Source organism: Candoia aspera, chromosome 3 (genome assembly GCF_035149785.1).
Source record: "Candoia aspera isolate rCanAsp1 chromosome 3, rCanAsp1.hap2, whole genome shotgun sequence".
Taxonomy (NCBI): domain Eukaryota; kingdom Metazoa; phylum Chordata; class Lepidosauria; order Squamata; family Boidae; genus Candoia; species Candoia aspera.
Genome location: NC_086155.1, coordinates 23,558,690 through 23,630,778, shown reverse-complemented (window position 1 = coordinate 23,630,778; position 72,089 = coordinate 23,558,690). Strand labels below are relative to the sequence as shown.

At 43.8% G+C, this 72,089-nt stretch overlaps 1 protein-coding gene across 1 annotated transcript; it reads left to right on the top strand.

Annotated features, from left to right (window-relative positions):
- The first annotated feature begins 23,582 nt into the window (after positions 1-23,582).
- On the top strand, positions 23,583-49,223 carry SDC4 (syndecan 4). The gene is made up of 5 exons (XM_063297161.1): positions 23,583-23,714; positions 44,384-44,525; positions 45,508-45,557; positions 46,780-46,966; positions 48,340-49,223. Exons 1-5 carry the CDS (start codon positions 23,640-23,642, stop codon positions 48,489-48,491), a joined length of 606 nt encoding a protein of 201 aa, XP_063153231.1. The 5' UTR covers positions 23,583-23,639; the 3' UTR covers positions 48,492-49,223.
- The last annotated feature ends 22,866 nt before the right edge of the window (positions 49,224-72,089 follow it).

The following is a 72,089-nucleotide window of genomic DNA, read 5'->3' as shown; positions in this document are numbered from 1 at the left end:
ACACAGACTAAACAAGCAGGTAGCTTATCTGAACACAGGTGTATTCACATACCTCTCTACCTTGCCTTCAAGATGGCCTGATTACTATTCATGGATGGGCCCTCACATCAAAGCCTCTATCTTGGATCCAGCTGGCTGCTGAGGTAGGCTGAAACTAGATCAAGGTTACCTGGCAGGAAAATGCTGTTTTCCATCAGAAAATGGAAGAAAACCTCCTATATGAACATTCTGGGTCACACGGAGGAGTTATCTTTAAAGGGTCAGCAGTGTGCTGGGCTCCAGCTGGCCAGCTGCAGAACAGTGCCTTCGTATCTGGGCCTCCATGGCGATTTCTGTTTTGGCTGTTGGAGAGAACAGAACCTCTTCCAGCAACCAAATCACATTTTTTTTTGGTGGTGGTGGTGGTGGTGGTGGTGGTGGTGGTGGTGGTGGGGGGGGGGGGTCAGGGAAGTGTTAGTGTCACAGAAGACAAAATTCCCATTTCTGCAGAAAAACAAAGCAAATGGTGCCTGCCTGAGGTTGCAGCTGCACATCAGCAGCTCCTGCAGGGAGAGGCTGCTCTGGCTGTGCCTCTCCCAGTTCAGCTGCACCTGATGGGGTTTGTATTTACCTTGGGCTCTGCAGCTGCTGCCCATAGTCCGCTCTCCCTCCCATCTTTCCTGGGCCAGCTGTCAATGAGCTACAGTGTCTGACCCTACAGAATGACAAGTGAGGCTCCACAGTTGGGACATTTCCTGCACTGTCTGCCTCCCCTTCTTTCTGGTATCTGTAGCAGCAGGGGCCAGTAATCTCTACCTTTGGGAGATGTTCTCAGCCTGGCTACAACCTGTCTGGAGCAACTCTTGCATACCGGCACTACCCCTGTCAGGAGCAGCAGCAGCAGCAATCACTGGCCTCATTGGAGGGCAGTGACTCTGCCAGCCTCATTCTGGAGGCCCAGCCAGAAAACTGCCATGGGGGCAATGATTTTTAGATCTACATTTCTCTTCGTGTAGAGGCGGATTACTGCAGTGAACCCAATGGCTGTGCAAACCTTTTGAAGTGGCATGTTTATCAAAGCCTTAACTGAAGTAACCCTTTGAGGCCACTCTGTAGTAAGCCAGCCATTGGCATTCAGTAGTTCCTGCATGTGTCAAGGCAGCTCTTCCATGGGCATTTCTGGTAAAGAGACAAAAGCAAAGTAACCCTCCTGCACTGGAGACAGCAAGTTAAGAGTACTTTGTTTTTTCTAATCAAGGCACTGCCTCAAAGTCAATTGCTCCAGTAATCAGCATTGAGGAGGCTATGCAAAGGTTAGTGATCATAGCTTTAACAGCCTCCTCCAACCTGGGGTCAGACTTCTCTCTACAGCAGGATAATAAATCACAACTCTCCAGAACCAAATGAAGTAATATGCAAAAGATTTACAGTTCATAGCAATCGAGGTGTATACACATACACACACACACATTCCTATGCTCCAAACTTTAAATCTTGGCCTTTCTCAGTCCACAGATAATTTGCCTCTCTTTTTGGTCATGAGAAACAGACATAATTGAGATATATTGACATAGGGATTCTGCCTGGTCTGAGAATTGTAGCACCCTGCCTCACCTGCTTTAGTCCTTATACCCAGAAGTCTTCTCGATGTGGGTACTTCCAGAATTTCCCATCTGGCAGGATATCACTGAGATTTCTGAGAGTTAAAACTCGCACATATGGAGGTTGCGCAGTTTGGGAGGCTGGTATACAAGGTTCAGCATCCAGCTTCTAGTATATCCCACTGAAGAACTTCATAAGCAAGTGATCAGCAGGACACCAGCCTGATATCTGGGACAGAAACTGTCAATCAAAATTGGAAGCCCTGGACAATTACTGCTTTCCATGGGAGAGATTACATAGTTATGCAGTTCACTTCAATATGTTCAGCCACTGTGTTAGTTGTTTGATTTGTCTTAGTATGTTGCATGAATCTAACTATTATAGCTTGTAAACCATGGTTTATATTAGCATGGTTTGAGCCCAACTGTGATTTATTCAGTAAACCATAGTTAAAATTAAGGTGGTGTTTGAAAGAAAGGATTGCTGCCCATGTAACTGAAGACTAAGCTCATGTAGTAACCATAGATTCTGGGATTAAACCCTGGTCAGTCTTGTTCAATGAACTCAAATTCTATTGAGAAACAAAAATGAAATAAGGAAGTAGAGGACATCCATAATGAAGGCTGACTGATACATGAACTATTAGGCAAGGTGGGGAAAATAAGTAGTCATCCTGAAAATATTTTGCAAGTAATTCTGGAATCTTACTTTGTGTGCTTGGGAAGGAACAAAGACTAAATCTCTTTTCTTGGTTGGAGACACTTTCCATTATACACTGTCTCTCTCTGTTTCTATCCTTCTCTTCAAGGTATCAAGAGGCACATCTACATGTTCCCCCAACTTCAACCTGAAAATGCCTCACTAACCTTCTTTAGAGACATGGCTGCACGATACAGTCTTCTTCTCATCCACAGTCTATACCCAAGTCCAGCTAACTTCAGGGTGTTCTGATCTGATGTGGAAATAGTGTTGTCCATCTTCTCCTAATACAAGCTTTGCAATTTGCCTAGTTCCTGTTGGTTGCTGCAGGCACTCTCCTCTCCAGTCACTCCCAGAATTCTGGGAGTTGAAGTCCACACATCTGAAAGTTGCCAAGGTTGAGAAACACTGCTAGAACAATAATTGCTGTAAAAAGCGCTTGACCAGGACCTTTCTAACAACCTACTGAATTCGTTACTAAAGCAGAGAAGAGACCAACAACGTAGGTGGAGCATATTATGTCAGCAAACTTTTGTACTGTCTCAGAGACTAGATGAAAGCACATTAAACCAGCTATATTCATGGTCTATGATGGGCAAATCCTGCCTTGAAATATTTGTAATTATCTTGATGTCATGTTGCTTTGCTGTCACTAGGTGGCAAATTCTCTTATTAAATACTCTTGGTTTGGTTGGAACAACAATTATTTTTAAGTATTGAGTAACTAATGTTATGCAAATTTTTCTCAGAATGCTCCTTGATTATGGGGACATCTTATTTTTTTAGTCCAGGATGTTTTATTTCTTCTTTTCTAATATTGTAGCAGCTTCCTCCAGCTTCTAGTAACACGCCTATAATTTGGATTGTTATAAATGATGAAATAATTTGTTCCCATGCTATTGATGAAGGGAGGAGCAAATATGACTCTTCCAACTCCTGTAGAGATTATTTCATGTGCTTTTTCTGGTTGACTGAATCAGCTCCTCTGGATGATCCATTTTAGAGCCTAAGACTTCCAAGGCAGTGTGCCATGTGCTATGTTATCATTTACATTTACAAAGAAAAGCTGTCTCATGGGATTGGTGGTACAAAGAGTTAACAACTAGGCAATTGCTGAAGGTTTGGCACAACTTAATTGGCCCCACCTCCTTCTTGTCTCCACTGCAGAATCTTCTGGCCGCATTTCCAATTGGCTTGAAACCTAGATCAGCCAAACAAATACAGGGGAATTACGGGAGTAATGCTAGTTACAATGTGATTTCTTTAGGTATGACTTAGCAGAGGGATGGACAACCTGTGGCATTCCAGTTATTGTTAATTTTAACTCCCAGCATGCCTCACAATTCAGTCATTGGTGGAATAAGTACAAATAACACATACAGGAGCTATGTATTAACCAGTGTGAAATAGTGAAGACTATGCATAAATAAACCAAATCCTGAAACAAGGGAATATAGGGTGGAATTCTGGAAGCTGATGTGAAACTTAGAAGGGAAAAATGATTTATTAGGACAAAAATAAAGTGTCAGTAAGCATAGCCCAAGTAAATTAAATACAGATTAACAAGTAAAAAAGCAACAATCCATGCCACCACAAGCTTAAGGCAATAATGTAAAAATGCTCACAATTACACAAAGTGGATGGTTATGTATCTCTGTGCTGGAGATTAAAAAAAAAAAAACCACCACCAAGACTTGCTAAGTTAGGCCTAGTTTCTTTTTAAAATATAACTTGCGTATTGCTGTACAAGTGACATTTAAAGCATGGGGTTCACTCAGCTGTGGTAAAAACAGCCCATTAATTATACAGAAGGAAGAAAAGCCCAGTTGCAACATATATGCAGTTACTGGAAACTGTAGAGTAAAAAGAATGTTAAAGACCTTAATCCTGAAATAAATATGTTTTGGAAAACTTGGACACCAAGCTCCAGGGATCAAAAACAATATGGGGTAGTGTCAAAAAAGTCAAGATGGCAGCCACAACTGCAAAATCAACCCCCCCCCTTTTAACATGCCTCACAAATGTGACATAAAAGGGTGGGGCTTCAGCTGCATAGTTTTGGCCACCATCTTGACCTTTTGACACCCTTCCCCATGATGCCCCTGGAAACAAATGATACATATGGTCAGTGCAATGGAGTCAAATCATTAGGAAGGCAGACATTGTAATCTTGATGTCCAACAAGCTTCTTTGTAAAGTAGAACTTTGTCTGCACAAGTTTCTAGGTGCTCTAGAAGCCCCAAAGGAAAAATCCAAGGTGGTATGCTGATACCATAACAAGTGTTTCACCAGGAAGACTTCAGTATTCGTATGTTCAATACTCCACAAACGTTTTCCAATTCTGTTTTTTAAATTTTCTGCTGGTTTTATCTACATAAAGTAAATAGCATAGATATGTAATAATATAACTACTGAAGAATTACATATAGTGACAAAGAGTTTAAGTTTTCTGCTCTACAGGGATAATAGATTCTCTAAGCTTTAAGGCACAATAAACACACTATCCGCCTTGTGGAAGGTGGCTTCCTAAAACGAAAATGGGCCTTTATAGAGGGAGGGAAGTATCATTTTTCACAGGCCAATTGGAAATATTGTTAGTGTGATTAAAAGGAAGCATGGGTTTGGGTTAGTTTCCAGGGATATCCTGAACAAAAATCAGTGTTTGAAAATTACCTTAATAAACCTGGTAGCTATATGATTTTATGGTAAACTGCATATTACTTTATTGCATGTATCAGATCTAGATTTCATGTTTAATAATATTTCTGACTATTGACTCTGACATTATTTTTGTATAACAGTCAAGGGGTATCTAAATATAAATCCTGCTGCAACTTGTTTGATTTTATCACAAAATCACACTCAAAAGAGATTTCTATACTCATACGTCTAGAGAAATATATGCACGTATCATTGAAGCTTGGCATTGTGTGAGAAAAGACCTCTTCTCACAAAATTCACTGTCTTCTACCATTACAATATATGATCAGACTTAGCATGTGGAGATAAAGCTAGGAGAAAATAAGTAATATATGACTGTGAAATAGTTTCACCTCTTGAAAAGTGTGCTATAAATGTGGTCCTTTTGTTCATGCACTTCTAAGCCTTGAATGCCATGTCTATTCAAAACCCTGTTGAGCCCCACCTACTTCTCTCATTATCTTCTTTGAAACAGAAATTATATGCAGATCTACTACACACAGCAGGTAGTTCCAAAGTGACTGGAATTCCCTGTGCAGGTGGGGTTCATTAATATGACCAAAGGACCTGTGTCTAGGTTACCTCTGTATTGGTTGTGCCCTACTTTTTCAAATTAAATAAATTCTCTCTTCATTTCCATCCTGTCTAGTTTGAGGTAATAAGCATGAAGCTCTCTCAAAGGTTTACAAACATTAGTGCTATAATGTTGGTAACTATATATAAGTTTGTGGAATTTTGGGCTGGATTTTCACAAACTACTTTTGAAATTCCTCTTGGTCACAAAAGCCCATTGTCACTTGACATGGGGAGCAACTCTTTGAACATATCAAACACTTTCAAATTGCCTGGTCTGATCTAGCAAATAGTCTGATGCTCTCTAGGTATTTGGGGCAATTCTCACAATCATTTCCCAATGTCTATAGTGACTGGGGATGATGGAACTTAAAATCTCAAATAAGTACTGGGTACCAGGTTGTCGATGCCTCTGATAAATCATTAACTAAAACCCATACAGTAGCTGGTTTCACCATTCTTCCTTCCTTCTTTAGATGATTCTAATGCATTAGACAAAAAGCTTAGAAATGTGAATAATCATATATAACAATGAACCAGAATTCCTAATTTATATAGCTAAATGCAAAAAAGTAAACCAGGAAGGGGTAACTTATTGTGATGTCTGAACTTGGAATCCTGTTTCTTTGCAACCAAATGAGACAGGAATGTAAAGCAGCCAAAATCATGATGTTGTGATAAATATCATGATAGGCTATCCATTCCTGGTTAGTTTTATCCAGTTGTATAAAGGGAAGAACAAATCAAGACTTCTCATTCACTACAACCCTGACAAATTTGATTGGGTGTTTCTGCAGTTTAGGCTTGGAGAACGTCATGAAGAGAGTTTGTCTGACAGTGTTCTACAGGTTTTCATCATCAGTCAGTTCTTCCATCAATGTGACAACAGTCTCTTGACTTGTTAGAGGAATATGGCAGACCTTCAGTCTGTGGAGAGCTCTTGAGAATGGGATGGTTTGCAAAAGAAGCAACCACTTTCTTCTTAGTTTTCATTTTCTCTTGCAATTGAGTTACAGAAAAGAATATTAATCAAGTCATAGGCATCCTAAAATAATAGAGTCAACAATGTAATCCCTTGTGGCTTTTGATATAATCCCAAAGACCATCTGCAGAAGATCTGATCAGAGGCATACTTAAGACCTACTTGTCTTGGGAGAAGAGAAGAGGGTGTCAAAAGAGAAAAAAAAGGGGTATCAGATAATGTTTTTGGCTGGGTCACACTCAGTGCTTGCTTCAGCTCAGTTTACCTGCAATGCCCTATCAGTTACTCCAGAAGCACTGTGCCTCCAAGCAGAAAAAAGCTGTCTCCCTCTTCATTCTGGGCCAATTCCCTTCACTAAAATGGCCTTTAATACAGTCCTTACAAGTCCACAAGGGGATTGCCATCTGGCAGCATGAAAGCTAGAGCAGGTTCCTCCAACAACTTCAGCTGTGCAAAATTGAAACAAGATGTGATTTTTCCAATGGCTAGGTTTCACTTAGGCAAATCAAGGCCTGTGTATTTCACATAAGTGGTACTGACAGGATGAGCTCTAAGACAACCTCTTCTGACTACTAGAATCCCTGTCCTGCATAACTGAATGGGGGTGGTAAAACTGCAGGGATGGTGGCTTCAATGCGGGTGGAGCATAACGTATACATGCCAAATCTGTACATGGGATGGAACTCATTTATTTCAGCATACATTTTAAATGACAATTTGGTCCTTTTCTTTTTCCAACCTGGTACTTTCCAGATTGGATTGAATTACAACTTCCATCTCTCCTAACTAGCATAGCATCAGTTTGGGTTTGAGATAGCTGGAAGAATATCCATTCCTATATAGTCTTCCCTGAGCAAGTCTTAAACATGACCAACCCAAGTGGATGGAATTAATTATCATGAGATCTGCCAGATTCAATAATGTGTCTCATTAGATGCTATTATAGCATTTTCAAAAAGCAGACTTTTCTCTTCAATGTACACTATGAGGGAGATTAATATAGTCAATATTATTCTTCTGGCTTACTGGTGTTGAGTTAGTCTGTATATCCCTTGAAATGTCCACATGCCTTAAATTTCCTAATTGTTTTATATTGTTTGTGTCAGCTTTCCCCATTCTGTTACCTTCAGAGACGGAAGTGATGAGGAATATAGTCCAAAGGCACTTGCGCACCAGATGTTTATGCTTGCTCTGAATTAGCTTTGCACTGCTGTTAAACCATTCTGTCATCTCTCTGTAGCAGATAAACTGGTTCACTTCTGGCTCAGCTCAGAGGCATTGCTGTGAAGCTGGTTTCCATATGGAAATGCTGTTGAACTGCAGCTTAAAGGCAGGTCATTTCCTGCAAGACACAGGTGGCCATGACCTATAAACTGTTTGTGACAGCAAGTTGGCCAAATTTCATTGTGGTGATTTTTCATGGTTGCTTCTTTCTCCTTTTTAACTGAAGGTGGGGTTGGGAGTGGGAGGTCTCTCTCTCCTCCATCCCCATCCTTCAGTGCACCAGAAAATGCCCCAATGTTGCTTTCCAGGGTGCTGATTTCAGCCAGTTTTTCACATTCTGGGACGATTTCATAGCTGGGAAGGGAGCAGGAAGCTTCTGAGGGGGAAACAACTCCCATTTCTATCTCTGTCCCCCAATGAAGCTGTCCCCCAATGAAGCCATTTTATCCATTTTTTCAATGGTTTGGAACATTTAAGCGGGGAGGGAATGAGAATTATTTACCTCCCAGAGACCTGACGTTCCTATTCCCACCAAGAATGAGGAAGAAATGGCCAGAAAAATTTCAGCCCCACCTCTTCCAGTGATGCCACTGGATGGCTTCCTACAGTCCTCTGGAAGGCGAGAAGGCTGAATTGTGGTCCCCAGTTCCTCAAACATCACCCACCTTGCTTTAAAGGGAAGGCTGGTTTGACAGTTTCACATACAGCTCTGGCTGTACTGGTGGGGAACAGGTATGAAATTAACAAGATTTTCAGTTTCCTCTATTTGTGAAATGGTTGCTGCCACAGAAAAACAGCTGCAACAACTCACGGTGAGCAACGATTTTGGGTCCTGCTTCCTGCAAGGTCCACCAGCAATGAAGCAGATGGTGGGTCATTTTCAAACAGCTTTTGAGGGATTGAGAAGTGGAATCAGTGGCAGTGCCTGACATGTGCGGAAAACACTGGTTTTCTTTGGAAACATCTGGAGGGCATCAGGTTGGGGAAGCCTTTCTTACATGTGTTGTATTTTTTATTACTTCTTTATTATTCAGAAGATGTACCACTGGATAGGGAGCATGTTAAATTAATTGGTGTGCATGTGCTAATTGTGAGTTATTTAAATTTCTATTTCAAACCTTTATATTCTATGATTTTATTTGTAATAATTTATTTAGGAAAATAACTCTGATGCCAAGGTTTATGAAGAGGAATAACTCCAAGGCAATGTGGGATAGGAAACTGAGTAATATTCTGTGTGTATGGAAGGGAAAAGGAAGGTCCAGCAATAATACTTATTCAGAAAAATCCCAACTTTCAGGAAGGCAGATAAAATATTCCTGGTTTGCTGTGCATAAGGAGAGGTTTGATACCGTTTTCTGCAAGATTAATTTGTTGTGTTGGGAATTCTCCCAAGTGGTTTATGTCACATTTCACAGCTTCCCTTTTCCTTTTGTCAATTTGAATGTGACACAACTGTGACATGTGTGGGCACCTTTTCTAAATATGACTACAAGTTCCTTAGGTATGGAGAAGGAGGAAAACCCCACCTGTGTGGCTGCTGGCTTTTCCAGGCAACAAGGCCTGGCACAGGCCTTTTCAGATAATTAGATTCTGATGTAATCAACCATTCTGTTTGGGAAAGTCCCATCTCAGCTGTTCAGCCTGCTCTGCAAAGAACCACAAAACCACAGAATTTCCCCTTATAGCACATTTTTTTAAGCAATTAGTTTCCATTTTCTAGTTCTCTCCCAAGCACTTCATCAGAGAGCTGAAATTCTGAGAATTGGTGTCTGAGCTGCACCTACTTCAAGGCAAGTGGATGTTCACGTGATGACACGCTATCTTATACAAGAAATGGGCAATGCAGGACTCTGAAGCCACACAATGTCATTAAAATCCATTTGTGCAATTTCTGGACCCCCCCTCTGATTGCACTACCAGATTTCAGTCACATAATTGCCAAACACTGGTGGTGCAGTTACTCATTTTTAGGCTGACAACAAACACTACTTTATGTTAAAACAGAAAAGTTTGAATACATTTTCACAAGCAAGAAACTCTCTCCCCATACTCTCCACCTCGCATAAATCTCTTCTGTGCAATGCACTCTCATTTCCTTTGCATCATCACCCCACATATTCCTTCTGTGCTCCATCATCCCCTGTGGCTTGCCTATTCTTCTTCCCCAGAATGAAGTTTGGCTGATGGCCAGAGACAGGTTATTCATTCCTGATATTTAAGCAATGGATCTTGCCTTCCCTTTTTGCAATAGGAGTGGGAGGAGCTCAATCATAAGATGCTATAATTCCAATTTATAGTTTTGTAGTGGTACAAAAATACCCCCTCCTAAGGCTGGTGAGGTCAAAAACTGGTTCTGAGACCATTCTCTTATCCTGGTATCTCCTCCTCTGCTCCAAATCTACATGTTCATCCCTCAAAGTTGAGGAACTGATTACACGATGCCAACAGTTCTATGGAATAAAGATATTGCGTACTACTAGTATGGTAGCAGAACTGCAGAAAATCATTGCTCATTGTCATGTGTTTGGGTTTTTGTTGGACAAGGCAGTGGATGTTACATATTTCCATCTTCTGAACAGAAGGCCAGATCCTTTGCGTAATTCCTGTGGGTTTGTTTTTTTTAAAAAACAAGTTAAAGAAAATGCAGAGCAGGGTTTTTTAAATTCTTTCCAATCTGTTTACCAGCAGTGGCCATAAGAGGCCTTTTTTCCGGTGCAATGAAGTAGCTTATTGTGTCTGTGTTTTTGTTTTCCCCTTGTGCTACATCTCTCTGTGTTTGGGTATTATGTGTGCACTGGGAAGCATAGGGCAGGCTGCATGTGCTCTGCTCTGGATCACATGACCAGGAAGAGAAGGAAGGGGGCTGAGGATGGGGCATTTGGCAGCATTTCAGGCAGCTACCCATTTGCCTCTCCCAAAGGGAATCATTCGGGGATTTTTTTCTGGAATGTTTTCCCCACAACCCCAAGCCAGCTCCAACCCATATTTCTTTTGCCAGCTTCTCTCACTGTACCACATTTACTGCATTCTTTTCAGTTTTGGGGGAGTTACCTCACTGTTGCTTAGCTGGATAGCGTTCTGAGCCCCTTTGCATACTTTCTTTCTAACATATCGTTGTTTTGGAAAGAATAAAAGATAACACTTGGATGTTAAATCCAAAGTACTAAGATTTAATCTCTGTGCATTATTTTCAGAAACAGAGTCTGCAAGTTCTTTTTTCCCCCCTAACACCAGTTGTTTGCAAGCAATAGCAGGAGACTGCTATGGCCTTCCTCTTGTTATTAGTGAGATAACCGGCTGAATTCTGGGGGAACCAAACATTGCATTACATTGGCTTTTGACTTAATCCAGCACAGCTCTACAATAGAACAGACAGGTGAAGGTTGTTGTCTTTCAGATCTTTTAGCAGTTTTGTTTGGTGGAGGCAAAATTTTCAGTGGTGACTTGGAATGTGAAACTGCATTTGAATTGGGGAAAAAAAATATTAAAAAGCATGTGCAGACTGGTGACTTCTCTTTTGAAGAAGCAGAAGCACAGGATCTGGTCCAGAACTTACCCCCAATATGATCTGAAGGCTCACACTTTATTCCTTGGACTGCCATTTGCCCATATAGGTGCAGTTGACAACTCCGTTAACAATCCCTTCATGTTCTGTAGGTGTTGGTAATTGAGAGGGAAGCTTTCAGCATAAACTGAAATGGCTCGGGTCCCCATTCACAAGAAAAAATATATAGTGTCCTTTCTTCAAAATAACAGCAAGTTGGGAAGATTAAGCATACTTTAAAAATTATACTGTATTGTAAAAAGTTCGGCTTTGAATTTACATAATTTCTAGACTCCTGTTTGTTTTGAAAAAAGGAAGGTGAACTGAAGTGATTTTCTTTTGTTTTGCCTTTCAAACATTAATTATAGGTAGTTTGAGCAGAAGAATTCATATTATATATTACTCTAATGGAATCCCAGGTATGACTGTACTTTTAAAATCCAATTTAATGGCAGATAGCCTTGAAAAAAGAAGTTTTCACACTCTTTCTCCTGACACCTCTGCTATTTACAGCAACAATGCCAAACAAGCCTTGACTATGCTTATGAAAGTCATATTCTCTAGGCATAGTCAAGGTTTCTTCACAGACAGTCAGAATTATTAATGTTATACAGGTGACTTTGAAGGACAAGTTGTTTTGTCTGATTGAAAAGTGATATTCATATTCTTAGTTTGAAAACCATATGCCACAACCATATGGCAAGAATCAGTGTAACCTGAAAGGTCTCAACCTGTAAATGGAGATGCAAACCTTCAGTGTTTGTTCAGGAAAAATTACTGAATTCATGCAAATCTCTTAAGGCTGGAAAACACATCAGCAGTTAAGATGATTTCCCACTTCATGTATTACTCATTGGCCTCAAGTCAGTGATCTTTTTATTTTTTTATCACTTTGGTTAGACTTGAGAAACCAAGATCTTTGCATTTTTCAACCTGAAATTTCAATGTAAATATTGAAATTCAAAATCCCCTTGTATGGCTGATAATAAGTACTAAGAATTTTTTTTATGAATTTTATTAAGTTTGAAACAAAGATTAAAAACTACAAAAAAGCAAAAAAAAAAAAACTACAAAAAGACAAAGTGTGAAACACAAGAAAAAAGAATTTTGAAGATTACATAGAGAAGTGACTTCTGACTTTCAACAACAAAAATATACAGCAATTTCCATAATCAATCCCTTACTCTATATCAAACCAAGATCACATTATTTCTATAAATCATTCCATTAGCACATATACTAATCACTAAATGCAATTGCTCCTTCCCCTTATAAATAAAAGAGAGATATTTAAATCTCTAAATCAACTTCCTTCCCCTCAAAAAATGTTTAATTATTTCCTTCCTACCACTATTCTATATATTTTTATCCACTATAATAAAAATCAAATTATAAAAACATTTAAATTGTCTACTTTTATAATTAATAATACTACAACAATCTTAACCCGATTAAACCTAAAAACCAAGCAATTATTATTATACCTTATAGATACTGTACCTTATAAATCTTACAAATCAGACAATCCTTAAAAAGAATCCAATAAATCTTAATCCAAATCATTAAAGAGAAATGAAATCATAATAGCCTCATTGTCAATCCAATTAAACTTACTTAAATTTTTACCCCGCTTTGAAATATACCAAGACATTTACATATCTCCCTATTACACACAAGGCATTTTTTAAAAAAAAATCAAACAGCCCAACTGCCCCCCTTAAAAACTCAGACTTCTCAGCAAAAAACCTCCCACAGAACAGATCCTTTTCTTTCCCATAACATTCCCTCAGAAAAACAATTCCCTTTTTAATTTGCAGCTCAGACTGTTGCTTTAACCACTTCAGCCCCAAAATGTAATCTTTGCCTGGCATTGCTTTCATCTTGCTGTCAGTAGAAACATCTCCATCCTTGCCAAAATCTTTGTCGTCTTCCATAACATCTTCAGCCAGATGACTATGATGTTTTTAACAAGGAGTTGCTGGCAATTAAAGCAGCATTTCAAGAGTGGAGGCACTGGCTAGAAGGTGCAACCTTTCCTGTGAAAGTTTGCACCGATCACAAGAATTTACAGCTTCTACAAAACACCAGATCCCTCACCCCATGCCAAATCAGATGGAGCCAGTTTTTCTCCTGTTTCAATTTTGTTATTTCTTATGTTCCTGGGGCACAGAACTGTTTGGCAGATGCCCTGTCTCGATCCATTCAGGCAACCCCCGCTACTCACCAGGAGGTACAGGCTACTATATTACAACCTCACAACTTTCAGCAGTCTATGAGGGGGAACCAGACAGAGATTTTAGCAGCAGGCAGACAAGCAGAGGACCTATTTACAAGAGTCAGAGCTCAGCAGCAACAGGACCCGTATGCCAGGGCCAGGATGGATGACCTCCAGAGGGGCCCGCAAGACACTGCCTCCCCATTTAATGTGGAGGCAGGAATCCTCTGGTATAGCGGACGATTATACATTCCCCCCTCATTGAGGGAAGAAGTACTGAGACTTTGCCATGACCATCAAACTGCAGGCCACGGAGGTGTTTTCAAAACTCTCCATAGAGCTCTGAGAGACTACTGGTGGCCTAAGATGACTGCAGACATAAAGGGTTACGTTGCTTCTTGTCATACCTGTAGACGAGCCAAGCCTCTCCCAGGGAAGCCCACAGGACTCTTGCAACCCCTACCCACCCCCAGTAGGCCTTGGGATACAATCTCCATGGATTTCATCACTGATTTACCCCCACCTCCAGTAATTGTGGAGGGGGAGGAGGAATACGAAGTCGAGGAAATTCTGGACTCTAGGAGGAGGGGAAGGGGCATCCAATATTTAATACACTGGAAAGGGTACCTTGAGAAAGAGCGCATGTGGGAAAATGCCAGAGATGTGCATGCACCAGTGCTGGTTCAACTATTCCATCAGCTTTTCCCTCACAAACCCAAGCCTCGCACTCTACCAGAGATTCCTCACTTGACTGAACAAGCAGAGGAATCCCAAGCAGAGGAGTTCGTAAGTTGGCAATCTCCACCCCTGCCAGAGGCTCTGAGGCCAGAGAGAGAGGAGGAGGGGGAGCCGCAGCCCTCCACCTCCGGCTTGCATTTCCCAAGGGGGAGGGGGGAAGAATCTTCTAATTATCTAGCTATTTTCCAGCAGCAGCCACCTGGGCCAGAAGTGTTATCAGACCTGGAGAGCAGCACTGATTCGTCCTTGGAGGAGTTTTCCTTTGAAGAATTTCCATCGTTGCCCAGTTCCCATGGGAGCTTGGAGGGGGAGATGGACTCTCATGAGACCCTGGAGGGAGGAAGGAACTCTGGAAGGGAGGGGGCTGAAATGGAATGTGAATCTGGAGGGGAGGGTGATGTCATGAGTACTGATGGTGAGCAGGAGGGGGGCCCTATCCAGGGGGGAAAACGCATGCGTAGTACTGAGGAGTTAAGCAGCCATTCAAAGAGACACAGATCAGACCCGCCTTAACTTTGGGGTTTATCTGTCTGGGTTTTTCCCACGCTTCTTCAGTTTGTTAGGATTTTCTGTCTAATGTAGCAGTAATAAACACTAGAGACCTATTCCTTGTCTCAGCGTGGTTCCTGGCTGTTAGGACAATTCTCTTTCTGCAGATTTGCTTATATGCTTCTATAAAAGTATAACCCATTTTTCATCATATGCGGTCTCAATGCGGCTATATGCGGCCATGCACAGTAGGGAAAAAAGTCTCAAAGCCTTACTTTGCGGCGTCTACATGAACTACACTAAGGGAAACTGTGTTCTTGTCCTTGTGGTGTTTGTTGTGTTAACAAGTCTCCATGTCATTCTGATAATAGATCACATGTTCTCACTAGGATGTGCTGTATGTTTCAATAACTGCAGTTTCCGTTTCTGTGGGGGGTTTCCAGAACGTAACCCCCCTGGATAATAAGGATTGAGCGTAAGATTATAGTTAACGTTAATTAAATATAAATTATATCAAATTTAGGTTTTATCCTAGTCCTACTGTCAGTTGTTTGAAGTCAGCCAAATCAAGGAACAGACACCACAGGGATTCAAGGAATACTACTCTATTGTTGTAGGGTATTATAACATAATCTCGAAAGTCTACGTTTTTCTCTGCTATCTTATACTAAATAAAATTAAGGTTGAGGTGCTGGTGGTGGTGACCTTGTTTCTGATGTTTCCGTCATTCTCTGGACTCTGTAACCACTTCTCTAGGTCTCTCCTTAATGGATCTTCCATACCTTCCCAAGGTCATCTCTAAATTCCTTTACATTGACTCACTGTGTACTGGAATGTGGCAGCTGAGATACCCTTCTTGGCCCAGAAAACAATGCAATTTTAACCAGAAATGCTGGGTATTAGACCAAAAATATTATGCCACCAAAGCACTATAAATTATCCAATATTGATACATGTGCAGCAGGGGAAATATAAGCATCAATTGAAATAATACAAACATTTCAAGGTTTCCACCAATATAGAAACTATGCAAAGATCATATAATGTTCAGTTGATAGTAACTTTGCATTTAGAATAGCTTTTAAACACTAGCCTGCCATATTAGGACACTTAATATTGCTATCTCTTGATATTTTACTGACATTTTTGTTCATATCTGCTTTTGTTTTCTTTCAGTGATGTATTGTTGATGTTTATTTGATTATTATTTTGGAATGGGATTTAAATAACCAATATAATGAAATGAAAATAAGCTCTATCTATTTAGAGATAAGTGGAATTTTTTCTGTAAACTATTCTTGTAAAAGAGTTCAACAAATGTAATTACTTTCTAGCATGCCCCCCATTAGTTTTAATTTTGCTAAGTGCATGTTGAATTGGGAACAAATGCCCACTGAATCTGTTATAAATAATCACTATAAAAAAGGAGTATGGATTTCCATTAAAGATACTACAGAAAGACACTTTTTAATATATAATTTTTATTAATTTTTTTCACAGAGATAAAAGATAAACATGAAATAATATAAAGTAAGACTAAAGAAAAGAAAAAGAAAAAGGGATAATGTGGTGAGAAAGTAAAAAAAATGTGAAAAGAAATACAAATAGTAAATAAAATATAAAGAAGCGACTTCTGATCTTTACAGCAGTTACAAACTTATCCCCTTTCCTCCCTCATTAAAATTGCATCATAATTCACTTCTTCCCATATTCAACCCTTTTTAATCAGTAAATCCATAAATTACCAATTCATTTTTCCATTTTCAGCAAAAAGTCCATAAGAGGTGTCAAGTTTTTAATAAAAGTACAAGTAATCCTCATTTAATGACCATTCATTCAGTGACTGTTTGAAGTTACAACAGTGCTGAACGAATGGTAGTTATGACTGGTCCTTGAAGGCTGTTGCAGTGCCCCCACAATCACATGATCAAAATTCAGGCACTTGGCAGCCCACCTGCATTTACAACTGCAGTGTGTGCTCATGAAGGCCTTGCCAAGAGCAGCAGCTGCCTTGGCTGGGTGTGTCTCGTCAGCAGCGGGAGGAAGAAGATGGTGAAGGTCAGCTGGTGGCAGTGAGGGGTGGCAGGGGTAGGCGGTGGCAGAGTGCAGGGCAGCCAAGGGCAGAAATGGGATATAGGTAGGTGGGACAGCTGAAGCAGAGGTGAGCGCGGCAGGGCAGGAGAAGCATGAGGCCCTCGCCTAATGATGGTGCAGTCCTCGCCTAATGACTGCAACCGGGACTACTGGAACAGCCGTTGCTTAGCGGTGCGGTCAAACGATGTTTCACCTAACAAGTGCTTTGCTTAGCAATGGAAATTCCGGTCCCAGTTAGGGTCATTAAGTGAGGACTACCTATATTTGTTGTCTTAATCCTAATCAAACAGGTCAATTTTGCCATTTCTGCAAATTCCATCATCTTTACAATCCATTCCTTCGTTGTGGGTATTTTAGTATTTTTCTATCTTTCTGCATACAATAGTCTTGCTGCAGTTACCCTATACAAAATCAATCTTCCATAAGTCTTTTCTAATTGGTTATCCATAAGTCCTAGTAAAAACAGTTCTGATTTCATCTGATGTTAGTCTTTAGAATTCGTTTTAAGTTCTCCATGTTCCTGTACTAACAAAATATGAATGGATATTTTCCACAATAACAACACTTTTCATTTTGTGGTATAGTTTTGTAGTTAACAGACAATGCTTCCTTCCTTTGAAAATTTGTTTAAATCTATATTTTTGGTAGCTTGCCTCTGGAGCATTTATTTTCAGCAATATGAAGTAATCCCTATGAGTAAAGAAATTTGTAAATTAAGAGAAAGATTTTATATTTACAGGCTACTGAAAGTTGCCGTAAGTCCTCTTGCAAGGAACAATTATTTGAGAATAAATTGATGGACATAACAGAGTCTTAGGATACAGGATTACAATTCAATAGTGTTTACTCGTACTTGTTGCAAGGACACCAGCTGCCAACAGAGCCCTGCTACAAAAACATCATGCAAATTAGAAAGTACAAAGATCACCAGAATGACATGTTTCAGTTTAGAGAGGGGAAGAGAGAAAGAAAAAAAAATGAAATAGCCATAAAACATGGATTCTTAACCTTTTTGTGCCATGGACCCACTGAGAGTCTGGTAAAACCTATGAATCCCTTCTCAGAAAAATATATTTAAATGCATAAAATAAAGTTCATAGATACAGACTGTATTACAAAGGAAACAAGTTATGCTCAATACAGTCATAAAATATTTTAAGAATAACAAATATATAGATATACTGTATATCTGCTTTCTTAATACATTAAATCAAAAACAAGAAAAGTTAAATTTCAGTTAGATGTTAGTGACAATACAGGTAGTCCTTGAACGAGGGGTACTTATGACAGGTCCTTGCAGTTGTGGCTGTTGTAGTGTCCCCGCGGTCACATGATGTATCTTGGGTGCTCAGCACCTAGCTCTCAATTATGACATCACAGTGTCCTGGAATCTTTACTGCCAGCTTCCAACAAGCAAAGTTAATGGGGAAGCTGGCAGGAAGTTGCAGATAGCAATCGTGTGACTGCGGGATGCTGCAACCGCATGGGATTCACCTAATGATGGCAACTGGGACTGCTGAAACTGCCATCATAAGTTGGCATGGTCATGTGATGTCGTGCCTTACGAACACGTCGCTTAGCAATGCAGTTCCTGGTCCCAATTACTGTCATAAGTGAGGACTACCTGTAATGTAATTTCTTTTTCCATCCAAGTTCATGGACTCCCTAAACTCTATCCTAGGACCTAGGTTAAGAACCCCTGTCATAAAGCAAGTAGTTAGGAGATGGCCAAAGGTCTTTCCCCACTGCTGAATTGAAGATGCTCTCTATTCATTCTTGATACAGCAAAAAACTAGACCAGCACAAACTCTGCTGTCCCCATTGCTGTCTTCCCACTACCTTGATTTCAAGTCCCTGCCATCACCTGGCTTCCCTCCAAGGTAATGGATGACCAAGCCCAACAGATTTTGTACACCTTGAGCCTGTCCTTGAACAGTGTCAAAATAAGAGAGGAAAACTATTTTTAAGACTGATACAGCTCCGAATCTTCAATCATGGGCTTGGGATGAGTGCCAGGCAGCATCATGTTGGTGCACGCTTGTGTGGTGGTCAGGTTAAGAAACTAATGTTACATCCATATACCCACTTCTAAGCAGCCATGTTTTGGCTGCATTCATAGGTTTCTGCAGGACAGGAATGGGATGTGAAAGGGATGAAATGTGAGTCACAACACAAATACCACAGTTTGTGTTGGGGTGTCATTGCGTGTATGTTGTCACCTTCCTGTCATCGTTGCTTGTGGCACACACCAGTGGGGCCATGAGCTTTTGCCCAGGTTTTAGTTATTTAGAAGTAGGGCTATCATACGTGGATTGCAAAAATCCAAGGCAATCACAAAACACGTATATAAAATAACTCTCTGCTGTTATTTAATGACCACCAGGATTTTTGCAGCCCAGATACGGTTTGGCTTTCTCTTTGAAATCCTGTAGCTTCACGAATTCCCTAGCACTCCTATACAGTTCCGGCACAGGCTATTCAAATGACAAGACACCCACATAAGTGGCTTGTCCCTCCATGTGAAGGAAATAAAGATGACTCATTTCTGCCCACCATCTATATGCTTTCTTTGGCATCAAAGTGATCAACTACTCCTTGATCAGGCTTTAAGACACATTTCCGCAGGGTTCAGCTTATAGAAATCTTAGATGCAAGAATCAGAGTGGTATGGAACCTTCAGCAATTTCTCAGAATCAGAACAGAACAGCAACAAAGGCTGTACCACCAGCAAGTAAAATCTTTGTGCCAGGTCATGTACGTTAGATGTAAGCAACATGTGTCTTTGTAAGTATCCTTCCCCATACAAATAAGTCAGATGATGAAATCTGTTATAATAAATAATATTTCATTTCTGTTCTGAGAAAATTAGCATTTTTTTACCAAACAATGTTAGTATTTTACTAATTTGCTATCCATCTTTGACCCTCACTTTATCAAAAGCAATTGTATGTATTCTACAATTAAAACAAATAACAGAAAATAATTTAATGGAATTAATCTATACCATGGGTTCTGAAACATGAAAAACATAAAGAGACCAGTGACTTCTGGATTTTTTATCTAAACCTTTAATAACAGCTCCAGTTTGGATCACATAATCAGCAGGCAGTGGCCAAGAATGGAATAACTGGTAGCATTCCCAGATAGTGCCCAAGTGCCTGTCCCACAGGGGTGCATTGGGTGATTTTTTTCTGGAAATGTTTTTCTCCACAACCTTCTGCCAGATTCAGACCATTTTTGAACTTAAAGTTTCTTCTTCTGGTTTCTCCCATCACACCAAATTTGGTTCAGTACTGTTCCGGTTTCAGAGAGTTATCCTGCCAATAGATAAAGTCCCAAGCATCTTTACATAATGTCTTCCAACAATTTGTTGGGTTACAAACAGTAAAAAAAAGATGGCTCATAGAAATAAAGAGGAAAAATAAGAAAGACGACTATGGCACGTTCGCAATGTTTTGTTCAATAAGCACTTACTGTGTATCTGTAGAGGCATATGGCCCTTAAGAACTCTGGATGAAGCCAGATAGCTGGGAAAAGTAAGGCTCCTTTTCCAAGGGAGGGGCAAAGGGGAGGAATTGGAAGACACTGCATTTGGCAGAAATGTGGATCAATGTCTCTCCGGCTACTGTAAATCCATGATCAGTGGCAGTGCACAGATTTCAACGTAATTCAGGACTAGCCACTTGGCAATCTAAGCTTGCTTTTGATCAAAAGATGATTTCCAACCTCTGAGAGAAATCTGGCCTTCAAGAGCTGCTAGCAATGGAAGTATCTGTGATGAAACAGCAGGGGAGGCACTTTTCTTCTGTGCCAAAGACCAACCCTAGTTTGCTCTTCTTCACATATCTACAATACGATCCAGCACTTCTGCCAATTGATTTCACATCCAGAAACAGAGCTGGGCCCTCATGCAGAGCTTTTGCTGCTCTCCCCCACTCCACTGTAAAAGTTGCTCTTGGCACATTTCTTTCACGAGGGACCCTAGCACACATGCATGTGAGAGAGAGAAAAAGGCACTCCAAACCTAAACATTTTTCCAAGCTCCCTCAAGACGTTTTGCTCTTCTCTTCCTCCTCTTCTGCTCTTCTCTTCCTCTCTCTCTCCAAGAGAGTTGCTTGGAGTGCAGCTTTTGGGTCAGGATAAAGCAAGACCACTTGCTAGAAAGGCCATGTCTCTGTGGGCAGTGAAAGAGATGCTGGCAGAAGTGGCTGGTTTTCCTGCTGGCAGACGATGCTGTGTGGAAGGGAAAGAACAGTAGGGAGGCCACTAACTGCTGCCCAAAACTGCACCGCAATACATTATGAGAGGGTAGCAACACTGCCTAAGCTAGTTGCTAAGACAGGAAAGAGAGGCTGCGGGGACAAGATAATTCATATTGTTATGCTTTAATGCTAACTCAAGAATGAGAGAAAAACACATTACTGGACCATGAGGAAGACCTAGAAAAGAATATTAACTACAGGCCTGTGCAGGCTTGATGAACTACAGGTCCTGTAGAACAGGGTTCCTCAACCTTGGTAACTCTAAGCTGTGCGGACTTCAACTCCCAGAATTCCCCAGCCAGCTGGCTGGGGAATTCTGGGAGTTGAAGTCCGCACAGCTTAGAGTTGCCAAGGTTGAGGAACCCTACTGTAGAAGCATTCATTATGCCCTAATGAAAATCAAGGCATGGCCAGTGTGCCTTGTCAAGGCACTTTGCTTTGACCACAAGGACTTACATAGATGTGCTGCACATACACAACAGCCATTAGCCAATAAAGCAATGTACCACTCCACTGTTTAGAAGCTTTGCAGTTTTATTTTGTACGGTAATTTTGCTCAAGCCTTCAAGGAAGCAAAGCATCCCTTTGAAGAGCTGCATGGCCTTAATTAACTATATTTAATTTTTAACTACTTTCAAAGCAAATGAAACAAAATTCAGTTTAGTTTTTGTCCCTGCCCTACCCAATTGGAATGTGGGCATCAGCATGCTACTCAAAGGCAAACTGCATTGCATTTCCTTCATCACTTATTCTCATTGAATGTGATTGGTGATATGTCATGGGTATACTCCTGGGTGCTTTCTATGAAGTCAGTGCTAGTACCTGAATTCCCTGCCCCAATGTTTTGTGAATATTACTGTCTTCTAATTTTGAAGTTTCCTAGAGGCTGCTAGACATAAGTCCTGCTATGTATTCTTAAGCAGTGCAACACATTACTGGACTACCAGTTCAGAGGTAAGATTTTTCCTTATATGCTTTAGTCTGCATATGGAAGCACACAACTTTCACAACTTGCCCATTCACAGAGAAGGGTATTAGTACTGTAAAACCTCATAGAGCAGAGATAGTTAAACAAATAACCAGGAATGTTAGTTTTAGTTCTCTGCGGCTAGAGAAACAGCATTGGGATTTGCAGCCCCAATCAGCTTTGTAAAACGATTTGTTGCAAATAATGTGGAAGATGAAGGGGCAGGTAACCTTTCGCCCTCCAGATCACAGTGATTTATAACTCCCAGCAGTGAGGAATGCCTGAAGCTGTAGTTCAGAATGACCCAACAAACCACTGATTCCTCATCTCTGAGCTGCTGGGCTGGCTGGCCTTCAGACTATAGGAATATTTTCCACTTCTGCCACTGTTTGTTCATGTTGGCCCCATGGAAATCCCTTCTGTTTTCTCTACCAAGCCTGCTTTGAGTCTTTGGAAGCAATCCAGTCGAAAGCATCTTCCAAGCCTAATTACAGTAACCTTCCACAGCCTGGCATTTTTTAGATGAGTTAGAGTTGCTGTTTCCAGCCAGTGTGCCAAAAAATAGACTAGCTGGGTATTCAGGGAGCAGCATCCCCTAGAGCAGGGTTTCCCAAACTGTGAGGTGTACCTCCCTTGGGGAGGTGCAGGCAGAGTCCAGGGGAGGTGTGAAGAACCTTTTAGTTACATTGCTACAATAAATCCACCTTTCCCAACGTTTCATTGTATTGTTTTCATTGTTCAATTGGGTGTATGGATTTTTAGGGGAGGTGTGTACATTAAGGTTTCACTAAAGCAGTGTTTCTCAACCTTGGCAACTTTAAGATGTCTGGACTTCAATTCCCACGGCTCCCATGGCTGGCTAGGGAATTCTGGGAGTTGAAGTCCACACATCTTAAAGTTGCCAAGATCGAGAAGCACAGCCCTAATGGGAGGTGTGATGGCAAACAATTTAGGAACCCCTGATCTAGAAGGAGACCAGGCCATGGCAGGTGCCCTTTACTTCTCAGGTGCTCTGAAAGAAGTCCACACCTAGTTAGTTCCCCTGTTCTGTCTCCTGCTAATTTGCCCAGACAACTTGAAAACAGCCACTCCCTGTGTACAGTATAAGGCTTCAGCTGAGTTGCCCCTTATTTTCTGAACTGGTTTTACATAGACCGGACTATGTCCAACAGCGGGGCAAGTAGAGGTCAACAGAGAAGCAGCTCCGTCGCTCCATGGTGTGGAAGCACCACATTGCCGCCTCTCCCGCTGGTGGCCAGCTCCGTGTCAGACTAAAACAGGGGGACGACCCAGACCGACTGTTGTGAAGGGCTCGGGAGCAAAACGCGGCGTACGTGCCGAAAAGGGGGTGAGAGGGGCGGCGCGAGCGATCGGAAAGGAGTCGCGAAAGCAGGGAAACTTCCCGCCGTCCGCCCTTTCAGAGAGGCCCCGCTTCGGCTCCTCCTCGAACAAGGCGGGCCGCTGACGGGCTGCCTATAAGAAAGCGGAGCGCCGACGCGGGGCTTACATCGGACGGATTGTGGCTGCTTTAGCTCCGTGTTGTTCGCCGCCTGCTCCTCCAGAACGCCATGCAACCCTGTCGCCCCGCCGTCCTGTGTGCCGCTCTCCTGCTGCTGTTCGCGGCCAGCGTTGCCGCCGAGTCGGTGAGTGGCGTTGTCAGGGGCCTGCGAGGAGGAAGAGGGCGGGAGCAGTGGGTTGACGGGGGGCTGGGGTGGATTGCCCGGCCTTGATTTGTAAGCCGTTCTCGCTGGCGGAATGGGGAGTGAGGACGAAGTTGCCCTGCTGTTGGGAACGGGGCATTAGAATGAAGGCTTGGTTTTCTTCGCCTTTGGTGGCATTGCGGGTCAAGTACTGGGAAAAAGGAGGTCACCCCAGTGCCACGCCGGGAGAGAGGGACCCCTGCTTAGTCCCCTGTTCTGAAGAGAGTCACCCCTTTCTTTCCCGAGTAACCCTCTGTCCAAACGCCGGAACAGAGAGAGACACGGGCTGAAGTGGGTCGTCCTTTCTTCGCAGGAAGTTAGGATGGAAGGAGAGACGCCGCCGCTTTTCTGTCTCTTTGGTCCCGCGTGGTAGTTCATCTTTCCTCGATCCTGTGCTCGTTTGAGCGCAGCGTTTGCTTAACCCGCGGCTCTCTTCTCAGTCCAGGTTCGCCCCCACTGGCAACCGCCGCCTCTGCCCTTTACGACCAGCGGGCTGGTTTTCATCATCTCATTGACTGCCTGGTGGATTCCTGGCCTCTTTCCCCCGCCCCAAATGTTCCCAAAGTCGGTCTCCCAAGTACCAGCGCAGTTTGGCAAACAGCATGCCGTGTTGTTGCCTTATTTAGCACTTCCTCCAGCTCATAGCTGTGGAATGAGTAACCGCTGACCCAAAGCCTGGCTCTGTTGCAATTCCCTATCGTCACACAGAACCCATTAAGTGAAATTCCCAGTGCTCTGGCACATTACAGATCTGGGGTTTTCCTGTAAATCTGAATGTGATTGCTTTGCTCCTGGTGCATTCACCCTCTTCTGCTTTTTGAGAAAAGAACGCCTTTATTTTGCTTCCCCTCTCCCCCAGTGCACCTTCAGTTATTTGTCCAGGTAGTTGTCCTCTTGCAAACACACTTTCTCCTCAGCCTTTGACCTTGCCAAACACTGGTCTGCCTGTTGCTGATCTCAGAAGTATTCAGTAAAGCATTGTGCCTCCTCCTCAGAGGTGATGGTGGGAGATTAGTTGCAACTTGCTTTATAATGGTATTCTGGAAGAAGGTCAGAAAGCTTGTTGAACAGCATAGAGGAATAATTCAGGCTAAAATACCTCTCAACACCTGTACCTAGGAAATGCTGCTCATGTTTTTAGCAACCTGAATGGGACACTTCTCTGTATTTCTAGAGGGGAGTGGTGGTGTTTATAAACCAGGGCTTGATTTTTAATCCTTCCCATTTGGCTTATTTCAGATCTACCTGTATTCCTCCTTTGCAAGTTTAGGCTGCACCCCCTTCCCCCTTTAATAGTTTTCATCCTGCTTCTTGCCTGGCATCTGAGCTTTTGCCTATAATTGTAGTGTTCTGTGATCACTCAAACTGCTTTTATTTTGCTGGATTTGAATACGGATTGTAGTAATCCATAGACATGGGAAGCCTGTAACTATTTTAACCCTCTTGTACTTACTTACTATTCTTTGGCTGAGTGTTCCTAAAAATTTTGCATTTAGTAAGTGGAACCCAAACTTTCATGTCTTAGTAATGGATCTGGATAGCTTATTTTGTTTCTAAGCAGTAGTAATTAACAGACTTTTCATCAGTGGCAAAAGTCAGTCAGCTAAAAAATGCAAGAAGTCTTGGCCTTAAGATGTGTGAGTGAGTCTGAGGGAGTTTCAGGATAACAAAGCATTTCTGAAATTGATCGCTCTCCTTTTAAACATGCCTGCAGTTTATCAGTCAAAGGTCCTGTTGATGGTTTCTTTGGTCTTTATTAAAATATCTGGTTATCATCTAGTTTTTTTTAGCAGGTGTCCTAAAGTCTAACTCAATTTTATGGAATACTGAAATACATGGGAGGATCTCACTTGTTTTAAGTGGATCCATGCAGAAAGATATATGAATCTGAGGGCTGATTTTAATAGGGTCTGAATTATTGAATTGGTCAGAAGGTTCAGAGAATCTGCGTACTTAGTATTCTATAAAAGAGGGGTGGAAAAGGCTGTTGCCCTCCAGGGGATGCTGAACTACCACTCTCAGGACCATAACCAGTGCTGTGGGATGCTGGGAGTGGTAGTTCAGTAACATCTGGAATGCTGTAGGTTACATACCTTTCCTATTAAAGAATGTCTTATATGGTTGGACATATACTGAACTAAAATTACTGTAGCCCAGGCTGTGAAACTCCTAGCCATAGGAAATTTATTTATTCATTTCTTCCCTGACCTTCTGTTTTTGCTGAAAACTCTCAGTATTCCAGGTGCTTCAGGGACTATTCATTTGGTGCATTTTAATGGAGCTCTGATTGATTGATCTGTATGATATATGTTTACAGTACAGGTCTCTGGTTTAATACTGTCTTTCATTCTTTATTTTGCATAAATTCCTCTTAACTCTTTTTGGAAGGCACCCCAAGGACTGTAATGAAAGGGTGGTGCATGAATCACATTTTACAGTGCAGTGACAGTCGGCATTCACAAAGCCTTGCTGTAGGGAATCCGACTGAGCTTCTATGTCGTAAGAGCCAAGGAACTGAATGCAGCATGCCAGTTTTTTCCATCTTGGTGTTCATGCAGTGTTAATCTAATTTCAAAAAATATAAATCTGGCTGAGCTTATTGTTTTGAAAAGTAGTGCGGCATTATTAATGAACAAACCGGTTTGTCCTGTCCTGCTGCCATGGATCCCTCAGGCTTGTTCTTTCTACTCTTTCCCAGTTTTGTTTTCTGCTCTCACAATCAAATCAGCATTGTTACCCTAAATATGTAATTTTATTTCCAGTCTATAACATATGATTTGGACAGGCTGAGACACAGTACAGATGTACCCTCATTTGGCCAATGTGATATAACTCCCTGTTCAAAGACTGAGCTGCTGTTTAAAGACTGGCCATGTTAGGAGCATCTCATAGCTTGACAAAGTCAAGACTCTAGCTTCATTTTACTAGCATCTCCAGGGTGTATTTAGCAGTGAATGGCCAAATACTGTATGTGGTTCTTGAGAGGTTTCTGTAGTTTCTAATCCTTGAGAATGTAGGGATGTGTGACAGAAGACAGAACATGCCATAGAACTAAAAACATGGTTAGCCTGTACCATCCAAAGCCATCAACTCATAGCCCCAGAAAATGAGAGTATCTTCAATCTTCTACCCACTGCTAGAAACAAATTTGAAATGAAAAATGTTAAGACAAATGGATGTCTGTTAAGATATGCTATATAAACTAAACTGGCTTCAGCCTTTGACTTCATCAGATTTCCCTTATAACTATGATGGCAAACAAATTGTGTAGACATGTTTCCACTTTTTGAAGTGAGAGAAGGAACTGCATTAACAAATAGTGGATATCAGACTTGAGCAAAATAACAGGCTGATTAAGGTTGAACAGTAACACTATATAAGAACCTGGCTTGTTAAACAGTATATCTATGAAGCTATAATGTTCCAGTTCTGGGGCAAATATTGCCTACAGTGTTCTAAGGCACGGTATGAATAAGTCACAGTTGGCTAAGTTCATGTTATGCAAATGCAGTGGCTGGATTCACACAATATATTAAACTCAAACAACTGCAGTGTGATTTTACACTCAGTGACTTGGTTGTAAATGTTTGAAGGAACAACCCCATCAGATCTTTTCAGGCATCCTTTCCCTACTGCTAGTTTATAGGGGTCGGGGTGAAATGAGTAGGCCTAACAAGCTTACTGAGTTCTAGAAAACTGGTAATCATCTAGCACCCAGCTAGTAATTTTATATATGTTGACTTGAGCTACCAGTTTGGGCCTGCCAAAACTGGATGACTGCTAGAATTTACTGAATCTCTTGGCTGCCATATAGTAACTGTTTAGATTTTTGTAACCCTAATTTAACTGTTTGTGCTCCTAGGTATAAAATTCAAATGAGACTAAGGTTGTATTTTGGTGGCTTTTCTAGTGGTTAGTATTAGCCTAGGGTTGAATCCATGTGAAAAAGCTGTACAAAATTAGGGCCATTATAAAATATATTTCAGAATGTTGATACTGCATTGTTTTGAGTCAGTTTCATTGCCACCCCTAAATTGAGCTAGCTTTTTTCATATTCACCAGCAAAAGAATTAGGACATGGTTGTGAGACTTCAATATCAGTAAGTTACTTTCTGTCCACCTGTTCGCTGCCATCACTTAAAACTTGTGCCATTTTGCCACTTGTCAAACACCCACAGCTCTTCTAAGCAAAATGCTCAGAATTCTTGAGTCTAAATGCATGGCTGTGATACTGTGAAACTTTATAGCGGGTGCAATGGCACCATAGAATACTGTATAAGTAGTTCTGGCTGATCTCTGTATAGGAAAATTCTTGTTCTGATTGATGTGCCTTTTTCTCTTGTCCCAGTATGTCATGCTGGAAAGTCTAAACATGTGGAAAGGGTATGACGTACCACTGTGGCATATTGGTATTGTCTGCAAGTTGTTACTTGAGACGGAGGAAGACGGCTGAGTGGAAACATAACTCCTGGTGGGTAGAGACAACCTCCTAGCATCAGACTTATGTCACACAGGAAATGAAGGAAGGAGTACTTCAAAATTATTGGAAACAGTCTCTAATGAAGAATACGTCCTGTGTCTATCTGACCTAACCTTTCTGGGTCTTACAGAGGAGGGCAAGCGTAGTTAGGAAATGCTTGTTCTGCCAACTACAGCAATGGAATGAGGAGAGAGGACCTTGTATGGTGATTTAGCATCAAGTCAGTATGCATACAGAATGTACCCATGCATCCCGAAAACTCAGCATTTCTCTACCTCTTTGTAGCTGTTGCATTATTGTGCTGCAGGAGGTAAATTTTCTCTAGAGATGTCTGACTTCCTGGCATTTGTTACTGACCACTTGGCAAGTTGCTTAGATTTGGAAGTAATACAAGCCCTCAGATGGATTCTAGCAATGATCTGCAATAAAATGTAGATCTGAGGGGACTCATGGAGTTAGCACTTCCTAATAGAGCAGAGATACATTCTGCAAAATACTTCCAACCAAGATGTGTCCATAGTTACTATATAAGATCATATTTGAAAGCATCAATGCTCAGCATGAGAACTTAATATTAGGTTTTGCAGTCCTGTTGATATAAAGAAAACATGTGGTAAGCTTGTCGAATATTGTTTTCCTCAGGCAGAAACACAGAGGAGGTTGCACTGACAGTTTTCAGCAGAACCTATCTATGGAGGTGTGAGAAGATAGCGGAGTCTGATCATTTTCAAGCAACTCATTATTTTAGTTTAATAATTGTCTTTTTAAAACTTTAATGCTACTTGCCTTTTGTACATAAACTGAAACTTAGGAGGAAGGAGCCTGGATATGTTCAATTCTGAAGAGAATGAGAAATGTTTCTCTGAAAGAAAAACCACAAAGTATCTTTCATATGCAGACATGCATTGCAGTCCTATACATATCTACTCGGAAGTAATCTCTGAGTATAATTAATATGACTGTCTGATATGAGGTTATACAAATGCAGGTGTGATGTATTGATTTCACATAATTCTCCACGTTCTGATATCACTGCAATGTATTGAGCTTATATTTGGCAGAAGCTAGTTTTAAGCTTTTGTAATACATTATACCAACTGTTTTAAAATGTGTTCCTATGTAGTGGCAGGTGGAATAAAACAAATAAATTCATACAGTGCTTTCAGCCATACTTTGTATCATCGTTTGGTTGAGTAAACAATGATTATGTTCACACATAGCAAACCATATTATGGCTCATGTGAAATTACCCAGTATGGAGACTGGGTGGCTAGAGCAGAAGTATATATGTTGGCATGACTGGATACCAGTGAAAAGAGAGATCATGTTGTTCTTTCACATAACTACAGAAAGACCATGTGTATTGAGCGGACTGCTTCTTAGTGAAGCTGTAAATGCTAACTCTCAACATTTTTCTGGGAATAGTTAGCAATGGCAGCAGGTCTTATACTTGACTTAAGCTTCTAAGAACGTTGTTTAGAAAGCTTGATTCGGTAGGCCTAGTGAGTGTGAGAAAGAATTTTCTTTTCAGAGGCAAATACCAGTGATTCATTTGTGTTGCAATCCTAGCCTATAATCATAAAAACTAAATATGTAAAATATGTTAATTTTTTGGCTTTTCTTCATTATCTATATCAGATTCTCATCTCCTTTTTATTAAATTTGTTCCAAGCCTCATGCTGCTCTATCTGCCTAATTAAAGGCATCTTGGATGTCATTCAACATTTGTTTGGCATTCTTGGTCTCATCCTTGTATTCTAGAAATAGGTTTATATAGAAAACCTCTTATCTACCCCTCATACCTCATTTCCACTTCCTATTGGCAAAAGTTCACTAATGTTAATACTCCTGTTAGTAGTACAGTATATGTCACTTGATGGAGTTACATAAGCAGAAGGATAAGTCCCTGCTCCAAGGAATTCACAATCTTTATCAATCTTCCTCACCTGGTTCTTTCTAAATGGGAAATCATGATAATTAAGTAAGCATAGTTTATGGAAACTCCTTGTCTTTTGGGAAGGAAACACACATTTATTGTAATGACTGCTTAAAACTCCTTGACTGAAGTGGTCATTTGCTGTTGTTTAATCAACATTCTACAGCTGGGCAAATGCTAATACTGATGAATTTGCTTAACAGGTTTTGCTCTCAACCTTGTGTTAGGTAAAAACATTAATTTGGGGGGGAGGGGGATGCACACTGATTATCTGGTACAATGAACTCTGGACTCAGAAAATGGGGAACTGAGGTTCACTATATCAGGTTTCCTGACCCTTCGTGAGAACCTACGAATTAATGGTTAGCTTTTCCAATCCAGCTTTGTAGTGCAATTCTGCACAGATTTTTTACTTACCAAGCTCTCTCTTCTGAATATAGTGGAAAATTCAAAGGGTTGTAGGCTGAAATTTACAAAAGTGTACTGTTTGATTCTTGAGATGGATTTTAATTAAACTAAAAGGAAGAATCTCAGCATCATTACAGAAAAAGCAATTGAATCTAATCTGAGGATTTGGAATAGCTGTTTTTTGTGGGGCAGGAAAAAGTCTTTCTGTTAAGAATATTGGAATCCTTTGGGTATGATAAAACTTTCAGGATTTTCAGAGAAGTATGCAGGTTGTCCTACTTGGTCATCTTGCCTGATCTAGAAAGTTAAGCCAGGTCGGGCCAGGTTAATATTTGGATGTAAGCACTGCAAGATTAATGCTATAGACCAGTCTAGGAAGGCAAAAAGCATCCTGGAAGAAGGAAATAAAAAAACTTATTATATCCTGCCAAGAAAACTGTACTGGATGTATCTGTGTAAACACCAGAGGCTGAACTTGACTCCAAAGTGACTTGACTTTCTTTTTTTAATGGAAGGAGTTATTAGTTACTTTTGTGGCCATGTTGTCTTAAAAGTGTCCTTTGAGAACTTGATTCCTGGTGACTACATGGAACATATTCTCTAATTTTCTAGCCACTGCCTCCTTCTGGGATGTTTTTTTCAATTTCTCACTCTAACCTAGGGTCTTGGGATTTCTTGGGGGTTGCCATCCAAATGTTAAATGAGTCCAATCTCACTTAACTTTTCAAGATCCCCCAAATTGGATACATGCTGTTTTTGAGGCCATCTTGGTGTAAATCAACATTTCTCAACCTCCAGAGTGTGGACTTCAGTGCCCAGAATTCCCTAGCCAGTGCTGGCTGGGGAATTCTGGGAGTTGAAGTCCACACCTCTGGAAGTTGCTAAGGTTGAGAAACACTGATTTAAAGTGTTCATGTGAACAAAGCAAGAAAAAAAATGTCTGTATTGGCCTGGACATAACTTCTTCTGCTACTATTGATACATCTATTTGCCTAATTAAATATCTATTTTATAGAATTGGATGGGCAATCTGTCCAGATGTTACTGAACTGCAGTTCCCAGCAACTCTGGTCAAATTGAGTGATGGTGAGGAATTCTGGGGACTATAGTTGAAGAGCCACACAATTTCTGAACCTAACCCTGACCTTTCAAAGTCATGAACTAGATTGGAATTACTAAATATAATGTCTTCATGTATTTAACTTTGCCTATTTCCTAGTGTCTTGACAGTGGCAGAATACAGAAAAGGTTAACTGAGGACTAAAACCTAGAGCCAGATGCCTGCTACCACAGCCTGCAGAATCATCCAGTTTAGACTGATATAAGTCTCCCATGGGGAATGGGGGACTTAAATTAGTCTAAACTGGGTGATACTGCAAAGCAGAATTAACCATAAAGGTCACAGGCTGTATCTTAATTAGTTGCAAATTAAGAAGGCTATGCTAATCTTTAGGCATCCTGATTAGATTAAAACAGCTTAGACATCATGCAAGAATTTAGCTGTACAAACAAGCCTACATTATCTTCATAGTATATCTGAACACAGGCTAACTGTCTGAAATATCTCAGATTTAACAAATAGGGGAGTGCCAGACACTTAAACAATTAAATCAAGCTTTCTTGACACTGAAAAGTTAATCTGATCTGGCAAACCAGATGAGAAGGGTAGTTAAAAAAAATAGAGTAAACATGGAGGTAGACTGCATCTTTGTGCTGAAAAGATTTATGTTAATCTCAAAGTAGCTATCAATCAAAAGCTACTTGGTAGGTAGTATATAGTCAGAATGGCAGATCCAAGGCTACATGTTTCTGAATACCAGTTGTTGACATTTTGTGCTCATGACCTAATGACATTTGGTTGGCCACTCTGGACAATGCGTTACACAGCTGCATAACATTTTGTTCTGTTCCAGCAGGGTAGCTCTTAACATCTGTAATTTTCTGCAATTTAGAATTGGTTCACCTTTTTGATACCTTAGATATCAAGATATATACTTGACTGGGTCCAAGTATGTTCTCTGATATGAGGAATTGATGTCAACTCTTTCTCTCTCTCTTTCAGTATGACCTTGGACTGCATGTACTAAGTGGATGGTCTCATGAGCACTGCTTTATTTACCTAAACAGCTGTCTTTCGATAATTTAAGTAGAGAGTTCCACCTTTTTTTTCCTGTTAAATCACACATTCTGTTAACACACATGTTTTGTTAACTCACACATTCAGAGTAAGTCTAAGCGCGCTCTGGAAAAGGCTTTAATGCCAGGAAAGATGGAAAGAAGAAGAGGATGGCCAGCAGCAAGGTGGATGGGACCCAGTTAACAGTGGCAATGGGTGCAATGCTGGAAGACCTGAAATACCAGGTTAGAGATCCTGATTAGGATCAGGATCAGATCAACATGGAGGAAATCTATGTGGATGCTAGGAGTCAAAAATGACTTGAAGGCACATAATCAATCCAAGTGCTCTAACTCTGTGAGCCCATAGGATGAGTTCCCTTTCAAAAGAGATCTTATTTTAAAATGTAGTTTTTATTCTTACCAGTTGGGGGGGGGCGGTCTTGTACAACAAGACCTTTTGTTTGATATCTAAAGGAGTTGAAACAGTGCATGACCTTAACTTCACCAGGGTCTGCTGACAGGAGGATTCTTTAAACTTCCGTAGAACTGTTGAGTCATAAGACTGAATGAAGTGATACTTCTCCTTTCCTGCTCAGCTGTTCTTGTTGTAAGACTTAACCTTTTACCACTTTACCCAAGCCCTTAGCAAAGGCTTTTTTGAAGGAACTTCAGGAGTCAGAGCAGATGTAAAGATTACAAATTTTCCAAATGGTCAGCAAGTCTCAAGCAGCATTTTTGTAAACTGAGGACTTGAAAATCTGATGAGCTGCAGAGCACAAGGTTTACTTTGGCTGAGGCACCTTCTGGACCACATAGGCTGCCAAGTGGTTATGTGGTAACTGCATGAGAGGAGAGGCAATGGGAGTGTCAGGTTTGTCCTTGAGGGCTGCCGTTAGTTCTCTCAATAAGGTTCCGTCCAAACAACACAGTCTGTTAAGTCATGTTAGGTAAATCTGGTGAGCTTAATGCTGTTGTAAAGCTGCCCTAAAGCTTGTCAGTGTAGTCCAATGCATCTTGAAGACCTCTAGGGCCAGGAAATATTAGTAGCTAAACTTGTACCCTGCTAGTTTTGGAAGTAGTTAGATGGAGTGTTGCTATAGTCCCTCGTATACCTTTTAAAACTGTTGGAATGAAGATGTGGTAGCAGGCATCTGACTAAGTTTTAGTCCTCAGTTAACCTTTTCTGTATTCTGACATTGGCTAGGGACACACATCATGCTAAGCCATGTTACAAACTAAAGGATTTGGCTGAACTCAAACTAATACATTGCTTGAGAAACATTTGTGCTTTGTGCAAGGAACAGGGTAATGCTTTAGACTAAGTCATTTTAATAGTTTTTGCCATTTGTGTATGTTGGTAAACTTTTTGCACTTGAAATCTGGGTTAATTGTCATAGAATTATCAGTAGCTTAACCAAAAGGAAATTAGACATGATCTTGCTTTGCAGTCTTGAAGCAAGTTTTGTATTAGGAATGATGAACATTGTAGCTAAACATTTGTATAATTCCTGGCAAATGCATTAGAATCCCAAGTTATATGCGCACTGCAGTATTGTCCTTGCACATTTGGCCTGACATAGTGCACATAAATTGCTGAATCTGAAGTCCATTTAACAGTATGAAATATACTTGGTCTTGCATCAATATACTAATAAGCTCATACATTGCCCTAAGTCATAATGTGATTTGTGCATCTAACCAGTTGTGGTTTATTCAAATCATAAATAGGCATACTGTGGCTTAGCTCAGAGTATGAACTGCTTGTTTCACTAACAATTCATAGGATGGATTATATACTGTAGAGAACATCTAATCAAAACAGTGTTTAACTCATGAGTTAGATGGCTCCATGAGAAATCTTCCTAAAACTTGCATTGAATTCATGACCAAATCACACTGTGATACTTGTTTAGTGAACAGCATATAATGATGGTAACTTTTTAGGACCACTTACTACAATCGACCAGTAAAGTAAGTCACACTAACTACATTTTGATGGAATTGTTTTAACTAAAATCATTGGCTTATCCAGAAATGGTTAGGTGGTAGATCATCTGGGGGGGCTTAATACCGCTGGTGATATATGCTATAGTACTAGAATAGTGTTACCCTGCAAGTTGAAATGGAAAACGTCTTAATTATAAGGACCAAAAAAATGAATATTTTTTTCACCACTGTTATATAATACTGTGTGGGACTTGTGATTCTTTTTGTTGGTTTCTACTGCTATTAGCTATTGTGCTGCTCATAGAACTTTTGAAAATAAAACATGAACACTGTGAGCCATGCTAACTACGAATAATGGGAATGGCATTTGGAGAGTGTCAGTTTAGTGAAGATTGTCTTAAATTTGTAGTCATTTTGGTTTATTTCACAATTTCTAGCCTATTTAAAATATATGTATATGGTGATACTGTTTGCCTGGCATTCCTACCTGTTGCTACGATGATGTTCAAAATCTAAAAGAAAGCGGACAACATAATACATTATTATTATTTGGAAATTGCAGTAAACAAAGAATATTTACAGGAAAAACCTTCCAGTATGGCTCAGTTTTACATGAATAAGTGGGCTGCTTCTCTTTGCAGTAGAGCCTCTGATTCAGGAAGTGGAAGGAATTAGTTTTGCATTTCTTCCATGCCACCTTTCACACTATTCAATTTTCTGCTCAAGGGAAATGCAGGAAGAAGAGGCATTGGTAGTAATCTCTCCTCCGCCCTTACCCCAGCAGAAATGTTTGCTCATAAGATCTCTGCATCCAGATCTGTATGTGCCTGGAACGTGTGAAAATTAGGAAGGAACTGACAGAAGTGTGTCTTTATCGGGGCTTTCCTGCCATTTTAATCCAAACTTGCACCATCTTGTTCCATTCACTGACAGATTGGATTGAAAATGGCAGAAAAGCCCTGATAAAGACAACGGATACTTAGCAAGATGGAAGAAATGGGAAGATACTTGTGTTAAGGGCTGCTGCGGTCTGTGTTTGGTTTTTCTGCTTCCTCCACTAGTTCTGCTCTGCTCAGGCCTGGGAAATTGAACAAATATGGCCGGGCTGTATTATTGCCCACCTAAATAAACAGTTGAATTACATACAATTCACAAAAGAGTGCACACGTGAGATTATGGTGTAGTTTGTGTGACAGTGTCTGGGAGCGGGCAGGGTGTTGTTTCAGATTGAATAGGATCCATTCCTCCTCCGCCTCCTATCTGAGTCAGAAGGGAATCAAGAACTAGCATGTTTGAAAAATCAAGACAGGCAAGAATCACAGTGCCATTAAAGTCAATGTTTTACTGACTTGAGAATTGCCTTTAAACCCACCTGTCATATCTATGTGCCACACCCCACCAGAGCTTTTTGCATCTTCATTTGGCTACTCTTAGGCAAGATTATGGACAAAGCAGTTCTCCAGGAAAGAAGCAAATTAATTCACCTCCATTTGTCCCCTCAGCCACTTGCAAAAATGGCAGCTTTCCTAAAAATGTATTTTCGCTTGAAACTGGTCAGATAAAAGATGTATAAATTTGTCATACACATTTTTCTTTTGCGGATAGTTTTATAAATGTATCATGAGTACATGATACATTAAATGCCAGGAATGTACTCATGATAAAACAGTTTTATTTTTACTATAATAAATTTTTTTGCAGGCTGCAAATGGTTAATGATAAATGGACACCTCATTTCCCAAGTTTCTTGGCTCAGAATTTTAGTCTTGATGATATCCACTCGATTGCTGTGACCAACTTACTTTCCTTGCTATGTACACATTAGTAGGGAGTAGGATAGGCTCTGAAGTTTAATTGTCTTACTGGAAACAGCAGAAAATGTGTCATTTATAGTAGGAAATTCTGAACATTGGATTTTGTGGCTTTGGACAAGACTTGGATAAATAGATTTGAAGGTTTTGATTGTAGACTTTCTTTTGCTAAAGCCACAAATAAGATTCCCGTAGAATCTGACTGACAGTCTTCAAGATGCCATGCAAATGGGCGTTCTGAATTAGCACCAAGTCAGCCTGAAAAACAACAAACTGGTTATTAAACTGAAATTCTTAAGTAGGGCCCAAACATCTCAAGTCATGAACAAGAAGTTATTGTTAGGTTTGCTGGCCTTCCTGAGAGCCATGTCTATAAATGAAAGCTTACGCTCTGCACTAATGCTATTTTTAATAACTTAACTGGGCATATTGTACAGTTAATTATTAGGATTGTAAATATTTGTCTTTTTGCAGTTGTACTTGTGACTAGCAGCTCCAAGGCATGCTTGTGTGCCTGCACACATTTGTGGCTGGTAGCTGAGAAGTAAATCTTTCAGCGATTTGTAGGTTAGAAAATCTGCTTCTCCACCCCTCTGCTCCTCCCAATGTTGTTTACTAATCCCACTTGGCACTCAATATGGGTAAAAGCTGCTTAATGCTCAGAAAATACACTGCAGCTAGATTAAATGTAGAAATGACAGACTCTTGTAGCTAAAGGATTCAGCTGGAGAGTGGATTAAGAGCCAGGCTCAAGGAGACTGTTAGAGCTGCAAGAACTCCTTTTCAGTCAAAAACCTTTCTGGTACATGTATTGTGCTGAAATAATGGAAGAATACCAAAATCTAAAGCCAGTATCTATATACCGTGCTAGCCTTATGTTCTGAAGTTAAGTTGGGCTTTAAAGGAAAAATCAGGTCATAGCTAGCAAATCAAGTAGACAATCCCTGCCCTTCTTCATAAGAATGTGAAAGCTGTGGAAAAATTGGAACGTATAGCAACTATACGTTATCTAGCTTTTATTCAATATCTAGCTTTTATTCAATATATATCTAGTGAACCATACTTCTGGTAGACAAAAACTATCCTTTTTTTTTTTTTTTTTTGTAAAATGGAAGTTCCTTATGTCCAACTCAACTGATAACTGACAGAGTCTAGCGAATCCCATTTAAAATTGCCAACTTATCCTACAAAAACAAAATTGGCAAATCTGGAGGGCTTTCTTCAGGCAAAGCATATGATCTGAAACTTGGGGCTCTTAAGAAGAATAGCAATGTTTGCATATCCACCCCTTTCCCCTTTGAGTTGAATATTAAGAGGACTATATGAAGTTCTCTGTGGTAGGAAACGTGTTGTTGTTTATTCGTTTAGTCGCTTCCGACTCTTCGTGACTTCATGGACCAGCCCATGCCAGAGCTTCCTGTCGGTCGTCAACACCCCCAGCTCCCCCAGGGACAAGTCCGTCACCTCTAGAATATCATCCACCCACCTTGCCCTTGGTCGGCCCCTCTTCCTTTTGCCCTCCACTCTCCCTAGCATCAGCACCTTCTCCAGGGTGTCCTGTCTTCTCATTATGTGGCCAAAGTATTTCAGTTTTGCCTTTAATATCATTCCCTCAAGTGAGCAGTCTGGCTTTATTTCCTGGAGGATGGACTGGTTGGATCTTGCAGTCCAAGGCACTCTCAGAATTTTCCTCCAACACCACAGTTCAAAAGCATCGATCTTCTCTCAGCCTTCCTTATGGTCCAGCTCTCGCAGCCATATGTTACTACGGGGAACACCATTGCTTTAACTATGTGGGCCTTTGTTGTCAGTGTGATGTCTCTGCTCTTAACTATTTTATTGAGATTGGTCATTGCTCTTCTCCCAAGGATTAAGCGTCTTCTAATTTCCTGACTGCAGTCAGCATCTGCAGTAATCTTTGCACCTAGGAATACAAAGTCTTTCACTGTTTCTACATTTTCTCCCTCTATTTGCCAGTTTTCAATCAAGCTGGTTGCCATAATCTTGGTTTTTTTGAGGTTTAGCTGCAAGCCAGCTTTTGCACTTTCTTCTTTCAACTTCATCATAAGGCTCCTCAGTTCCTCTTCACTTTCAGCCATCAAAGTGGTATCATCTGCATATCTGAGATTGTTAATGTTTCTTCCAGAGATTTTAACTCCAGCCTTGGATTCTTCAAGCCCAGCATGTCGCATGATGTATTCTGCATACAAGTTGAATAGGTAGGGTGAGAGTATACAGCCCTGCCGTACTCTTTCCCAATCTTAAACCAGTCCGTTGTTCCGTGGTCTGTTCTTACTGTTGCTACTTGGTTGTTATACAGATTCTTCAGGAGGCATACAAGATGACTTGGTATCCACATACCACTAAGAACTTGCCACAATTTGTTATGGTCCACACAGTCAAAGGCTTTAGAATAGTCAATAAAACAGAAATAGATGTTTTTCTGAAACTCCCTGGCTTTTTCCATTATCCAGCGGATATTGGCAATTTGGTCTCTAGTTCCTCTGCCTTTTCTAAACCCAGCCTGTACATCTGGCAATTCTCGCTCCATGAACTGCTGAAGTCTACCTTGCAGGATCTTGAGCATTACCTTACTGGCATGTGAAATGAGTGCCACTGTTCGATAGTTCGAACATTCTTTAGTGTTTCCCTTTTTTGGTATGGGGATATAAGTTGATTTTTTCCAATCTGATGGCCATTCTTGTGTTTTCCAAATTTGCTGGCATATAGCATGCATTACCTTGACAGCATCATCTTGCAAGATTTTCAACAGTTCAGCTGGGATGCCGTCATCTCCTGCTGCCTTGTTATTAGCAATGCTTCTTAAGGCCCACTCAACCTCACTCTTCAGGATGTCTGGCTCTAGCTCACTGACCACACCATCAAAGCTATCCCCGATATTGTTATCCTTCCTATACAGGTCTTCTGTATATTCTTGCCACCTTTTCTTGATCTCTTCTTCTTCTGTTAGGTCCTTGCCATCTTTGTTTTTGATCATACCCATTTTGGCCTGGAATTTACCTCCAGTGTTTCTAATTTTCTGGAAGAGGTCTCTTGTCCTTCCTATTCTATTGTCTTCTTCCACTTCCACGCATTGCTTGTTTAAAAATAATTCCTTATCTCTTCTGGCTAACCTCTGGAATTTTGCATTTAATTGGGCATATCTCCCCCTATCACTGTTGCCTTTTGCTTTCCTTCTTTCTTGGGCTACTTCTAGTGTCTCAGCAGACAGCCATTTTGCCTTCTTGGTTTTCTCTTTCTTTGGGATGTATTTTGTTGCCACCTCCTGAACAATGCTGCGAACTTCTGTCCAGAGTTCTTCCGGGACCCTATCTACTAAGTCCAGTCCCTTAAATCTATTCTTCACCTCCACTGCATATTCCTTAGGAATATTAGTGAGCTCATATCTAGCTGATCTGTGGGTCTTCCCTAATCTCTTTAGTCTGATCCTAGGTAGCAAAGTTTAAAGAGGAGAAAACACAGCTTTGTACAATGTTAATCTTAAGCTGAAGGGGGAAAAGCAAGACACTAATGATATATGATATATTTTATTTTCTATCCCAGCTTTATTATTTTTATAAAGTGGCAAACATACCTAATACTCCTTCCTCTTCCTCTTTTCCCCACAACAACAACCCTGTGAGGTGAGTTGGGCTGAGAGACAGCGACTGGCCCAAGGTCACCCAGCCGGCTTTCATGCCTAAGGTGGGAATAGAACTCACAGCCTCCTGGTTTCTAGCCTGTTGCCTTAACCATTTTTTTAAACATATTAAGGTGGACTAGGTAAAGGTAAAGGTTTCCCTTGACATTAAATCCAGTTGTGTCCAACTCTAGGGGGTGGTGCTCATCTCCATTTCAAAGCTGAAGAGCCGGCGTTTGTCCGTAGACACTTCCGTGGTCATGTGGCCGGCATGACTAAACGGAACGCCGTTACCTGCCCGCCGGAATGGTACCTATTAATCTACTCGCATTTGCATGTTTTCGAACTGCTAGGTTGGCAGGAGCTGGGACTAGCAACGGGAACTCACCCCGTCATGTGGATTCAAACCGCTGACCTTCCAATTGGCAAGCTCAGCAGCTCAGCGGTTTAACCCGCAGCACCACCGCGTCCCCTGAGATGGACTAGATGAGCCCAATTTAAATATTAGATGTATATCTCACCTTTCATTTGGGAGCTCAAGGTGGCATATATCATATTCTCTTCTATTTTCCCCTCAACAAAAAAACCTGTGGGGTAGATTGGGCTGAGAGAATGAATGACTGGCCCAAAGTCACCCAATGAACTTCTGGATCTCCTTCCTCCAAGTCAGATACCTTGACCACTCTACCATAGTGATTTTCAAATTCCTGAGTGCACAGAATTGCCTCATTAAAACCCTGTATATCGAGTGCATTTTGGAGAAAGAGCATGGCCTATTCATAGGAAGTTTCTTAAAACTTAGTATTACTCATAAAGTACATTGCCAAATGCTCTTTGTGCCTCAGCACTGTGGTTCTGAGTGAATCAGATGCCCTGCTTCAACTGAAAGAACTTGGTCCGTGATCACATGCTTAATTTGGTTACTCAGTTGACCCTTTCTCTGGGTGTCTTGGCACAATAAAAAGGTCTTTTTTGAGTTGAGTTCAGCTCCTGGTGATTTCACGGACATACCACAGCTTTCTGCAGGGTGTGTGTATCAAAATCTGCAAGATGGCAGAGATGGCATTGTAATCATCTTGCAGATTTTGACACTGCACACATGGACAGAGGGACACTTGTGGACATGTCCATGTACTAAAGCACTGAACCACATACTAATCAAACAGGCCAGATTCACACAATATGGTACCATAATCCACACAATAAAGATTGTCATGAGTAAGGATGGCGAGCAGGGGGCTCCCTTCCAGACTGTTAAGCACATGCGTAGCACTGAGGAATTGGTGAGCCATTCCAAGAGGCACAAAGTGGGACCGCCTTAACCTGCGGGGTTTATATGGCTGGGTTTTTCCCACGCTTGTTCAGTTTGTTCGGATTACTGTTATGTATGAGCAATAAAACAGAGACCAGATCCCTGTCTCAGAGTGTTTCCTGGGAGTCAGGACAAAGATAAGGCTAAAACCAAACAGCCTAATACGTGGTATGAATATAGCCAATAAGGTTTTCACTGATCTGATTAAGTATGTTGCACAATCCTGGTCAGTATGAAGTAGTGCAGGATATGTATAATGTGGGGTAGGAGGAAGGACTCAAAGCTTGATCTCTTTGAGATCAAGAATATACAGTGTAGCAAAGAAATATGGCTGCCTTAATAAAGGAGATCATGCTTTCCTTGGGAGCTGTGATTGGGGTCTTCATCCAGATGATGAAGATGCCTGACTTCAGTCAAGATTGAATGACTAGACTCAAGTTCTTTCCAGCTGTTTGGGGTTCCTGTGTTTGGTGATCTGTAATTAAATATCCTAGACAGCCTTTCAACATTATATTAAATGAACTGATTGATGTCTCTATCAGTATCTTAATGTATCCTTTACAAACTTGGATTTTCATATTTACAGAGAAGATGAGTTTTTCAGTAAAGAGGTATTGAAAGTTTGACTATTTTTTTCCTTTAATGTAATTTTTTTCCTTTTTGAAAGTGGATTTTTACCACTTACTACACCCACAATAAAATCTTAAAAGGCTGAAAGTTATGTCCATTTCTTTGAAGTCACTCCAGGTGTTGATGAAAGATCTCATTAGCTGCAAGATCACGCACCCAATTAAGTCTTTTTATTCAATGTATCAAATATAAGAGGGAAAAGGAGAATTACTAAAGCATGTTTTATTCCAATATTTATATATTTATATATATATATATATGTATATATAGAAACAGGCATGAGTATTCTACATGTAGTCTATAGAGATAGAGAGCTTGGTGTTGATGGTCTTAAAAATTTGAGAAACACATTCTGAAGGAAGTCTTTGAAGTGCCCCATTTTACCACTACAATCCATCTACATTCAATTAAACTTCTATAATAGCTAATTAGAACCCAGGTGATTATATATGTCTCTCCCTTGACCTTGCTTATCCTTTGATAAAACACACACCACCTACTGTTTTCAACTCTTTTCTGTTTAGTCTTTTCAAATCCCTTATCAGCAACAGAATGACTGTTGCAGGAAAGTTGCATTGATGATTCAATAAAGTGAGTGTAGTCTGAGTTGGCATATAGGTATGTCCCTTATTTCTGTCCTGCAAAGAGGACAAAAGCGAGTCACAGTATGTGAGATCATGAGTGACATACACAAAGCATTCCCCATACCCCTGGCATCAGAAGCCAAAACTTGCTAGCAAACCATATCCTATTTGCAGAGTTCTGATCATGCGAGATTTATACAAAGCCTCTAGATCCTGCAGCTTGGCATATTGCCATACCTCATTTGTTTGGAATTTCTGAAGCCATTTGTCAGCTTCTGTAAGTGGTACTGAGCTTGTATTGGGCACTATGATCTAATTCTCAAAGCTGTAATTTGACACACAAACATTGCAGAAGGACATTCTAATGGATGGTGCAGCTTTTTGGGATGTGGGTAGGAATCCAAAAGGACCATTCTAGTCCCCAGCTGTTTACCTCCCATTCTACACAGTGCAAGTTCTCACTGCTGCTGCTGCTAAATCAGTGGATTAAGTTATAGCTGCCTACAAACTATAAGGCGGATGAAGTTCTTGCTTCCAAAAGAAAGGCCACACGTTATCAAAGTAGCAGAACTATGCATTGATTCTAGAATAGTGTTGCCTGCAATTTTAAACTGCGATGTCCTGGTCACTGTGCTATCCAGGGTTCAATGATCTACAGCAGGAAGCTGGTTTATCTCCTAACACTGTAATACAGGTCCTGTCTGGTTCCTTGAAGGCACAAGGCAAATGGGCTCTGATAAAATCATGTAGTTTGACACCTGAACCTTGGCAAAGTCACTTTGGCTTTTATGTATTGTAGAGCAGCTTATCTGTTGTTGCCACGCTAGTACTGTATCTATAGCTGTTATTAGGCCCCAGCATTGAAGCCTGTTTTATTTTTAAAGGGCAGTTACTGAGTTTGCTTTATAAATCGTAATGTTCTTGACGGAACACTTAATTCAACAGAGTTAGTATTTATTACAAAATAACCCCTTTGATCCTCTGTCAGCAGAATTCTCAGACTGAGGTGCAAACAAATCTATCAGTTTTTACTTGAATATAATAGTCCCATTTAAAAGCTGCTACTATTATATTAAAGGTAAAGGCCTCAGAGAAGGAAATAATTTTACTTTAAATATAGCTGACTTGAGACATTACCATCCACAGTCTGGAGAAAGAATTTCACTTGACCCACTAGGAGTATAGAACTAAAATGAAAATTAGTTGCATGATGTTGGGGAAAAAAGTGAGTTGGTGACAGTAAAAGACGTCAATCCATTTTGTCCAGTATAGCAAATCTTATTTTCATTTTTAGTATTAACTATGGAGGAAGGATAGCGCAAGTACGAGAAGGGCAACAAATAAAACCACTACATCCTCTCATACTGGTCTAGGTTTTGAAAAATCTAGGTCCTGTTTCTACGTGATGACCTGACAATCCCAGCTTAAAACCTTGTCAACAAAGGAGTTTGTATGGCATGAATATTGCACAATATATATTCCCAATTAGTTATATTACTAATCTTACCCCAGTACTATTTTCTGCAAGGGTACCAATGTTTCTTTTTTCCTATAAAACTTCAATACTCATTAATTTTCCTGTTCTTTAGGCATGTATGCAGCTATCAGCTACTCATGGAATTTGGTCATGTTCTGAGTCAACAAATCAGTCTATTAAAGTCACCATTTTGAACCTCTCCTTGTGTTGCAAACTGTGTGTTTGGCCACTGGTTCTCAAATGTTCATTTCTGACTCTCCTTCTTTTAGGTGAGAGAAACTGAGATTATGGACCCACAAATGAACATAGAGGAATTTGCATCTGGTGATTTGCCAGATGATGAGGATGCAAGGTCGGACTTAACGATTGATGATGGTGATTATGAGGTCTCAGGTTCAGGAGGTGAAGAAGGTAGGTGTTACTCAGAAGGAACTCATGGTGAATTTTTTTTTTTTTTGCTAGCTATGTATCAATGGGAATGGTGCTTCAGCATTTAGTAGACCATAATTAATAAATCTGAGGTTACTGTTCCGTTTGGTCGTAACTGTGCTGTTGTTTACTTTGCTGAATATGGTTTGTCTAAAAGATTTGAGAGGACAGTATTGAATTTCTTGGCTTTGACCTGGGAATGTATCTACGCTAAATGGTCCCTAAACTGGGTGGAGTTGATGGACATTGGAGGACTTACTGCTTCATATTTTCTGAACATCTAAATGTAACCCACCTGGTTCACGTATTTAACTTGTAATACTTCTAAATGCCCTTGCTTTCCACATCCCCAACAATGGGAGAGTCCTGCATTGTCTGAATTTTCTAAATCACCGTTCAAGGAAACTTGCTATCTTCTAGTTTGGTTGAATCCCCTTTTTAACACTCTTTTTTGGGGGCATGGTTTTTGACATTCCATTGTAATATCACTGTTTTCTGAAAAGGCTTTTTTCTCCTCCTCTCTTTTTACCTTCTGTTTGTAACTAGTCCACAACCTGGTCTTGGTTGTTCCCAAATTCTCAACACAAACTCCTTGCAACAATTCATTGCCCTTTCATACACTGTGTTCTCAAGAAAAACAAGCTCTGAAACTAGCACACTACAAGTTGAGGCAAATCTGGTGGATGACATGAGCCAAGGACTCATACCATCCTCAAGAAATGAGTGTTTAAAAAAACAGCAGATCCTCTGAAAGGCCAGCCCAACTATACTCTGAATGACTTGTAATTCAGGTCTTTGTGACTGTTGCAAGATTTAGTGAAACAGAAGTAGTGATAGAGGAGTGTGCATGATTTGATGCAAACCAACCCAAAGTACTTGAGATCAAGGTAATGATTGTTTGAAATGCTGCATTTCGCAGTTTTAATTTTAGTAAGGATTAAATATTATGTTTCTTTCCCTATAGGCTATACAGATATGGAGGATACAGTGGCTTCTGCCATCGATAGTTCTGTGGTAGGTATTTCCATCTGAAATTTAACCTCTGAAGCAGCTGTTCATTTGGTTTCCTACCTATCACAATGAATGATGCATTGAAAATGAGAAGTGCTGTGATAGATCTGTGTATCCGTAGCTGCATCATGTCCAGATCATGGGAGGTAATCAGTTTTACTCTGCACTGGTTAGCCTATATTTGGAGCACTGTATCCAGTTCTGGGCCCTACCCTTGAAAAGGAACATGGAGAAGCTGGAGCATGTTCAGAGGAGAGCTGTCTTGAGTGATAAGGTGTTGGAAACCAAACTCTGAGTAAAGTTAAAGGAGATGGCATGTTTCACTTACAAAAGAAAAATCAGAGCAGTTTATAAATATATAAATGTCTGTCCCATGCAAGAGGGGGCAGCTTGGTTCTCTGCTAAAGCAAAGGGCAGGACAAGGGCCAATGTATTGAAATTAAAGAATGGAAATCTAGATGGATTATTTGGAAAAATGTCCTGACAGTAAATGTAGTTAAGCAGTAGAACAGTAGTGAACTCCTTCTCTGGGACTGCAGTCGGATAGCTGTGGTTTAATGCAGTGTTTTTGTGATGGATTTCGGACCAGAGGAAGGAAGGAGCGCATTCCAAGGAGATAAGCGTTCTCACAGCCTTGAGAGCCTTGACTGGCAGACAGAGAGAGTTAGAGTAGCCCCGCCTTAGAGTTCCTGGGGTATTTACTTTTAGGTTAGTTAGGATAGGTTTAGTCTGGCAAGATTCTGTTTTTATGGTAAGAACAATAAAGAACTAGAGCTGAAATATTGGCTTGGTGTTCTTTTCTCGACCCCTTTGACATCAATCTTGGAATTCTGTGGTTCATGTCTGTGTATACTGCAGACTTCTGAATCTCTCCTACTCTTAAAGTAAAAAAAAAAAATGTGGAGGGCAAATGGTGTGTACTGTGCAGGAAAATGGTGCAGTAGAAACCTTTGGTAGTAATACTGATGTCCACAGATATTGCACAACACTTGTTGCATGCCTACTAATTCCAGTGTGGAGCTGTTGTTTACTCTCTGAATTTTGGGTCAGCTTCAGTATACTGCCTCCAGATGTGTGCTCACCCCTAAATATGAACACTTGGAATAAGGGGAGAAGACTTAAGTCTGGCTTTTAAAAATGCTCAACAGCACTGTTTCCTTTTCATAATGTACTATTGCCCTCAACTGTACATTAAAGGTAGAATTTATGTTCTTCTCTTTACCAGAGTTCCATGGACAATTATATTCCTGACTCCAAAAAAGATACCAGGGATGAAAGTGAATCAGCTGTGATAGACAATGAGATTATTGTTCCCAAAAAAACACTTCCTGAAGGAGAAGACCTGTCCAACAAGATCTCAATGGCCAGCACAGCCAATGGGAGCATCTTTGAGAGAACAGAAGTGCTTGCAGGTAACCACCCTTTTGATGGATGGATAAACTTGTCTCCCCATGATAAAGGAAGAGGTCATGCTTTCTGAAGTAAAGCTTTTTATCAAGAATGTCACATACAGGTTCAAGTTATATTATTGCAGTGCTAGCTTTAATCTTTTAAAAAACTAGAATCTTTTGGTCAGTGGTTTAAAATTACTTTTTCCCAGCTTGGAAGTCTTCAGCAATGCTGAACTTCAGCTTCCTTAATTCCCAGTCTCCATAGCTATTCTTTTAATAAAGAGGATATGCATGAGTAGTTAGCACATTTAAGAACAGTTCTAAGGAATTTGGTGTGCCATACTCATTGCTGCTTAATCCAGGAGGGACATGTTTAATTATTTGGATGTAATCAAAACTAAAGTCTTCTGATAAAGTTTTTTCCTCCACTATTGATGATCTATGATCTTCACAGGGTACAGAAATGTGAGTTTATTGATGGAATTGCAGTGCAATTGGAAGCTTGTATCAGCAGGCTTTGCTGCTCTGTTACCTCCAGGAAAGCTACTGTATCTGCATAGTGGCTTATTTTGATCGGTTTGGGATACATGAACGGTACTCTGGAAGTAGGATACAAGTTATGCATACAAGACATAGGCAGTTTATGTCTACACATAAGTGAACAAGCAGCCCTCTTGACTGCTGGATGGAAGTTTTGGAATACCGAGGGTGTGGCCATATCCTCCATTTCCTCCTCTTGCCAGGATAATTCTGGAAGACATGACTTGCAATATAATGACCCTACAGTCAGTAATCCACTGTCTTTCCCCACTCCCCAATATTTAATATATTTTGCTGAATGGCTGTGGAAGTGATTGCATCTAGTTCTCAAGGCTAGATGAAAAAGGATTTTTCATTTCCTGTCTGACTAGAAGTATTTCTCAACCGTGGCCACTTGAAGATGTGTGGACTTCAACTTCCAGAATTCCCTAGCCAGCCATGCTGGCTGGGGAATTCTGGGAGTTGAAGTCCACACATCTTCAAGCGGCCACAGTTGAGAAACACTGGACTAGAAGCTTTCCAGGCATCCGTTGTTCAGCCAGAAGTGTTACAGTGATTTTGCTGCCTTTATTCGTTTTCTTTTAGTGTACACTCCAGTTTTATATCAGGAGATGATACTTATTCAGAGTCTGAGTCAAAACTAAAGCAGGATAGAAAGTGGTTTGCAGTAGTAATTTCCAAATCAGCCATTTGGAGTGTACACTAAAAGAAAACGAATAAAGGCAGTTAGACAGAAATTGCACGGCAGGAGATAAGCTGGATGTCCGAGCTGAGCTTTTCAAGTTTCCAGAGCATTTATTCCACCTTCACCTTTCTTCCTTTTTCTCTCTTCCCTCCATTCCCTCCCACTTCAGCTCTTATTGCAGGTGGAGCAGTTGGGCTCTTGTTCGCTGTCTTCCTGATCCTCCTCCTCATCTACCGCATGAAGAAGAAGGATGAGGGTAGTTATGACCTTGGCAAGAAGCCCATTTACAAGAAAGCGCCTACAAACGAATTCTACGCCTAAGGCTTGCCAGTGCTTTACATACCAACTTGGGAGGCAGAAATAGACTTTGTTTAAAAAAAAAAGCATTTGGACCATGGACAAAAGGCTCTGAAACAAATACTCTCTTGGATCTAATGTCAAACTGTTTTTTTGTTTTAAAAAACCCTCCTTTCTGACCCTTCCCACTAACTAATGAGGATATAAAATAAATAGAAAAAACAGAGTCCCAGGATGGGGAAGGGAAACCTCCCACGGAGTACCCTGTGCTTTAACATGCAAAGGAAATTTTTCCGAATTTTATGTTTGGGTGAAGGGGTTTGTATATGAAACTCTTGCATTTGGTTGCAATACTTCAGCTTACCTTGTTTTATAGAAGGTGTTGAGAAGGCTGTCCCATAGCCAGCTTAGGGATCACAAAAGGTGTGACCAGCCACTGTCGTCTTTTTTATATATATATAAAGAACTTATTTATGAAATTTCCTACACTACGTACATCGTAAATTAGCCTGGGCCATGAGCAAGTTTTTTTAGTAGCTCTGCCTGTTGTTTGGGTCTTGGTGAGAGAAGTGGCTAGGTGTAAAGAAAGATTTCCTCCTCTGGAGAGAAGGAACTCGGTTGCCCACAAAAGCAAATTATTAGAGGAGAATATCATGTCTTCCATTTTGTGATAGGATATTTTCAGTGAAGAGGATTTCACTAAAAATGTCAATAGCCTGCCTATACAAATTCATAAAAAATACAGCTTAATAAAAACTTTTTATAGCCATTCATAAAGATTTCACTTGTAATTCCTCCCTTCCTGTTGCTGGACATCTGTCTACCAAGGTAGCATTTCTGATCAATGATTGCACAACCTGGGAATGTTTCAGCTTTCTACATTCATATCATGGGGGATACTAAACAAGTGAGAAAATATTTATGTATTTTTTCCAAAATAAAAGCGAAGATGTGTTTGTTTTTAATAGAACTATTTATAGTTTCCAAGATGGCTGCTCTGTTTTGGGTAACTTCTTTTTATATGTAAAACACTAATATAATGAAACTCCTAATGATTGTGAAAACTATTTAAGCTTTATTCTGTGTATTATATATCCTAGATGCAGCAATCTCTGCTTAGAATTAATGTTTATGTGCAGAACTGGTTTTCTTTGAAATAAGTGTAATGGGGGGAAGGGTTTTTTAGCTTTGTAATATATTATCGTTACTAGAGAGCTATATTTTTTCAGCAAAGTGCACAGTTTTTATAAAAATAACAGAAGGAGTTTATGCAGTCTTTCTGCATGGGTGATGGGGTTACTTTCTCTGATTTGTGGAGTTTTGTTTTTAATACCATCCTATTCTGATTGGAGTAACAACTTCACAGAGCCATGAGTGGCAACTGACTATTTCAGTTTAATGAACTGAGATTTTGTTTTTGCCCTTGGTTTCGCTGCATGGTCAGTTGGTGACTGGGTATGATGCCTTGCTTTGGGGGGTGGGGGGTGGGGCTGATTTACAAAGATAACTCAGCTAGCTTAGGAAACAACACATAACATGGTCTGGAAGCACATGGTACAAATACTTCCTTCTCTTGGCAACTTGGTCCTTTCATGAAAACAACCAAGACATTATGCTAGAGCGAGCTTTTGTTCCATTTTAGAACCTTGGCTGATGCTCTTGGCTTGCAGAGTTCTGAATGGGGGCATATAGCTGTTTCTCCTCTGAGGAATCAAGATGCTGATTGTACTTGATGAAAAGTGTCTTGGTGAGATTTGTGATTCATCTATAGCAAAGCAGGACAGAAGATTTTGAACAGCCTGTCTCTTCTTTACCAGATCAGAGTAAAGTGTGCAATTGCTGCAGCTGAGCTGGGTTTCAGGTAGAGGATGTAGCTTGGTCAAGATGCTAGTACTGCAACCTTATACAGCATCTGCTTTCAGCTGAAGGATCATGCAAACTGCTGCTTCAGGACAATAACATGTGAGATCAGGCTGTATATTTTTGTCCTAGTTGTTTACCTGGAAAACTCCTGTCAATTCAAAGATCCTTTTAAGGACTTCAGTGGATTTTGGTGGGATCAGATTGTGTCAGTTCTGGAGTGTGGTCTTTTCTTTTTTTGTAGACAATTGCTTGTACAGCAGGAGTTGTGAATCTTACGTTTAACTTACTTAGCAGGAGCCAGAGGGAAACAGCCGGAGTCATATAAATCCTGACATAATCTTGATCTTTTCCTAATTTTACATCCTTTGAGCTGCACCTTTTAAAAGCCTGACAGTGTTAATGCTTCCCTTCATAGACCTCATGTTACTACAACTGGCCTGGGCAAGGCTCTGTACCAATGTTTATCCATAGTTGCATAAGAAGTGTTCTCTCTCTTCTGCCCTTGGCAGTACATTCACACTATGATTTTTATCATGTCCTTATGGGACTGCTAAGATGAACATAGGGGTAAAGTTAAAGCTAGGCCAAGGGTTCTGTTTCAGCAATAGCATCATCCTTTTTTAAGCTGAGTCAGCTTCGGGAACTACTTTTTTGGGTAGGAGGTGAGACAAAGTATATAAACGCTTTTTTGATCAGTATTGCTTGGAAAATATGGATCTCATGTCTGCCTTTGGCTGCTTGAATATTTCTTGTATATTTACTTTTGCTTTCGCTGTCACTGATTTGATAAAATAAACTGGTACTTTCTAAAATTCTGTTCTCTTGTATAATTTAACTCTCCCTATGAATCATGGAAAGATGCTAACACCTCCCCCACCCTGCTTTTAAAGGGAAGGCTCTGAAACAGTGTCTCTCAATCTCAGAGCCTTTAAGATGTGTGAACTTCAACTTCTAGAATTTCCTAGCCAGCCATGGGAGTCCTGGGAGTTGAAGTCCACGCATCTTAAAGGCTCTGAGATTGAGAAACACTGCTCTAAAAGGTCTAACCTTCCAGTGTGTAGTTGCCTGCGTTGAAACTAAAATGATGGCTTCTGTGTTCATGGAAGAAGATGGGATTGTTACTTAGATGGTGAATACAGTTAGCCTCTAGAGAAACCAGCTTGCTGCAAGCAGTAGAAGACCCATCTTTCTATAAACAGTGAAGACTTGCCTTGGGTTGCCAGTCATTTGCTGCATCTAAGCTGGGCTTGACTGTCAGTAAAGCGATCTGCCTGCGATCCAGTAAAGACACAGACGCTAGCGTAGGCTTAGGTTCTGGCTTTATTGAAGAACAGAGTGCATGCCTTTAAAAAGCTGAGAGTGAGGGGAGCATGCCGGAATGGGATTTAAATAGCCCGTGCCGGTCAGCGCTCCACCCCACCTTATTCCAGGTGCGTCCCACGAGTCCCACCGGTTTCGTCCCTGTCAGGTGAGAGGTTCAGCCCCCCTGCGCCCCGGGCGTCGCCTCGATCGCCTTCCTGAACGGTAATGATCCATTGCCGGGCGATCAGGCTCTTAATCCTTTGACAGCTCGGGCGCGCCTCTCTTGTTGTTAGTCAATTGCTTGTTGGCAACTTTGTATCGCTGTCTTCCACGCTGCCGGTCTCGGTTGTTACTTAGTTTCCTGCACCTGTTGCTTTCTTTTGTGTTTCATAGTTGCCTTTGCCTTAATCCGCCAGGGACCCATTTCCCTGTATTGTCATGCGAGCCATTGTGATGTCACAAGCATCGCAACGGTGATCATGACATACTGCCCCCCTTTAGGAAATTGCCAAGGGTTTGGAGGGATAGGCGGTATGGAAGGTGCGGATCAGGTCAGGAGCCTGGATCTTGTGGGCAGCGACCCACTCAGGGTGTGGGAAGTGTTTCCATTTTACTAGGTACTGGAGGGAGCCCTATCGCTTGCGGGAGTCTAGTACCTCCTTGACCTCGAAGTGTTGCTGTCCATCTATCATCACTGGTGGGGGGGGGGGGGCGTGCGCGGGTGCCACCGGGAGGGGTCGCCTGCCGGCTTAAGTAAGCTGCAGTGGAACACCGGGTGCAGCCGCTTTAAATTATGGGGCAGGCCCAAGTGCACCGTGACTGGGTTCAAGATTTGTGTCACCTGGAATGGCCCAATAAATTTGGGGGCCAGTTTCTTAGACGGTTGTGGTGATTTGATGAATCTGGTGGATAGGTAGACCAGGTCTCCTCCCCGAAACGTTGGTTGTTGGCGCCGGTGTTTGTCCGCTTGCAGTTTGTATGCGGTTTGTGCCTCTTTAAGCGCGTCCTTGATGACCGGCCAGGAATCTGCGAGTTTCGCACCCCAATCACAGGCGGCCACTGCTGGGGATGGGGGCTGTGGTAGCTCAGGGATGGGGACGAACTCCCGACCCGACACCACCCCAAAGGGGGTTTGTCCCGTGCTTTGATGTATCACGTTGTTGTATGCAACCTCTGAAAATGGGAGTAGGTCCACCCAGTCGTCCTGGTGGTAGTTTATATAGGAGCGGAGGAATTGCTCCAGTGTGGCATTAAGGATCTCTGTAGATCCGTCCGTCTGGGGATGCCAGGAGGTTGACAGGGCTTGCTGGGTGCCTATCAGTTTCAAAAAAGCCCGCCAAAACCTCGAGGTAAATTGTGTGCCCCTATCGGTCACCAAGTGGGAGGGGCAGCCGTGGAGGCGGTACACGTGTACCAGGAAAAGGTTTGCCAGCTGTTGTGCCGATGGGATCGAGGCGCAGGGGATGAAATGGGCTTGTTTTGAGAAGTAGTCTTTGACTACCCAAATGACCGTTTTCTTTTGGCTAGGCAGTAAGTCCACAATGAAATCCATTGAGATTTCATCCCAAGGGTGGGAGGGTTCAGCTACGAGTTGCAGCAGCCCCTGGGGTTTACCAACCGGTCGCTTGGCCATTGCACACACCGGGCAGGACGCCACATACATTTTCATGTCCTTCCTCATCGAGGGCCACCAAAGCTGTTGCCGAGTTAGGTGTAGGGTTTTCAGGAACCCGAAGTGACCAGCCTGTTTGCTGTCATGCGATCTGCTAAGGATCATCGGTCTTTGTGAGTCAGGGACATATAACCTTCCCTCCGCCCATGCAAGGTCCTGTTCCATAGTTACTTTGTTACGGTTGGCGAGGAGCCAGGAGTCAGATTTTATTGCTGCTATAAAATCTGCCCATAGCCCACCTGGCATCTGTGGTTGCCTGCACCTTGGGGTGGGTTGCGCCGGAGTCGCTTGCAGGGGGGGGGGAAGGCTGTCCCCGAGCGTGTCCCCGGGTGACAGCTGCCAGACCCAGCTGGGAGTCAGAGAGCACAGTCCCGACGTCGGAGATAGGCTCCGCATCCTGGGGTAGTCGGGAGAGTGCGTCTGCCAGGAAATTCTTTTTTCCTGGGATGAACTTCAGCTGGAATTTGAACCGGCTGAAGAACTGAGCCCAGCGTATCTGTTTGGGACTGAGGCGCCGGGGCGTATGGAGTGCCTCGAGATTGCGGTGGTCTGTCCAGACCTCAAACAGGCAAGTCGCCCCTTCCAAAAGGTGACGCCAAGCCTCCAGTGCTGCTTTAACTGCAAAGGCTTCCTTTTCCCACATGTGCCAGCGCCTCTCTGTCTCTGAAAATTTCCTAGAGAGATAGGCGCATGGCTTCAGGATTCCAGCGGAATCTTTTTGCAGTAGGATGGCCCCAATTGAGAAGTCAGAGGCGTCCGCTTGCACCACAAAAGGCCGTTCGGGGTCCGGGTGGGACAGGATTGGCTCTGCTGTGAACAGCGCTTTTAGCCTGTCAAAAGTGGTTTGACAGTTGGGAGTCCAATTAAGCACGGCCCCTGGGTTTTTGACCTTGCGCGTCTCCCCAACGCCTTTGGTCTTTAGTAAATTGGTCCGCGAAGGACCTATAGAAGTTCGCGAACCCAAGGAAGCTTTGAAGCTGGTGCCTGGTGTGTGGGTGTTCCCAGCTCAAAACTGCCTGAACCTTCGCGGGGTCCATCTCTATGCCCTTGTCAGAGATTCTGTACTCTAAGTAGTCCAAGCGCGCCTTGTGGAATTCGCACTTGGACAGCTTAGCGTAGAGTTTGGCTTTCCGGAGCTTAGTGAGGACTCGTCTCACTAATCTCTCATGTTCCCTCTGAGTCCTTGTGTAGATTAGGACATCGTCTAGGTAAACTAGTACGCTGTGACGATTGCCTTAATCTAAATAAACTTACAGACTCAGAATCTTGATTCAGGTTCTTGATTTATTTAGAAAAGAGTGCAAACATGTGAAAAGCTGAGAATGAGAAAAGCGCGCCCAAACTCAAACTAAATAGTGTCTTTGCAAACATCACTCCACCCCCTCCTTCAGAAGCAGCCCTCCCCACATTCCCAGGTGCTCCCAACGAGCACCGCTGATCAGCGGGCTAAACGACCTTGACATTTAAGAGATAGCCGAAACACATTCCTCCCTGGCACCATCCAGCCTGTTTATTGTACAAGGTTCCCAGCAGCACCCTCCCAGCCAGTACACGTGTCAGCACCATGGCAAGCGAACCATTACGATGTAATCACATCTGAATGGTGAACATGACATACCGCCCCCCCAAAACAAATTTCAAGCAGCGGGCTTGGAAGGATAAGCATCATGAAAAGCTCTAAGCAAATCGGGAGCAAGAACATCGCGTGCAGCAACCCATTCCGGATGAGGAAAATGCTTCCACCAGATGAGGTATTGAAGAGACCCCCGCAGCTGCTGGGAGTCAAGCACTTCTTTAATCTCGAAATGCTGTTGCCCATCAATCATGATCGGCGGCGGGGTCGGTGCGCGAGGATGCCAATGGGAAGAATCCCGAGCAGGTTTCAGCAAGCTGCAGTGAAAAACAGGGTGTAAACGCTTCAAATTATGAGGCAAATCCAAACGAACAGTCACAGGATTAATTACAGCAGTGACAGGAAAGGGTCCAATAAACTTAGGAGCCAACTTTTTCAAAGGCTGAGGTGACTTCAGAAACTTCGTGGAGAGGTAGACCAGATCTCCAACTCGAAAAGCCGGCTGCTGACGCCGGTGGCGGTCAGCATGTTTTTTATAGGCAGTTTGAGCATCACGAAGAGCGGTTCGAATAACCGGCCATGAAGCAGAAAGCCTAGAGCCCCAATCAGAGGCATCGACGGCGGCGTGGGTGGTTGAGGAAATTCTGGGATGGGAACAAAATCTCGACCAGACACAATCCGAAATGGGGTCTGTCCAGTGCTTTGGTGAACCGCATTATTGTAAGCCACCTCAGCGAAGGGAAGCAAGTCAACCCAATCATCCTGATGATAATTTATGTAAGATCGCAGGAACTGCTCCAAAGTGGCATTGAGGACCTCAGTGGATCCGTCAGTCTGGGGATGCCAAGCAGTAGAAAGCACTTGCTCCGTGCCAATGAGCTTTAAAAAAGCCCACCAAAACCTAGAGGTAAATTGTGTGCCCCTATTGGTCACCAAATGAGAGGGGCATCCGTGGGGTCTGTACACGTGTACCAGGAAAAGCTTTGCCAGCTGCTGTGCCGAAGGTATGGAAGTACAGGGCACAAAGTGAGCTTGCTTAGAGAAGTAGTCCTTGACCACCCAAATGACAGTTTTCTTCTGACTCAGAGGCAGGTCAACAATGAAATCCATGGAAATCACATCCCATGGGTGTGCAGGGTCAGCCACTGGTTGTAGGAGCCCTTGTGGCTTACCCACTGCCCGCTTAGACATAGCACAAACAGGACAAGAAGCCACATATGCGTTGACATCCTTGCGCAGGGTGGGCCACCAGAATTGCTGACGAACCAAGTGGAGGGACTTCAGGAATCCAAAGTGCCCCGCCTGCTTACTGTCATGGGAACGTGCCAGTATAGCAGAACGTTGAGAGTCTGGGACATATAGATGCCCCTTGACCCAAGCAAGACCGTGCTCAAGGGACACTTTTTTAGGATTAGCCAGAAGCCAGGGATTGGACTCCAGTGCAGCCACAAAAGCAGCGCAGAGTGCCAATGGCAGCGGCGGCTGTTTGTGAACTGGCGGGGAGGGAGGTGACTGGCAGCTTCGAGTGCAGCTATGCATAACAGCCACCAATCCTAATTGGGGTCTGGACAAGACGGTGCCGACCACATCAGGCACTGGACCCTCGTCTTGTGGCAATCGAGACAGGGCATCAGCCAAAAAATTCTTTTTTCCAGGGATGAATTTAAGATGGAAATTGAAGCGACTGAAAAACTGAGCCCAGCGAATTTGCTTCGGACTGAGGCACCTAGGAGTACGGAGCGCCTCGAGGTTGCGGTGATCCATCCAAACCTCAAAAGGGGAAGAAGCCCCCTCCAATAAATGCCTCCAAGCCTCTAAGGCTGCCTTGAGGGCAAAAGCCTCCTTCTCCCAAATGTACCAGCATCTCTCCGATTCAGAGAACTTGCGAGAGAGATAGGCACAAGGCTTGAGAATCCCAGAGGGATCCTTTTGCAACAAAATAGCTCCAATAGAAAAATCCGAAGCATCCACCTGCACTACGAACGGAAGGTCCGAGTCAGGGTGAGCAAGGACCGGCTCCTCAGTAAAAAGAGCCTTGAGCCGATCAAAGGCAGTCTGACAACCAGGAGTCCAGTTGAGCACAGCCCCTGGGTTTTTTACTTTATGGGTCTCCCCTGAGCCTTTAGTTTTTAACAAATCAGTGAGGGGGAGGGCAATCTCCACAAACCCCCGGACAAAGGAGCGGTAAAAATTGGCGAAACTGAGGAAACTTTGAAGTTGCCACCTAGTCCTGGGGCGTTCCCAATTACGTACCGCCTGAGCCTTAAGAGGATCCATCTCAACGCCTCTATTGGAGATCTGATAGCCGAGATAATCCAAGGAAGATTTGTGGAACTCACACTTAGAAAGCTTTGCATACAGTTTAGTGTGCCGAAGCTTTGTGAGGACCTGCTTAAGAAGTTGCTCATGTTGCTCCAATGAGTCAGTATAAATGAGAACGTCATCCAAATAAACCAAGACCCCCTTAAATAAATGTTCATGTAAAACCTCAATCAGTTGCATGAAAACACCCGGAGCCCCTGCCAGACCAAACGGGAGAACCTTATATTGGAAAGAGCCCAAAGGGCAATTAAAAGCCGTTTTCCACTCATCCCCCTCCCTAATGCGAATACGGTAGTAGGCTTCGCGAAGATCCAATTTAGAAAATACTCTGCCTGTGGACAGATGAGCAAGCATGTCCTTGACGAGGGGCAGAGGGTATTTGTTGGAAAGGGACGCGGAATTCAATCCGCGGTAATCCGTACAAAGTCTTAGGGTGCCATCCTTCTTTTCACGAAACAGTACGGGAGCCCCCACCAGCGAATTAGCTGGTTCAATGAAGCCCTGAGCCAAGTTTTTGTCAATGAAGTCTCGTAAGGCAGAAAGTTCCTTCTTAGTCATGGGATAAATCTTTGGTTTGGGTAAAGGGACGTCTGGGAGTAGTTCAATGGAACAATCAGTTTTCCGATGGGGTAACTGGTCAGCCTCCTCCTCCCCAAACACATCTGCAAACTCAGAATATACAGCCAGAAGACCCTCCAAGATGGGTGAGGGCGTCACCGCGGGCACTAGCTCAGCCCGTCCAGCGGTTGGAGGCCCCGCACGACTCAGGAAAGGCACTTGATAGAAGCCATCCTCGAAAGTAACGGAGCGGGAGCACCAGTTGATATAGGGATTATGAGTGGCAAACCAGGGAATACCCAAAACCACCAAAGGGTTACCAACTGGGGAAACAAACTGAATGAGTTCATAATGGGATCCCATTCGCAAAGCCACTTCACTCGTAAAATGGATAGCCGGCCCTCCCCCCGCAGTGGAGCCATCCAGCTGCTGGAAAACCAGCGGTTTAGGGAGGGGAAAGCATGGTAAATCCAATTCCCTGACCATGTCAGGATGGATCAAGCATCTGGAACAACCAGAGTCCAGCAAAGCCCAGACTTCAATGGATTTGGATTGAAAGCCCAGGTCGATTTTGACAGTGAGGATGGCTCAATCAGCACTCACCATGTTAGAGATGCGCCCGGATTCTACCACCTGTCCGGCGCCGCTTAAGACAGGTGGAAATCGTTTCCCGCCGGTTGTTCAAAGTCTTCCAATACGTCACCTGGAGTGTAGATGTCCTCATCCTCTGCGGTCGCCAGTGCTCCTGTCAGCCGCCTTGGGGGGTTAGCTGGTTTCCTTGGCGGCTTTTGTGGTGCCTTGCTGGAGCGTTCCGGAGGCTTGCTCTTAGTACAGTCGATGGCACGGTGACCAGGCTTCCCACAAGTGATACACTGCCCCTGAGCAAAACGGCGGCGCCAGTCCGCATCCCATCGTGCTGATGGCAGTGGCCCTGGAGCACGGGCAGCTGCGGTGGGTCGGTCTTCCTTGGTGGCCATCATGAACGTGCGTTGGGCATGTTCGGCTTTTCCCGCAAGGCAAATCCAGTCATGTAAAGAGGTGGGATCATCACGTCCAAGTGCCCAGCGCAAGACTTTGCGATTGAGGCCATCCTTAAAATGATCAATTAGGGTGGCCTCCAACCATTCGGATACTTTACCCGCCAAAACTTAAACTCAGCATAATCCGCAACAGTCTGCTGCCCTTGCACAAGTAACTTCAATGCATCCTTAGCCCTTTCTTTGGCCAAGGGGTCTTCAAGGTAGTGTTTAAGCGCAGCCAAAAAAGTATCAAACGTGGCTAGCACTGGCGCCCCAATCTCCGAGAGCTGCACATACCAGTCTGCAGCTCTGCCCTTCAGCTTCGTCGCCACGGCAGCTATTTTCTCCTCTGACGGGAAAAGGTGCCCATGGCGTCTCATGAAACTGGCAGCATTAGTAAGAAAAAAGGACAGGTTAGCAGGGTCGCCGTTGAACTTGACCGGAAAGTCCCGGGGGGGACCCCCAGCCTGAGTAACTCCAAGGGACGGCCGGCTCGGTGTTGTCATGAGTAAGGATGGCGAGCAGGGGGCTCCCATCCAGACTGTCAAGCGCATGCATAGCACTGAGGAATTGTTCAGCCATTCAAAGAGACACAGATCGGGACCACCTTAACCCTTGGGGGTTATATGTCTGGGTTTTTCCCACGCTTCTTCAGTTTGTTAGGATTCCTGTTAAGTACTAGCAATAAATATTAGAGACCAGTTCATTGTCTCAGTGTGTTTCCTGGTTGTTAGGACAGGTGTCACCCCTATGGGAGTGGATCCTCGGGGTCCTGAGTCCCGTGGTGGAGCGCGGCCATCACCTCCTGGCGACAGGGAAGGCGGGAGGCTAGGTTGCCTAATCGGCATGGGACCACGGACGATTCTCACGATGTCCCCCAAGGCAGTAGACATGGAATGAAGAACATGTTCCATTGACTCTATCTTGGACTCCAGGACCCTGATCCTGTCCGGGGTAGCGGAATCCTCGAGCGCCGTCCCCTCTGGCCGCAGGCTTCGCAGCACCCCGGGTTGCTTGGATGGAGTGTCTGGCCAGCGGAGCTTCCATGTGGTACGGGACGTGCCGGCTCAGGGGTCCATCAAGGCATCCCACAGGAATTGCTCCTGCCCTGTTATGTCGTCGTCTGGGGGGGGGGGGAATTCGCTTCTTAGATCCAGCGGTCGAAGAAGAATTGCCCGACGGAGGTGTAGTTTGGGCAGGAACGGGGTTTGGGTTCTGGCTCGGGAACGTTGACTCTGGGAGTTGTTCGGTCTCCTCCTCAAACTCCACAGGATCCTTTCCACCTTCAGCCATCACTAAATCCTCTTTCGCAAGAAAATTTTCAGGTAAAGAGTAGTGAAGTGGGTGGATACTATGATTCTCAGCTTTATGTGACGATTGCCTTAACCTAAATAAACTTACAGACTCAGAATCTTGATTCAGGTTCTTGATTTATTTAGAAAAGAGTGCAAACATGTAAAAAGCTGAGAATGAGAAAAGCGCGCCCAAACTCAAACTAAATAGTGTCTTTGCAAACATCACTCCACCCCCTCCCTCACAAGCAGCCCTCCCCACATTCCCAGGTGCTCCCAACGAGCACCGCTGATCAGCGGGCTAAACGACCTTGACATTTAAGAGATAGCCGAAACACATTCCTCCCTGGCACCATCCAGCCTGTTTATTGTACAAGGTTCCCAGCAGCACCCTCCCAGCCAGTACACGTGTCAGCACCATGGCAAGCGAACCGTTACGATGTAATCACATCTGAACGGTGAACATGACATACGCCCTTGAACAGATGTTCATGCAGCACCTCGTTGATGAGTTGCATGAAGACCCCTGGGGCCCCCGCAAGATCGAAAGGCAGTACCTTGTACTGGAAGGAGCCCAAGGGACAGTTGAACGCCATTTTCCACTCATCCCCCTCCCTGATGCGAATTCGGTAGTACGCTTCGCGGAGGTTGAGTTTGGAAAATACCCTTCCCTTTGACAAGTGTGCCAGCATGTCTTTTACGAGGGGAAGGGGGTATTTGTTGGATAGGGAGGCAGAATTTAATCCATGGTAATCTGTGCATAGTCTCAGGGTGCTGTCCTCCTTTTCTCGGAATAGGACGGGCACTCCAACCGGCGAGTTTGCCGGTTCAATAAAGCCCCTGGAGAGGTTTTTGTCCAAAAATTCTCGCAGCGCCGCCAATTCCCTCTGGGTCATGGGGTAGATTTTGGGCTTGGGTAATGGGATGTCCGGGAGCAGTTTGATTGCATGGTCCATCTTGTGATGGGGGGGTAATTGGTCCGCCTCCTCTTCCCCGAAGATGTCTGCAAAGTCTGAGTATTGCTCCGGCAGCCCTTCGGGGGGGGGGGGGCGTGGGTTTGGTCGACGATCTCTGCCCTCCCCACAGTCAGAGCGGAGGATTTCTCTTTTGTTGGTGCTTGGTAGACCCCGTCCTCGAACGTTATAGAGCGGGTCCTCCAATTTATGCAGGGGTTGTGGCGTGCTAGCCAGGGGATCCCCAGCACCACTATGGGCTTCCCCACCGGGGTTACCACAAAGTCTATGGACTCCCTGTGGGTGCCCATTTTCAGGGTGACCTTTCTTGTACCCTGGGTGGCCGGTCCCCCCCCCCCCCCGCTGTAGAGCCGTCGAGTTGTTGGAACACCAGTGGTTTAGGGAGGGGGGAGCAGGGCAGTTTTAGTGCAGTGACAATGGCTGGGTGGATTAGGTTTCTGGAGCACCCAGAGTCCACCAGAGCTTTGACCGCGATGGCTCTAGAGCCGTAAGTCAGTTCGATTTTCTCTGCCAGGATGGAGCAATCTTCACTCACCCTGGGGTTGTCGCGCCCCTCCTTTACCACCTGCCTGGCGGTGCTGCTTAGGGCAGGTGGGAGGCATTTCCCGCCGGCTGCTCCTGGGTGTCAACCACGTCCCCTGCGAGGTAGGCGTCTGCTTCCTCGTCCGAGGTTGCTAGTGCTCCTGTCAGCCATCTGGGAGGGTTGGGCGGCTTGTGCGGCGCCTTCTGTGTTGGTCTGGGCGGGCGATCCGTCGTCCAGTCCTTGAAGCATTCAGCTGCCTGGTGGCCCGTCTTCCCACACCTGGCACATTGCCTGCGGGCAAACCGCCATTGTTGCTCTGCGTCCCAGGTTGGGCCCGACTGTGGGACTGGTCCTCTCCCGCTGGGAGGGGTTCTGTCATTCGTGGTTGCTAGCATGAAGGTGTGCTGGGCCTGCTCAGCCTTTCCGGCCAGACAAATCCACCCATGTAGGGAGTCTGGGTCGTCCCTATAGAGTGCCCATTGTAGCACCTCACGGTTGAGGCCATCCTTGAACATGTCGATCAAGGTGGCCTCAGACCATTCCAGGATTTTACCCGCTAGGACCTTGAACTCGAGAGCATAGTCTGCCACTGCGTTTTTCCCTTGGCGAAGTCCTTTAAGGGTACTCTTGGCCCTTTCCTTTGCCAGGGGGTCTTCGAAGTATTGTTTGAGCGCAGCTAGGAAGTTGTGAAAAGTGGCCAGGGCTGGGGCTCCGGACTCTGACATCTGGACGTATTAGTCTGCAGCCCTGCCTTTGAGTTTTGTGGCCACTGCCGAGATTTTGGACGCTTCCGTCTCGAAGCAATGTCCATACTGGGCCATGTAGTTCCTGGCGTTCGTCAGGAAGAATGACAGGTTCGTGGGGTCTCCATCAAATTTCACGGGGAAGTCCTTGGCGAATCCCCCAACTTGTGAGACCCCCACCTGTGGGTGGTTAGGGATGACCCCCACTGGGCTGGGACCACGAAGCCCTGCGAAAGAGTCCTGTTCTTGGCCCCTTCCTCTCGTGGTTGTCGATGGGGTGGGTAGGGTGCTCCGATCCCCTCTTGCCCCCTGTGCAGCAGCAGTCTTTGTGAGCTCGCTCACCACCGATGCCATGGACTGGAGCATGTGTTCCAGGGCTCGTACCTTGGCTTCCAGGGCTCTGACCCTGTCTGGTGTGACAGGGTTGTCCGTCCTCGGTGCTGCCGGTTGCTGCCCGATCGGCAGTCCTGCGACTCCTTGCTCGGGCGTTTGTGGGTAGTGGAGTCTCCAGGTGGTGTAGGATGTCCCCGTCCGGGGTCCTGCTCCGCAGTCCCACATGAAGAGTTGTTGGTCCCCGACTTCGTCTTCCATCGGGGCTCTCCATTCCGGGCTGGAGCTCCAGGTTTGGAACTGGGGTGCGGTGTGGGCAGGGAGGGAGCCCGTGTCCTATCTCGGGTGCGCCGACTCTAGCAGCTGTCGGGTCATCTCCCCCTCTTGCGTTGCGTCCTTCGCGCCTCCGGTGTGAAGCACCGACTCCATGGCCATCCCCGGTTCCATCATTGCCAGTGTTTTCTCCCACAGAAAAAAAATTTCCCGGTGGAGACTGGCGAGGTTCGTTTTTGAGACTCTCAGCTTTATGTCAGGCTCTGCCTGCGATCCAGTAAAGACACAGACGCTAGCGTAGGCTTAGGTTTTGGCTTTATTGAAGAACAGAGTGCATGCCTTTAAAAAGCTGAGAGTGAGGGGAGCGTGCCGGAACGGGATTTAAATAGCCCGCGCCGGTCAGCGTTCCACCCCACCTTATTCCAGGTGCGTCCCACGGTCCCACCGGTTTCGTCCCAGTCAGGTGAGAGGTCGTTCAGCCCCCCTGCGCCCCGGGCGTCGCCTCGATCGCCTTCCTGAACGGTAATGATCCATTGCCGGGCGATCAGGTTCTTAATCCTTTGACAGCTCGGGCGCGCCTCTCTTGTTGTTAGTCAATTGCTTGTTGGCAACTTTGTATCGCTGTCTTCCACGCTGCCGGTCTCGGTTGTTACTTAGTTTCCTGCACCTGTTGCTTTCTTTTGTGTTTCATAGTTGCCTTTGCCTTAATCCACCAGGGACCCATTTCCCTGTATTGTCATGCGAGCCATTGCGATGTCACAAGCATCACAATGGTGATCATGACATTGACTTGCTGGTTTGATCAGTGATGGATAAGATAACAGGCATTAAGGTTCTGTTCACAAGTCATGTTAAGCCATTATATGAAATGATTAACTTATTTTATTTATGACATAGTGTTCTTTCTAAGTATTATGGTTGTATTCAACAAACCATGACTGAAAGCAATATGTGAACTCATTCCCTGGCTTCAGATCATGAGTGCTCTTGATAGAGCAGAATGCAGTTTAGTGGTAAAAGCTATGCTGTGATCTCCCATTAAGGGGTGGGGAAAGACTCCTGTGTTGCCACCAGTGAGTTCACATGGACCTTTCATTGACTGAGTATAATGGAGGCTCTTTTAGGCTTGCAATCAGGATAATTAAACTTTTAACATAACTTGGTGATGAGAACAAAGGGTATCTGGAATTGATGGGTAATTGTGGTAGATACCATTGTCTGATGTTATTTATTTATTTATCAAATTTATCACTGCCCATCTCCGAGCGGAGGAACTCTGGGCAGTTTACAATATAAAACAAATATATAATAAAATTTCGATATAAAACACACTATAAAACAATTTCACAGAGCTACCAAATATAATAAAATCCAGATGGCTATGGTCTCATTCAGTCATTGTATAGGAGGGGCACTTCAAGGCACTAGCCAGCCCCAAGTATGACTATTCTCCTCCCTGCCTCAAGCCTGATGGCAGAGCCAGGTCTTCAACTTCCTCCGGAAGGCTAGGAGCGATGGGGCTAATCTCAACTCTGGGGGCAAGATGTTCCAGAGGGTGGGTGCTACTGCAGAGAAGGCCTGCCTCCTGGACCCTGCCAGATGGAATTCTCTTATCGAGGGGGTCCATAGCATGCCCTCTCTGCATGATCCGGTGGGGCAGGCTGATGAAACGGGGAAGAGGCAGTCCCATGCCATGTAGGGCTTTATAGGTGATAACCAACACCTTGAATTGGACCTGGAAGCAGACTGGTATCCAATGCAGCTCACGTAGTAAAGGTGTTATGTGCGCCCTTCTAGGGGCGCCAAAAATAGCCCGCGCAGCCTCATTCTGAACCAGCTGAAGCTTCTGGATACTCTTCAAGGGTAGCCCCATGTAGAGTGCATTGCAGCAGTCTATATGGGAGATAACAAGGGCATGAGTGACTTTTGGAAGGGCCTCCCAATCCAGGAAAGGGTGTAACTGGTGCACAACACAAAGCTGTGCAAAGGTCCTTCTGGCCACAGCTGCCACCTGCTCTTTGAGCAGGAGCCATGAGTCCACGAGGACCCCCAAGTTAAGCACCAGGTCTGTCTGGGGCAGTGCAACTGTCATGTTCACTGTTTCAATGTATAGTATACATCATAATGTTTCACATGCCATGGCACTGACGCGCATTTCTGTTGGGAGGGAGCTGCTGGGAAACCTTGTACCAAGCTCTGTATCTGTGTTCATTACAGTGGAATGTGTTTGGGTTATGTTCTCTGTTCAAGGACTTTTCCCGCAGACCATCAGAAGCTGTTAGGAGCACCTGGGATTGTGAACTTGGGAAGATTCTACAGGGGGAGGGATCTCATTTGCACCAAGGGTTTTTAGTTTGCATTTGGTGCGCTTTTATCATTCTCAGCTTTCTCTGTGATCCTGCATACTATTCTTTAATAAATCAGATATCTCTGAATTCCTGCTCATGAGTCTGATAGTGTTTTAGAATAGGCACTCATTACATAAAGCTGAGAATCACCAAAGTTGTACCATTAGCTCCTACCAAGATTAGTTTCTTGTGAGGGAAAATAGTTAACGATGGCTGAGTCCAAGCTCACGACCGGGGGACTTGAGGAGACGGCTAGCTTGATGCCTGAGTCAACGGTCAAGAGTGGAGAACTGAGCCTCACCCCAGAACCTTCAGATTTCCAGGAGGAATCGAGCTCCAGCCCTGAGGTGGAGGAATCTGATGATGGCGGAGAACCAGAGCAACCGGCACCCAGTGAATCGCCTGCAGAGTTGATCACCTGGGATGAAATGGGAGAACCCTAGCCAGGGACATCCCAGGTGTCCTGGAAGTATCGGTTTCCGCTGACCCCAGATGTAGAATCTACCACGGTATCAACAGAGAGACAGCCTAACATGTGAGGGAGGGAGGAATCTCAAACTCCTGAAAGGCTAAGAGTGGTGGAGGCCAAAATAGAATCGATGGAGTACATGTTAAGAAACCTGTCTCTGTGTCATGTTCATCATTCCAATGGTTTGAATACATCGTAACGTTTCACATGTCACTTTCCTGTTCCGTGTCTGTCATTTGCGGGGAGGGGAATTTCAGCCGTGCCAGGCTGTAATCTCCTTGCTGTTCTGCAGGAATGTATGTTTGGGTTATGACATGTATTCAAGGTTACTTTCCCAGGCTGATGTGTGATGGTTGCCAACACCTGGGAGGGGGTGGTTACTATGGTGGGGTGAGGGGCAGGATTGGGTTTGAAGCGAGGGTTTTTAAGTTTGTATTTGGCGCGCTTTTGCTCATTCTCAGCTTTCTTCGTACTTTGCATACTATTCATTCAATAAATTAGTTTTCTCTAGTAATTACTGATGAGACTCCTTTTACTGGAATAGGCAATCATTACATAAAGCTGAGAATCATAATGAAATTTTCCGCTAGCCCCCATCCAAGCCTTTGGTGAAGGGGAGAGCTAGCGATGACTTTAACAATGGATGGAGGAATCGGGGCCCAACAGCGCTCCAGCGGGGACGGCGTGGCGGAAGCTCGGTCGGGGCTAGCTCATGCCACCTGGAGACCCCAATACCCCACGTTTCCGGAGGTGGAGTTCGCTGATCGGCAGGTCGGGCCGCAACGGGCAGAGTCGCGGGGGAGCGACCTCAGCGCGGTGGCCGGTAGCGATGTTCCGGAGTCGGGGATGGGTTTGGAGGTGGAGAGCGGCGCCCCGGTGTGGTCCCCGGAGTGGCTGGCATCCTTGATGGCCTGGGCTGGGACGCGGCGTGGCTGCATGGTTCCGGCGAAGGAGGGCGGCACGTCGGCATTTTCGTTGGAGTGGTGGGTGTTCCTGCTGACCGAAGCCGAGCTGCGGTGCGAGCGCTCGGAGGCGCAGCGGGACCGGATGAGGAACTTCCTGTGGCTGGAGATGGCGCTGCTCCACGGGATGCAAGTGCGGTGGGAGAGAGCCATCGTTCCTGCCTGCGTCAGTGCCAAGAAGGGTGCGGCCTCGAGGGGCCTGGGCTGCGTGGAGAGCGGCGGCGGCCGGGCGGGATGCAGCGGAGAGGCCGAGGTGAGACAGCCCGCCTTGGGGCCCGAGGAAGAAGGCGACGCATTCATCGCACTGAGGGCGGAGGAGGTGGACCCACCGAGCGAGGCTGGCGATCAGCGAGAAATCCTGGATTTCGGGCGAGATAGGGGTGGGTTTCAGGGCTTTGTTTGCTGGAAGCATGTCCCTCCGGACTGAGTGGAGGGGCGGGGCTCTGTGGTTTGCTTTAGCATTATCATGCTGTTTAGCCTTTTGCATTTATAGGCTGTTTAACCACTGTAACCTGTTCCTTGCGTTTTGTCATGATCGCAATGTTCAATGCTAATATCTGCATCGCTAATGCTTAGATCTTGTGTAGAGATGAATGGGAGCGTTTCACATGTGAATTCTTTGATGCGCGTCTTCCTATGTATAGTTGCTGATGCGTGTCCCACACTGTAAAATCACTTCGCCCGTCTTTATTCTGCCTAGCCGCATGAACCTGCTGTTAGTTTAGTTTCTTTAAGGGGGGCGATATGTCATGTTCATCGTTCCAATGGTTTGAATACATCGTAACGTTTCACATGTCACTTTCCTGTTCCGTGTCTGTCATTTGCGGGGAGGGGAATTTCAGCCGTGCCAGGCTGTAATCTCCTTGCTGTTCTGCAGGAATGTATGTTTGGGTTATGACATGTATTCAAGGTTACTTTCCCAGGCTGATGTGTGACGGTTGCCAACACCTGGGAGGGGGTGGTTACTATGGTGGGGTGAGGGACGGGATTGGGTTTGAAGCGAGGGTTTTTAAGTTTGTATTTGGCGCGCTTTTGCTCATTCTCAGCTTTCTTCATACTTTGCATACTATTCATTCAATAAATTAGTTTTCTCTAGTAATTACTGATGAGACTCCTTTTATTGGAATAGGCAATCATTACACTCTGTCATTGGGGGGGCAGGGGAGGTGTGGAGGAGATCCCAGCGTCACGCAACCATCCCCCATCCTCCCACCTGGACTGCCGGTGGAGCGGGGCCGGAGACGGCTCCGGGATGAATCTCCACCCCGCAGGGCTCAACCACCAGTTTCCCCACCCTGAAGAGGGAAAACTACTGTAACCTGGGGCCCAACCACTCAGTTAGCCGCCGATTGTGCTGTAACAGGAGTAGGGCTGAGAGAATTTTCTGTCAAGTTTGATGGGGATCCAACCAAGTTATCTTTCTTTCTAACTAATGCTAAAAGTTACATGAGGCAGTTTGGAGCATACTTCCCTTCCGAAGAGGCTAAGATAACTGCCATTGCCACCAAGTTGAAGGGTCGAGCGGCTGACTGGTATGTTCAATTAAGTGAGACTGACTCCCCTGAACGTGAATATTTCGAGGACTTCATGTGGGTGTTAAAGCTGCATTTTGAGGATCCTCTGGCCAAGGCAAGAGCTAAGAAGGCGCTGAAGGATCTTACCCAGGGCCAACTGTCTGTAGCTGATTATGCTCTGGAGTTTAAGGCTTTAGCTGGGAAAATCCCCGACTGGTCTCAGTCAACCTTAATAGAACGGTTTAAAGAGGGACTCAACCGGGACATCCTATGGTGGGCGTTGTGTAGGGACGACCCAGAGTCATTGTACAAATGGATCTGTCTAGCCGGCAAGGCTGAGCACGCCCAGCATACCTTCATGCAAACCAGAAGACCTGAAAAACCACCAGCCACCATGAGGAGACCCCGAAGTGCTGCAGCTGCTGCCCGGCCAGGCTATAGAGCCTGGGAAGAGGAGAGAGATCGGTGCTATGCGAGGGGTCAGTGCCTCCGATGCGGAAAGGAAGGGCATCGAGCAGCTGATTGCCCAAAAGCCAAGGCTGGAGATCGAGCGGGCAAGCCGCTGACCAAATCACCCCCCCCCTTGCGGCGGATGACAGCAGCCAAGGGCGCAGCCGATGCTGAGGAAGTATTCTACTTCTCAGGAGAGGCTGAAGATGACTCTAAGGAGCCGGCGGGAAACGCCAGCCACCTGCCATGAAGAGCGCCTGTGGGCAGGTGGAGGACGATGGCTGCGAAGATGCTATGGTGAGTGCTGACTGTCCCACTTTAGCAGTAAAAGTGAAATTGGGCTCCCGCACAAAAACTACAGAGGTCTGGGCTTTAGTTGACTCTGGGTGTTCCAGGTGTCTAATTCACCCTGATCTGGTTGCTGCTTTGGACCTGCTTAGCTTCCCCCTCCAGCATCCTTTGATCTTCACACAGTTGGATGGGTCAACAGCGGGGGCGGGGGCAGCAACCCATTTCACTGGAACTGTCGCAATGCAAATGGGCAGCCACTGTGAGACTTTAAAATTCATAGTAGCACCTGTTGGCAATCCCTTGGTAATTCTGGGGATCCCCTGGTTGACCTATCGAAGCCCCTATATAAACTGGGAACACAGAACTGTGACTTTTAAAGATGGGTTTTACCAAGCCCCTACAGCAGAGAGAGCTGCACGTGCGGGGGTTGGAAGGGCTGCGACCGCCACGCCGCGCCCTAACTTGGCACATTTAGGAGGCTTGCCCGATCGATACCAAGACTTTGCAGATGTTTTTGGGGAAATGGAAGCAGATCAGCTACCCCCCCCACCAGAAAACTGACTGTGCAATAGAGTTGGTTCCCAATGCTCAATTGCCCAAGACAAAAATTTATCCAATGACTCAGAAGGAGCTTGGGGCATTATGGGACTTTATTGACAAAAATCTGTCAAGGGGGTTTATTGAACCTGCAAATTCCCAGTTGGGGCCCCTGTGCTATTCCGGGAAAAGAAAGATGGCACACTTCGACTCTGTACGGACTATCGAGGGTTAAATTCTGTCTCAGTTTGCAACAAGTACTCCCTTCCACTCATGAAGGACATGTTAGCTCATTTGTCTAAGGGCAAGATTTTCTCTAAGCTCGATCTTCGTGAAGCCTATTTCCGCATCCGCATATGAGCCGGAGACGAGTGGAAAACCGCTTTTAATTGCCCACTGGGTTCATTTTAGTACAAAGTCCTCCCTTTTGGGTTGGCAGGGGCACCCGGAGTCTGATTGATTAATGAAGTATTGATTAATGAAGTATTACATGATCATTTGTTTAAAGGGGTCCTGGTTTATTTAGATGATGTTCTCATTTACACTGAAACTGAGGAGGAACACGAACGCCTCCTCAAACAGGTGTTAAGCAAGCTTAGAAATGCCAAACTCTATGCCAAACTTTCCAAATGTGAGTTTCACAAAACCCAACTTGACTATCTGGGCTATAGGGTGTCTGACAAGGGCATTGAAATGGACACTGCAAAAATTCAGGTGATTGTAAGTTGGGAACGTCCCCGCACCTGGAGGCAATTGGAAAGTTTCCTTGGGTTCACTAATTACTACCACCAATTTATCCAGGGGTTCGCTGAGATTGCTTTGCCCCTCACTGATTTACTCCGTACCAAGGGCTTGGGGGAGACATGCAAAGTAAAAAACCCTGGGGCAGTGCTGAATTGGACACCTGAATGCCAGGCAGCATTTGAGAAGTTAAAAACCCTCTTTGCTGCTGAACCTGTTCTACAGCACCCCGATCCTGAACAACCCTTTGTGGTCCAAGTTGATGCTTCTGAATCCTCAGTTGGGGCTATATTGTTACAGAGAGATTCTGAAAATCACTTAGAACCCTGTGCTTATCTGTCCAGAAAATTTTCTGAAACTGAACGCCGGTGGCATGTTTGGGAAAGGGAGGCGTTTGCTGTAAAAGCCACTTTGGAAGCCTGGCGTCACCTCCTGGAAGGCGCTAAATGCCCTTTCGAGGTTTGGACCAATCACAGGAATTCGCTGGGCTCAATTTTTCAGTCACTTTAACTTCCAGTTAAAATTTATTCCGGGAAAGAAAAACTTTCTGGCCGTTGCTTTGTCACGTTTACCTCAGGACCTTGACCAGGTGGCAGATGTGGTTGGGACTGTTCTCACTGAACCACAACTGGGCTTGGTTGCTGTCTCTCGGAGCCAGACCCGTGCGCAGGCAACCCCGCCCCCAGCCCAGTCTGGGAAGCGGAAAGTGCAAGTTCCTTGCCAGTTACAGAAAGACTTTCTCCAGGCGCTGAAATCTGACACTTGGTTGCTAGCTAATAGAGACAATGTTTCTTTTGAAGATGGTCTGGCTTGGGTGGAACACCGCCTTTATGTGCCTGAAACTTTAAGAGCTGACATTTTACAGTGTTCCCATGATGGTAAACTTGCTGGGCATTTTGGTTTTGTTAAAACATTACATTTGGTTCATCACCACGTCTGGTGGCCTACCTTGAGACACGATGTAAAAGACTATGTGGCTTCCTGTCCTGTTTGTGCAATATCCAAACGTAAAGGGGGGAAACCACAGGGGCTTCTACAGCCAGTGGCCAGCCTGTCCTGTCCCTGGGATGAGATTTCTATGGATTTTATTGTGGATCTTCCTCCCAGTCAGAAGAAAACTGTCATTTGGGTTGTAAAAGATTTTTTTTCCAAACAGGCCCATTTCATTCCATGTGCATCCATCCTGTCCGCCCTGCAATTGGTGCGCCTATTTCTCATCCACATCTACATCTCCACGGTAGCCCCTCCCATTTGGTCAGCGACCGCGGGACACAGTTTATTTCCCAGTTTTGGAAATCATTTTAAAAATTGATTGGCACCAAACAGGCGCTGTCCACCTCGTCCCATCCTGAGACTGACGGATCTACTGAGATTTTAAACTCCACCCTTGAACAATTTCTTAGAGCATACATTAACTACCGTCAGGACGATTGGGTAGAGTTACTGCCTTTTGCTGAAGTGGCTTACAGCAATGCTGTCCATCAAAGTACCGGGCAAACCCCTTTTTGTGTGGTTTCTGGTCACGACTTTGTTCCCATCCCTGAACTGCCACAACCCCCTTCCCAAACATGTTCCGCCTCTGACTGGGCTGTTAAGCTGGCTGATTCCTGGCCAGTGATTCAACAAGCTTTGGCTGATGCCCAGGCTGCTTACAAGTTTCAAGCCGATAAGCATCGTTCCTTACAACACGACTTCAAGATTGGGGATCTGGTGTATCTATCTACTAAATTTATCAAATCACCACAGCCCTCTAAAAAGCTTGCTTCCAAGTTCATTGGTCCTTTCCCTATTGTTGGTCTTATCAATCCAGTTACTGTTAAACTGGAGCTGCCTCACAATTTGAAATGCTTGCACCTTGTTTTCCAT

Coding starts and splice junctions, on each gene's coding strand:
- SDC4 (XM_063297161.1), top strand. CDS start 23,640: ATGCAACCCTGTCGCCCCGCCGTCCTGTGTGCCGCTCTCCTGCTGCTG. Junction 23,715..44,383: donor CCAGCGTTGCCGCCGAGTCG/GTGAGTGGCGTT, acceptor TCCTTCTTTTAG/GTGAGAGAAACTGAGATTAT. Junction 45,558..46,779: donor CTGCCATCGATAGTTCTGTG/GTAGGTATTTCC, acceptor TCTCTTTACCAG/AGTTCCATGGACAATTATAT.